General features: G+C 37.5%; 1 protein-coding gene, 1 long non-coding RNA gene and 1 pseudogene across 2 annotated transcripts; 2 read left to right on the top strand and 1 right to left on the bottom strand.

The window, feature by feature from the left end:
- Positions 1-26,251: 26,251 nt before the first annotated feature.
- Positions 26,252-27,208, bottom strand: LOC149229246 (uncharacterized; annotated as a pseudogene).
- Positions 27,209-36,377: 9,169 nt separating this feature from the next.
- On the top strand, positions 36,378-37,038 carry LOC149229245 (uncharacterized). The gene is made up of 2 exons (XR_016247921.1): positions 36,378-36,692; positions 36,928-37,038. It is a non-coding gene; the product is annotated as an uncharacterized LOC149229245 (long non-coding RNA).
- Positions 36,711-39,539, top strand: LOC149229244 (B2 protein-like). Its single transcript, XM_089378537.1, has 5 exons — positions 36,711-37,522; positions 38,134-38,234; positions 38,365-38,448; positions 38,660-38,770; positions 38,907-39,539. Exons 1-5 carry the CDS (start codon positions 36,991-36,993, stop codon positions 38,946-38,948), a joined length of 870 nt encoding a protein of 289 aa, XP_089234663.1. The 5' UTR covers positions 36,711-36,990; the 3' UTR covers positions 38,949-39,539.
- The last annotated feature ends 32,550 nt before the right edge of the window (positions 39,540-72,089 follow it).

Below are 72,089 nucleotides of genomic sequence, written 5' to 3'. Positions count from 1 at the left end.
CACTTTGGTGTAGGGAAGATAGTGGATAACTTGCAAATGTATATGTATTGGCCCAAGATGCAAGAACATGTAGCTAGGTTCATGAGAGGATGAATTTTTATTGTACTAGAAAGCCTAGTAATAAGAAACAAGGTCTATATCATTCATTACTTGTACCCACTCATCCTTGAGAAAGAATTTCCATGGAATTTCTAGGAGGTTCACCAAGAACCAGGAAAGGACATTACTACACGTTTGTGTTAGTTGATAGGTTCAATAAGATGCATATTTTAATTCCCTATAAAAATTCCATTAGTGAGAAATAGGCAACAAACTTGTTCTTCAAATAGGTCTGGGTGCACTTTGGGATACCAAGGAGCATAACTTCAGATAGTGACATAAGATTTCTCAGTGTGTTTTGGTCTACATTGTGGGAGAATATAGACACAAAATTGAAGAGGTCCACAACATTCCATCCATATATAGATGAGAAAACAGGAGTAGTCAACATGATGTTGTTGTAGCGTTTGAGGGGTTACAATCAGAGGCATCCAAAGACCTAGGATGAAAATTTAGTATACATACATCACTCTTATAATAGAGTAGTCCACACTTATACTCATAAGTCCCCATTTGAAACTTATTTTGGATATTTTCCACCTTCACATTTGGATATTGCATATGGAAGCAAGGAGTGAGGGAGGATCTTATAGGGGATGCCTTAAGGGTAGAAAAAAATAATGGGAATATTAGGAAGATCAATCTACATGTACAAGAGACACTATAGAAGTCATAGGAAAAATAATAGGCTATGCATGATCAACATAGAACAAAGAGGTCTTTTAATGTGGGAGACAAAGTATGGTTACAATTGAATAAAGAGAGGATGCAAGGTTCTATGATATGGTCCCTTTGAGATATTGGAAAAGGTGGGAGAGTACGCCTATAGACTCAATCTACACCCATACATGTGCATTTACTTATGGTGAATGTAGAGAACCTGAAACTCTATGAGCCTTTTATGCTAGATCGGGAAGAGGAACAAGTCCAACCAACTATAGAGGACTTGACACCAGAGGCTCAAGAAAATTTGATAAGGGATAAAGGTTTGTAGAAGAGGTCTAGAAATACCACACAGGGCAGCATGAGCTTTGGTAGGTTAGGTTGAAAGGAAAATTTCTAGGAAAATCTAAATGGTACACCTAAGAGAAGGTGGATGAAAAATTTCCTCACCTCATTTAGTATAATATTTTGGAGACCAAAAGCCTCCCAATATGGGGAGGTGTGATTCAGATTGGATCATTTTACTATTTTTCATCTGTCATGATTCTTTCAAAGTGGAAAAAGTAGAGGAATCAACTCACATGATTATACTTACCAATGGGAGACAGTTTGCTAAATGGAGTCTCAAACCTTTTGAAACTTCTATAAGCAATTTGAGGCATCAAATGACATTTTTGGGGGGTGTTTAAGCCTCAACACCTTGATATTTTTTTTGAAATTATGGAGTCCTCCGTGTAAAATTTGGCTAATATCACTTCTATAATGCTTTAATTTTTCTAATTTTGGGTGATTTTCAATTTTCCTAATTTCGTTTTTGATTGCTTCATTGCTTTCATTTGTCAACTTTTTAGCAGTTCAAATTTCATTTGATTTTGTTGCAAGGTTTGAAACCTATGGCTAGTCAAAGTTTGGTCATTTTAACCCCTGAGCATTAAAATATGTAAGTATTTATTTTACATTTTGTTTTTTATAAAGTTACTTAATTAAAACATGTAAATACGAATTTTGTTATTTTATTTAACTCTAGTTAATTAAATTAATTAACTTAGTTATTATTCATTTAATTAACTTGTAAATATATTTGAATTAACGTTGTTAATTTAATTAATTATTAATTTTTTTCATATAAATACATTATTAATTTAATTAAATTTATCCTATTATATAAATTAATTGTCATTAATTAACATAAAACAAAATAATAATAATAAATATTAAAAATACTTATAATATAAAATAATAAATAATTAAAAATTAAAAAAACCATCGGATTCAAGGTTGACATCACCCTAGAGGAAATACCCCATGAATTTCATTTGTAGCCCCCAACAAATCCCATTGGGATATTCCCCCAGATGATGTCGAGCATGCAATCAAGTAAGCTTGAATACACCAAATAAAACATACAAAAGAGGTGAGCTTGATAACACCAAATAAAACATACAAAGGAGGTGTGCATATAGTATTAAAGGGAGGCATTCAAAGTTTAAGTGATAGTGGAGAAAGGATCCCACATGGGTCCTCTCCTCCACTATCCTCTCATATACTCTCTACCCCACTTCATTAAACATATGCCTTCATTAACATTTAACACTATAAGTTGAACCTTCTCTTCCCCATTTTATTTATTTATTTTAATTTTTATATAAAATCTATTTCAATATTTTAACATTTTAATTTTAAATATTAGATAAAAAATTAAGATATGCCCAAAATTTTTTATGAACAAAACATACTGTAACCACCTTGTTTTGGACTTCAACTTCACGGGGTGATATCTCGAGTTATAATGCACCAAATGAGGCAAATGGAGACTTGTTATAAATCTATTTCAATGCACGCGAATATGGGAGTGATTATTTAACCAATTATGGTCATTTATTATTCCAAAAATTTAGTAGAAATCAAGGTTGCAAATTTGCCACCAAAATTGATTTTCTAAATTTGTTTTAGGAAAACATTCTTTTGCCAGGAAGATTTGTTGTCACTCATTCATTCCCAGCATGTTCAATTGCTAATCATATCTCTACAAGAAATCAAAGGAAAACATTATTTTGCTTTTATTAATTTATTCAATTGAATTTTAATCCATGTGTTTGTTGTCAACGGATTTGGAAATTTGAGTTTTGTCTTCATTTTTAATTGGTTTTCTTAATTTTAATTTTGTTATTTTTGTAGGCGTTGTTGGAGATAATCAGGCCCAAGAGTCTTGGAGAAATGGGATTGGAGTAGAAGAGAGGAAAATAATAATTCTTTAACCTCAAATAAAAGTAAAAATCTTCATTGAGCTATCATTTAAACAGATCCCATTTGTGGGATTTAACTTGTAAAATTATAAATAGAAGCTTCGAAGAAGTGTTGTGGGGTTCCAATTTCTGAAAAGAGGAAGGCTTTTACACTACTATACGGTCAGATCCTTGGTTCAATCGAAGACATTGGACAAAATTTAAAGAGATGTATTATAGCTCCAAAAATTTCATGCTATCAAATTTTTTGAATTTTATGTAATCAGAAAGATTTTGTCAGAACTGCAACTTTTGTACATTATTTCAGGGTTAAAGGCTTATTAATAGCCTTCATTTTAATTCAATTTTGATTTGATTTTTGATCCAGATAAGTATTTGATATTTGGTTTTGCACTATTGTAAATTCCATTTAATTATATGCTTATTTAGATCATTGGAAAGTTATCTTTTCATGATGGATCTGATTGATATCAAGTTGAACAATGAATTCAAATAGATATGCATGTCATCACTAGTAATTATTTAACTCTTTTATGACAAATTTATCTTCATTTTAATCATGATTGTAATATGAGAATTATTTCCTTAATGCAATCATGCTACTAATTTTGAATTCATTTTATTTGAATTTAGATATATGTATAACAGAGATCCGATAACTATCTATAATATAGTTATGTGCATTTTTGTTTGAATAAGTAGCAGGTCCCTGAACTATTTCCTTGGTCTGTTAACTCTATTTTATTCTAAATTCAAGTTGGTCCAAATTTTAGTACCTTGCCCTTGATTGGGATGAGATCTATATCCTTCCTAATTGAGAGATATTAGGATTTAATTTTTCCTGCATGCATCTTACATTAGTTTGCATTTGCATTTAGAAAGTCTTAGCACAAGTCTTCTTTCATAGGAGAAATCCTATTGGTGGATTAGCTAAGCCCTTATTTTAGTTGAAGGACTACTTTCTTACAAGTGCACTGCAAGAAGGTAAGTTTTTGTCTCTTCTTATTGATGAGTAACTAGAAATATCACTAGTCAGAAAGGAGAGTGAGAGGTAATTGGACCCATTTTAACTAGTCCGAATCACCACCCCAAATCGAAAGGGCCTAATTGGTGCCTTAACCAGGTGATCTACCCAATGTTTATTATGGTCAATTTCAATCATCAACAAGGGGTAAATTGATACCTTTTCAATGACACAAGAATCGCCTCAATCGGAGTGTGTATGCAAAATTTATGTCACTCGGAAGTTGACTTTCCTATTTTGACCACCTTGTTTAAAGAGGATGCCACATCAGTCCCCATTATCCATGGAAAATGGGCCTAGCCACCTGATCATGATGAAGAATACTCTAGAAGAGTCAATATGTAACTCTAGTAAAGAGTTGAGGGAGTCAAACCTAACCATTGGTATGCTATCGAGTTGTGTTATAAATAGGCCATTAGGGCGAATGGGGTTCCATTCTATTTGAATGTATTTTGTTGCATAAATTATCATAGTAGTTGAGAGTGGATAGGAGAGATAGAAAACATGTTTGTGCATTGTAGCAGCCCACAGACCACATGGCTCACTTCTTTGTAGTTACATCCATTTTCCATTCAAAGAAAGAGAGCAGAGCAACCTCACCTTCTAGATGGGTTCTCTCTTGAAAGGATTTCCCAAGTTATACCTTATGTTAATTTGGGGTTTATGAGTTTTATTTCTTAATTCTATATTTTTGGAACAATTATAATTTCAATGCATATACAATAAATAGTAATCTATAGATCCATAAATCTAAGGAGAAATAAACCCTCATAGTGTAGATTTTGAATTTAAAGTATAATTTTATCAGATCAGTTGTAACAAACTGTCTACTAGAATATCCACAATAGTTTACATATCAACCATTACACTTCATAGCCTCTTGAATGACCAAGAAACATTATTTACCACCCCAAAATGGCCCAAAAAGTTTGGTACTCCAAAAACCATAGAAAAACTACAAAGAAGATAGAGAACCATTAAGTCAGTAAAGAGGTGGGTGGCCACTGATATCCACCTAAATCCCCCTTAACAAGAAATGGTCTCCATTGCGTCAAGTTCCCTCATCAGATGGGGTAATTTCTCCTTAATTTGGCTCTTGGTTAGCCACTTGCCTTGGTGAAGAAGCTACCCTAGTTTGACAACCTGGTAGAGTTATATGTTCCACTGACATATGTCATTTTACCTGGTGCCCATGATCTAGTCTATTGTATCTTATTCAATGTAGTCAGGATTGAGTTCTATGGGTTCCAATTGCCTCCGAGGTGTCCAACAAAGGTGGAAAATATGGTCAAAACAACTCCACATTAAATATTGGGTGCAAGCCAAGGAAGGGGGAATAGTCAATCAAAATAATTTTATCTAAAGCCCTTGTGATTGTAGAAGACCCATACAAATGTGATTTGAGCTTCCTATGGGGGCTTGTGAGGTGCTCTTTCTGTAAATTCAACCACACTTTATCACCAACGTGAAACTTGTGTGGGACCCAATGTTGGTTATGTCACTTCTTGTACTTGGCATTAGCTTTCTATGGGATGTCATGAACCTGTTCTTGGAGGTGTTGGATCCATGCAAAAATAATTGTTACTTTTTCTACCTTAGCTTCAACATGGAGGACTATGTTAGTGAAGATGTAATGGGTGGAGATACATCAATTAGGGCTAATGGTCGGAACCCCAAGCATATTTGAAAAGGACTACGGAAAATATAACTATGGAGGGATTTGTTATAGCTATGTTGAACATATGGAATGATTTTGTCCCATGTACGCAAATGCGTTAAGCTGTACATGTGCGAAATATGCATAATCAACATGTTTATCACTTTTGTTTGTCCATTTGTTTGGGGATGAAACGCAGTGGATTTGGTTAACTTGGATCCATTAGAGACCATAGGCTAGACCAGAAGATATCAAGGAAGTTGTTATCCCAATTTGCAATAATGGTTCAAGGTAGGCAAAAATGAACAAAAACACACTCAAAGAAGAGTTTAAACAATGGATTCAGTCATGATAGTCTTCTTGAACAGTATCAGAATGGCCATATTAGAGAACCAATCTACAACCACAAGCACACAGTCACTACCATGCCTAGTGGAGGGTAAATTTGAGATGTAATCCATGGATATCAACTCTTAGGGATTGTCTAGGGTAGGTAGAGGAGTTTAAAACCATTGTTTCTTGATGGTTGGTTTAGCAATTGAAGACACTGCACCTTTTGAACTCGATCGCACCCTCTGAACTGGGCATGTTGGGTCACAACTGCACTCAAGTAGTGTTGTGCATGCGGTTGGAGGCCTATAACTACACTCAAGCCTTGTTATGTGTGCAATTGGGAGTTTAGGTAAGTGAAAAAGAGCCACAACTCAGGGTTTGGTCACCTGAAGTGGTCCTTTGGGCCCTGAGTGTCATGTAGCCCTAATTGATGTTATGAGGCTTGTGGTTAGTTTGTCGGCCCCACTTCCTTAATAGGAACTTGGAGGTTGGATCATGTCATAGTAACTCTTCATCTAATTTTACTCTGGCAGGTTGGCGGAATTGGGTAAATGTGGGAGGGGTGGTTACAGGGTGGTATCAGAGTGGGTTCTATTCTCGTTAGGTGATATCTAATATCACAGGGTGGTGTTTGTCTAGTCAATTTAACGTCTTAAATTTCTCTACATAAATTATCAATCCGGGTATCGTAAACTGATGAAGTGTGGTGCACCATATGTGCTTAGTTAACCTTTTCCTTACTTCGTTTTTTTATAGTTTATGTTCTTTTTGGGGTTTGTTCTTGTTGGTTTCCTAAAGTGTTTAACGCAAATGGAAATCCTATTCTAAGGTCTTAAAAATACTTTTAAAGGTCAAGTATGTATGTAGATTTCAAGACAAGGTTTATGTCCCTTATGGTAACTTCCAAAACTTAGCACTTCAAAAGATCTCAAAACATGCTATTGATAAAATTAATACTTGAACAAGAATGTAAATATGCAGCTACTTAAATCAAACAAAAGATGAAACACTGATCATGAAATCACTGTCTCTGCTGCCCATCTAATTACAGAAATAAAATCTAAACTATTGCACTCAAACAAACCAAAAATTACAGACTAACGAAAGCAAGATCAATTTACTTCACTTATAATCTGATAGCTCGCCAAGTAGCTTTTCCGGGTTAAGCCATGGCTCTGGAGATAACGTCAATAACATGAAGAATTGATATCTAAATTACCTACTTGCAAATGAAAGTAAAATCAAGTCACTTCACTTATAATCTGATAGCTCGCCAAGTAGCTTTTCGGGTTTAAACCATGGCTCTGGAGATAACGTCAATAACATGAAAAACCTGATATCTAAATTACCTACTTGCAAATGAAAGTAAAATCAAGTCACTTCACTTATAATCCGATAGCTCGCCAAGTAGCTTTTCGGGGTTAAGCCATGGCTCTGGAGATAACGTCAATAACATGAAGAACCTGATATCTAAATTACCTACTTGCAAATGAAAGTAAAATCAAGTCACTTCACTTATAATCCAATAGCTCACCAAGTAGCTTTTCGGGGTTAAGCCATGGCTCTAGAGATAACTTCAATAACATGAAGAACCTGATATTTAATTGCAGAGATGAAAGTAAAATTAAATCACTTCACTCATAATCCGATAGCTCGTCAAGTAGCTTTTCTGGGTTAAGCCATGGATTTGGAGATAACGTCAAATGACATGAAGAATTTGATATCTAAACTAAATAACAACAACAAATAAATAAGACTGAAGTCAAAGCATAACAAAAATTGAAAAGCTTAAGAAACAGTTCAGCAGAGAGGCAAATCTCATGTCATTATTTGATGCAAAAACATGTAAAGAAAAACTAATCTACAATCAACCGGTTGAACACATTTGCATGAATTAAAATTGCATCAATAGAAACTCTAATCTATCAAACTTGAAAGAAATCAAATGACATAATGAAATCAAAGCAAAATTACAAAATAAAATCTACTCTACCTTACATTCTAATGTGCTTCATGACACCTACTTCACATCTCCTTCCATGTTGAGAACATCAAAGCTTTATTCAAATTCTTCAAAATTACAAAGTACAACAAAGCTTTCAAAAGCCATCAAGGAAGAACTATAAACTCCAAACTAAAGAACTAAAAGTCCAAGCTAAGACTAACAAGCTAACAAGCTCTAAACTAACAAGCTAACAAATGAAGGAGAGAGATCTCCTATTTATACAAAAAGATGAGAAGCCATCTCATTAATGAGAGTCCACGAATCTCTCCCTCTACTTCTAGAGTCCTAATCAAAATAGGAACTGATAAGACACATGTCTTCTTAGAGTTTCAATACAATTAGGAGATGTGGCACATATCCTCATGATCCCATGATTCTTTCCAATCAAATTCGAATTTGGCCTTAGAGTGCCACATAAGGGTTTTCTAGAAACCTTCTTTTGACCTACACATGTCAACAATCTCAACCCACTTGTTAGGTATAAGCATATGCACATTATTTCCTAATTTTTAACCACAAATTCACTTAAAAAGGCTAAGAATTAATAAAGTTTGGAAAAACATAAATGTGGCCCAATGATAATGAAAGTGGGATGAATGTAGTGACATAGTAGTGAAATGGAGGTGATATAATGGACATAATAGTGAAAGTGTAATGGAAATTAATGACATTTTCAAGACTCAACATACCCCCAACTGAAGTTATTGCATGTCCTCGTGAAATATATATTACATTAACTCTTTTTTCCTTGAGCTTTGGCTTAACTTTGCATGATATCATTTGATAACTTCATATTTTTGCAAAGTGTTTTACTTGAATTACAACATGGTTGGTTCTTGTGTTACAACCAATTTTTTGTTGTTGCATTTTATTTTGATCTTTGAACTTTGCATAATGATATTTTGATTTGTTGCAAGTATATCTTTATTGGATTACATGATGGTTGGTTCTTGTGGGACATCCATGATTTTGTTTGTATCCAAATTATCCTTTAAGCACTTTTTGAAAAGCCATTGTATGCTTATAATAACAATATAATAGTTAATATATGTTGGAAATATGTGGGCTCCTGAGTATGATATGGACATGGCAAAATATGAAGATGAATGTATTCCCCCCCCCCCCCCCCCAAAATTGAAGGTATTGGCAATTTTATGAAATGAGGAAGAGAAATGTTTTTCCAACAATTATCATTCTAGCTTTTTATGGAATTCTATGGTCAAAAAATTAGAAAATGACATACCTTAACTTACCCTTTGGAATGGATGAGTTGTATGTGTGGTGGCTGCAAAATTCTAATCATATTATTCTTCAAGTGGTTGAACAAGAGGAGTCATGGATAAAGAGTTAAGATGACTTTTTATTGCTTCTACTAAAACTTGCTAAATCTGCTCCAAAATGCTGAAAATAATAGTCTTCATGTCTTCAAAACTCATTGGCACAATTCCTACTATGTGAAAAAAATGTTCTAATGTCGAACATAGCAGGAAATTGTTGACTTAGTGGCCATTAATGGATGCCACTAGTCAGCACGAGAACTCTCACCATTAATGACAATGAGAGTCAAGATGCCCAAACACATCTTGCTAGGTACGAATGAATTTGTTGATGTTGAGTCACCTAGAAGATCTGATGAACAAGGGACATTAATGTATTCCCATTGTTTGTCAGCATGAGGACTTGCCATTAAGGCATGCAAGCCTCAAGGTGTTTTTACAAAGAACTTAGACTCAAAGGACTATGGACTCAATAATTTGCATTGAAGCGGGACTTATTTGCGAAATGAAAATGACAGGAAATGAAAGATGAAAATGGAAGATGGAAATGGAGAGCAGAAATGGAAATGGGCAATAAGCATGTGAATGAGCTTCTTGCTTTTATTTGTGGGTTATGAATGGACAAAAAGAGATGGAAAGTGTATGTGAATGTAAATGGGAAGTATGGAGGGAAATGAGGTGAATGGTTTAGTATGAAGTATGGATGTGATGGAGACAATAGTATCTGAAAGTTTTTCAAGTGTTTGGATCTGATTTTGCATCAGCATATTTCCTCTTTGTTTCTGATCATCCTCTTATGAAACAAATTGGTCTCTTAGAGAGACACCATTCTCTTGTAGTCATTTGTCCTTCCTCTTGGAACCTGCAAAAAAGCTAATACTTCTTCCGCAATAGAATGTAAGATTATCAAAGGAGAGAGGTGATAAATCTCTCTAGTTATGATATTTACACACAAAACTAAGAATATGTATTAATGAAACCAGTTCTCAAAGGAAAAATCAAAAGAATTTATACCTGCTTTGGAATTGGTGCCCCAAGTTGAATGTTGCTTCTTTTCAGCAATTTATTTCATTATTTTACATTTCAAACTCTAATGATGGATTTCTCATTGTGTAGATATTTTGAGATCTTTCTAATGGTACTTGAATCATCAAAATCTGATTTTGTATGAGAAAGATAGGCTGATTTGAACAATGAGGTTTTTTTGGCTGCAGAATTGAAGAACAGCTGCAGAATTGGACTTTAGCTATGAAATGTGCACAGTTTCTGTAGCTAAAAATCTTGAATAAAAAGTTAGCCATTCATCTTTCATCATCAGTCCAAAATTAATCAATACCTTCAGAAAAGTAAGCAAATAACTTATTCATTTCATTGATTCAATTTATTTTTTCTTGACATGCGGCGACTTAGTGTGGCGACTTAGTGATAACACACACTTTGGCTTCCCTTTGACCGGGATCTTTTTCATCGACTTGGATCAAATGAATAGGACACCATCCATGTACTAGCATTTTCCCAGCTACCCATGTGGTTTGTTTCGTCTCTTGACACCTATAACCTATAGAAGTAATAAAATGGTTGCGGAATTGCCAGTTAGCTGCGGAATCAGGCTGCATTCCGCAGCTAAAAGACAACCAACCATCAGTTTTGAATTTTTTTTTTGTATGTATAGAGGATTATTTTGCAGACCAACTACTGCAACACTCAAACTTGTTTTGGATTTGACAATTCTCAAGAAACCATTTCCCAAAATTTCATAGTTGTTGAATGAGATAGCCATGGTTTTTTTACATTTCCTTTGATAGAGTTTAGCTGTTTTTGGTTCAGGCATGCATATACTGAGCCATAGCTCATGTTTTAAGACAACTCCCAGGAATATCCAGGCGATGATTCTAAAAACAAACAACACAACTACCTGCATGGGATTCATTCCACTTTGATACTTTTTCTTCCTCTCTGGTAGTTCCAGGCAACCAATGTAATTAGAGGCAATTTTGGGTTTAACTCACAGGAAATATACATGAACAGAATGTGAGTGAGTTTTCGAATGGCCTCTGCATCGAATGCCAAGAAGCTCCATGCCACGTCTATTGGTTGGTTGCGAAGAGCCGTATCCAATTAAGATTGTTGTTAACAGGTGTTACGTCTATTAGCGAAGAGCCATATCCAATTAGAACTGTTGTTAACAGGTGTTACGTCTATCAGTGAAGAGCCGTATCCAATTAGAATTGTTATTAATCGGAAGTGGCAGAGCAGGTGTTAGACGGGTGGCAAAAGGCGGGAGATGTATAATCAGCAAACGGTTAATTATCAGCACGCCATTGATTTCAAATCGGAAGCAGCCGAATTAAATCAACTGTCAGTTAATTAATTCAAATTCCGTTTTTTCCTCGCGGCCTGCAAAAATGGGCTTCAAAGAACCAAGAAATTCTCTCAAACCGCCATGAATTTCTTAAAACGATTTCTGGGTTATCTAATTGACCCTACTGCCGAAAAAACCCATGTTTTATTTTTCTCAAATTCATCTCCGTTTGGCCAAATCGTGCATTCAAAGTTTGACATTTTTTCTGTTCTGCGTTTTTTCTGAGTTGATGTTTTTACTGTTCTGCATTTTATGAATTGCTGCATTCGGCTTTTTGGGTTTCATTTGCTATGTAATGGCTCTTGAGGCTAGCTATTTACCTATACAGTAAGGAGATATGCATTCTAAATCCATGTTTTAAGATCTCCATATAATCAAATCCCTGTAGCCTCGTGCTAAACAGCATGTTTGATTTGTAGTGCAGTTTTAATCACATTCCCCCTTGTAAGTAACCCAACCAGTTTCTCATTATTGTCCACTATAAGCAATCTGGATTGGCCTGGTTTACTTAGTGTTGTGCGCCTAGGAGGGTTTAAGCTTGTCTCGACCAAAGATAGAGGAGGGTTGCGTGCTTTGTAATGAACCTCTGCTCAATTGATATCATCACAATATACTCCTATATTATGATCCCTGATATTGTATGGCTCGCATCTCATTGGAAAGTTACTGATTTCCTTATAAATGTTGGCAGACATCTCCATATAGTTATGGTCTCAGTTGGGATGTTCCAGCAAGACGGAGGGATAGAAGAAATGATTGAGATGAGAAATAGCAGTTGTAACAATGTTGATGATACTTCAACAATGGATGGAATATGGATGAGTGTTGAAGATTTTCACTAAGATTGGCCTGTTGCTGTTGATTACAAGAGTCAAGTAAACAACTAAAGGAGGCTATTGCAGGTTTTATTTTTATTTTTTATGAATTTACAAGTTTGTTTCAGGCCAAAGCTTGAACAGGGATACAGATTTTCCACTGGGGCCACATTGAAAGCTAGGATTGAAGATAGCCATAGTTTTTTTTTTTTATTTTTTATTTTTTTCTCTGAAATTGTGAAATTTTATAAGAATGATTAATGATTTTCAATTTCAGGCAGCAAAGACTTCAAGTAAAATATACTAAAAACAGGACTTTGATTGAGGTCTTAAGCTGATTTTTTATCAATCTGGGCTGGGTGACTAGGATAGGATCCATGTCAGGACAATTCCGGAGATGCCCATGTGGTCAGTTTCTTCATTGGACACCTGTAACCTATTAAACCTTGAAACTAGCTGCGGAATTCACAATTAGCTGCAGAATCAGGCTACATTCCGCAGCTAAGTTGAAAAATCTTATTAAAATAGGATACAATGTTTAATGATCACTACAAACCATAACCAGTCAATCTTGAATAGTTTGAACCTATCAAAACAGTTGGGTTTCATTTTTTTTTTTAATTGAATCAATTGGAATGATGAAGTTTATTTTGTCTCTTTTTTTTTTTTACATAACAATTCTTTTTCTGATCCTCTAGATCACACAAAGTGCAGGAGGAGAGCATATTCAAGAATTATTAATTATTATTTTTTATAACAATTCTTTTTCTGATCCTCCAGATCACACAAAGTGCAGGAGGAGAGCATACTCAAGAATTATTAATTTTTTTTGAGATGTAAGAAATAAGGTCTCCTAATTACACTTCCCCAGCAACGGCGCCAAAATGTCTAGTCAATTTAACGTCTTAAATTGCTCTACATAAACTATCAATCCGGGTATCATAAACTAATGAAGTGTGGTGCACCATATGTGCTTAGTTAACCTTTTCCTTACTTTGTTGTTTTATAGTTTATGTTGTTTTTGGGGTTTTTTTCTTGTTGGTTTCCTAAAGTGTTTAACGCAAATGGAAATCCTATTCTAAGGTCTTAAGAATACTTTTAAAGGTTAAGTATGTATGTAGATTTCAAGACAAGGTTTATGTCCCTTATGGTAACTTCCAAAACTTAGCACTTCAAAAGATCTCAAAACATGCTATTGATAAAATTAATACTTGAACAAGAATGTAAATATGCAGCTACTTAAATCAAACAAAAGATGAAATATTGATCATGAAATCACTGTCTTTGCTGCCCATCTAATTACATAAATAAAATCTAAACTATTGCACTCAAACAAACCAAAAATTGTAGACTAACGAAAAGAAGATCAATTTACTTCACTTATAATCCGATAGCTCGCCAAGTAGTTTTTTTCGGGTTAAGCCATGGCTCTGAAGATAATGTCAATAACATGAAGAATTGATATCTAAATTACCTACTTGCAAATGAAAGTAAAATCAAGTCACTTCACTTATAATTCGATAGCTCGCCAAGTAGCTTTTCGGGGTTAAGCCATGGCTCTGGAAATAACATCAATAACATGAAGAACCTGATATCTAAATTACCTACTTGCAAATGAAAGTAAAATCAAGTCGCTTCACTTATAATCCGATAGCTCGCCAAGTAGCTTTTCGGGGTTAAGCTATGGCTCTGGAGATAACGTCAATAACATGAAGAACCTGATATCTAAATTACCTACTTGCAAATGAAAGTAAAATCAAGTCACTTCACTTATAATCTGATAGCTCACCAAGTAGCTTTTCGGGGTTAAGCCATGGCTCTGGAGATAACGTCAATAACATGAAGAACCTGGTATCTAATTGCAGAGATGAAAGTAAAATCAAATCACTTCACTCATAATCTGATAGCTCGTCAAGTAGCTTTTCCGGTTAAGCCATGGCTCTGAAGATAACGTCAAATGACATGAAGAATTTGATATCTAAACTAACTAACAACAGCAAATAAATAACACTGAAATCAAAGCATAACAGAAATTGAAAATCTTAAGAAATAGTTCAGAAGAGAGACAAATCTCATGTCACTATTTGATGCAAAAACATGTAAAGAAAAACTAATCTACAATCAACCGGTTGAACACATTTGCATGAATTAAAATTGCATCAATGGAAACTCTAATCTATCAAACTTGAAAGCAATCAAATGACATAATGAAATCAAAGCAAATTACAAAATAAAATCTACTCTACTTACATTCTAATGTGCTCCATGACATCTACTTCACATCTCCTTCCATGTTGAGAACATCAAAGCTTTATTCAAATTCTTCAAAATTACAAAGTACAACAAAGTTTTCCAAAGCTTTCAAAAGGCATCAAGGAAAAACTATAAACTCCAAACTAAGGAACTAAAAAGCCAAGCTAAGACTAACAAGCTAACAAGCTCTAAACTAACAAGCTAACAAATGAAGGAGAGAGATCTCCTATTTATACAAAAAGATGAGAAACCATCTCATTAATGAAAGTCCACGAATCTCTCCATCTACTTCTAGAGTCCTAATCAAGATAGGAACTGATAAGACACATGTCTTCTTAGAGTTTCAATACAATTAGGAGATGTGACACATATCCTCATGATCCCATGATTCTTTCCAATCAAATTCGAATTTGGCCTTAGAGTGCCACATAAAGGTCTTCTAGAAGCCTTCTTTTGACCTACACATGTCAACAATCTCAACCCACTTGTTAAGTATAAGCATATGCACATTATTTCCTAATTTTTAACCACAAATTCACTTAAAAAGGCTAAGAATTAATAAAGTTTGGGAAAACATAAATGTGGCCCAATGATAATGAAAGTGGAATGAATGTAGTGACATAGCAGTGAAATGGAGGTGATATAATGGACATAATAATGAAAGTGTAATGGAAATTAATGACATTTTCAAGACTCAACAGTGTTCGAGCTTCCAAGTTCAAACACTTGGACTGGATATGGTTATGGTTAGCGTATTTAACCCATGCAACTAAATGTATATGGTTATGCATGCATAGTAAGTCAAACATGCATCATGGTGGTCATTTTGCAATTTGTGTCATCGTGATGTTGTTGGTATGTTATGAGGCTGAGATGGAGCAGGAGATGTAGATCATTTGAGCAAGGTTGAAGTACTGGACCTCGAGGTAAGAGCAGATCGTCATACAGGTTTATATGTTTGGCATGCAGGTATGTTGGTTAATGGTTGTTAAATCATTATGGTTATGTACATGCATGTCATTCTATTGTTGTTGTGTTTACATGCATTATAGATGCTAGTTAGTTAGTGTGATCATATGCACATGCCTCAGTTAATCATGCATGGTAGTTAACTCATTGATTATATGAATTGCAGTCATATGCATGATGAGTATGGTCATTGTAGCTAAGATCTTGATGTTATTATCTATTGTGCTAATCTAGATTGGCTTGTGCAAATGCTTATGGCTATATTATTCATGTGTGAGTTGATATATACATGTGATGTTGTGTCGCACTAAGCTAGACTGGACTGTGCAAATGTGATAGCCTCCCCTGAGATATATTGAGGTATAAGTTTGATTATGTCATCTACTTGGTTAATCTAACATGGTATGTTTACAGGTTGTTTGAATGTTGGATTAATTGCATGATATGAGTATTTGTTTATAAGATTGTATGGAGGAATGATTTTGTTTTAAGATGGTTGCACTAACACAATGTGTTGAGACGACTGATATGCACTTGAGTGCAAGCAGGTGCTAGTTGTAGTATTATAACTGATGACTGTGAGTTGATTGTAGATTATGACATGACTATTAGTCTTGGTAAAGGCTTATTTCAAATTAATAGACGTGATGTCTTGATGTTTGGAACATGTGACTGACATGTGTGAACATTCGCAGGGCAACATGCTTGGTATTAGTATGACAAGGTAATCGTTGCTTTGTTTATATAACTAACAACTAGGTGATGTGATAACACATAATAAGACTCAAATGCAGCAAGGAAAAAGGTAAAATAAAGGAACTGGTGAGAATTACTTTGGCTATGTTTGGAAACCACAATTCCAAATGAATTAGTGTTTTGCATGAATACATGAGGTTTTCTTAGCCTTGATTTTGTCTGGCATTATATGGATATGTGCTAGACTCATGAACATGTATTTGACAAGTATAACAACTAGTTTCGAGTTATGGCTAGATTCATCAAGGAAACGGAGTTCTTCGAGAATTGATATATGTATGTGTTCAATTACAAGTCCACGTGCTAGGTACAATAAGACAATGTGACTAGTATATTGTTATATTTATTTATGCACTGGCAGTTGTGTGTTTATGGGAATATGATGCAGGGGATTGCATGGAAAAAGAGATTGCCATAGATCTCAAAGAAGGATCAGGTTGAGCTTTCCCTTAGAGGCATTGAGAACCCATGGGGATTGAGTCATGGTGTATGTTGGAATTTTTATTCTTTCGATACTTTGTGATTTGTTTGCGCTTGATTTGTAGTTTTGTTTAGGTTTGTTACATGGCCATGCCACTTTGTTTGTGGTGTCGTATTACTATTTTTTTTCCATGGATTTATTATTGTTTGCTTCTTGTTCTTACCTTTGATGTTTTAAGGGTCTTAGGGATTGGTTAGGGTAAGAGAAAAGTTAATGGAACTTGGAGAGAGATGAATGAAACCCAATAGGTAATGTAAAACCTGAATGAAGCCCGGTGCATGAGTAAAGGGAAGCTAAAGGCAAGAGTGTGACAGACAGTTGGATTGGTTGGGTCCATTGGGGTAAATGGATGGCGGTAGGGCAGTCATGAGAAAGGTAACATGAAAAGTAAAGTATATGGATTTAGGCGTTATATGCCTTAGCTATGTTAGGAACTATTGTTCTCAATATTGTGCATGTTGTGCACGGATAAAGGGAGTTCTCTTAACCTTGATCTTATGAACACTGGTAATTATGTTGTGATCATGATTTTTTTATGCTAATATATATATATATATATATATATATATATATATATATATATCATTGTTTGACAAGGTTGTCAGGGATCATGATTGTTTTATGCTAATGTTTAATGTATATATGTATGCATATATGTCGTTGTCTAACTGGGTTGTCAGGGATCATTCTTGTGGAAGAATGATTGCCTATGCATATGAATGGCATGAAGAGGTTCTTCATTTTATGAGGAATCAAGTGTGTAGAGTACCCCTGGCTGATCTATGAGGTTCGTATCATGTGGATATGAATTGATATTATGTGCTTATATTATGCCTATGTTTATGCCATGGAAAGTAATGTTGAGGGATACATCAATGAATGAAAGTAGTGTGATCTTTAATATGTTGGGACAAGCATGGATAGCAGAAAGACACTAAAAGTGAGGTTACTTGGTAAAGACAGTGTGGTCTCCGGATGTGTTGTACTACTTTTGTGTGCATGTTGTATATGCGGTGTTGTGTACATATGGTGTTGTGTGCATGTTGTACATGTGGTGTTGTGTACATGTGGTGCTGCATGCATGTGGTGTTGTGTACACATTGTGCAAGTGGTGTTGTGTACATGTGGTTATGAGTACACATTGTGTAGGTGATGTTGTGTACATGTGGTATTGTGTACACATCGTACACGTTGTGTTGTGCACATGTTGTATATGTGGTGCAGTGTACATATGGCACTATGTATATGCAGTGTTGTGTACATATGGTGTTTTGTGCATCATATATATGTCAGGTTGTGTACATATGGTGTTGTGTACATGTTGTATATGCAGTGTTGTGTACATGTGGTACATGTGGTGTTGTGTACACATTCTGCAGGTGGTGCTATGTACACTTTGTGCAGGTGGTGTTGTGTACATGTGGTATTGTGTACATGTCGTACATATTTTGTTGTGCACATGTGGTATTGTGTACATGTTGTACATATTTTGTTGTGCACATGTGGTATTGTGTTATGTGTATTTTGTAGTTTTTGTATCGTGATATGTGTATTTGTTGTGTTGTACTCTGGGTACGTATTTGTGTTGCGTTGTACACCGTGTGTAGGTGTATGTGTAGTGTTGTACATTGGGTGTAGGTGTATATGTCGTGTTGTACACGGGGTGTAGGCATATGTATTGTGTGCAACATTATGTGTGGGTGTATGCATGTGATGTACACTGTGTGTACATATACATGGTTGAAGAGAAGGCATTGGGTGCTTGTCGGGTGTGATAAATGATCGGTGTGTGTATAGAAAGGACAAAGAACAAAGGTTTGGGTCGTTGAAAATTCCTAGTTTGGGTAGATGGAATTGGTTGCAAGAATGTTAGCAACAACAACAAAAAGGAATTAGAACAGGTAGTGATATGTTGTTAAAGCATTCAGGAGCAGTGCCATTATGGGACATTGGTACCAAATAATGTCCATTGATTTCCATGAGCATGCTATGATCGATATGATGGTTTTGAGACAGGTATATGCCTTGGTTTTTGGACCTTCCAATGCGAGGGAACCTTGCCAAGGGATGGATTGCCTAAGGGACTGTGTAGCAGAGAAGGGGATGCCAGTGGAACTTGGAAGGTGTGGACTTCACAGAAGGGGGTGAATGGATTGCCCAAGGGACTGTGTATCAAAGAAAGGAAGGTCGAGGAATTTTTTTTTGTCATTAGCATTACCAGATGGAATCAAGACCACATTGGGAGTGTGTCTTGGAACAATGAGTCGATAATTATTCACTAAGATAATAAGTAGCTCAAGGATCATAGTGTTGGACATTGAATGCAGGTTTGAATTTGGCAATGGATTTTGGACATCTTGGGAAGGAGGTGAATCCTGGTACTACCTTTGAGGGTGGAGGCGTGAGCCTTTGGATTCCCTTCTTGCGGATGTAGGCATCGTATCCTTTTATTTGTGGGTTAGAGAAAATGTGCATATGTATATGTGTATATTATTGTAAATACCAAGGTCATGGGACTCGTATTCCAAGCTGAATGGTGGGAAAAAAATCCTAGTGGGTGTCACTTTTGGTTTATTATGGCTAAGGAAATTGTAAAAGGCATTGGTAAAGGAAAAGTGGCAATAATTGGCATTCTTTTATGAAAATAAAGGAAAATAGGAGAAAAAGGAGATGAAGAGTCGCATATATGCATGAGAGGGAAATTGAAGGAAAAATGAAGGAAGATGAAGAAAATAGAGGCTTCAATGATAAAAAGGCTTATGAGGATCAATTTACAGCCCTTTTTTTAGTTCAACATTTTGACAATTTTTGGGTGGAGCTCTCTTCTATTCTCTCATACTCTTGCACACTTAGAGAATTCTTGGAGCATGCTTGGAGCATTCTAGTTTCACTTGGATTGGAGAAAGAAGTAAAAGAAAAGTAGGAAAGTACAAGGGAAAAGATGGATCAATGTCTACAACTGGATTGCTTTGCAGGTAACCGGTTGCATGTGTGATTTCCTTGCTAATTTATGGATGGATGCTATATGCATGTGATTTTCTTGTTATGTGTTTTCATTGGAATGGAGGATTGCTTCAATTGACAATGGTTTTAGCCTTGCCTTTCCATTTCCTGGATAACCATGGTGTTGTGGGTTTTTCCACTTGATTGTTTATGATTGGTGCTCATGTTCCTTATGGTTGTGGGTTGGAACAAATGCTCTGGAAGCCCTGTAACAACATGGGTTGAGTTACTAGTCATGGATCCTAGGGGTGGACAAACCCTCTGGAGCCCTTGGTGGGTTGAGTCGCTAGTCCCTGGAGCTGGGTTGGACAAACGCTCTAGATCCCTAGAAGGTTGTGGGTTGAGTTACTAGTTCTTAGAGCCCTGGACAACTTAGGTAGAGACCGATCTAGTTGGTGTTAGTGATGTCCGACTGTGGAGGTGGAATCACTATGGTTGAGGGTTTAGGGTTGAGTTGGTTTCGCCTCTCAAATCCCTTGTTTGGTTTTGTTTTTTTTTATTCCATGAGATCCCACATTCATGCTTGGAATATGGCATGAGGGTGATTGGCTGCAAGAGAGATTTGGTTCAACCCAAGGTATGGTCGAGTGTTACGTGGAAGTCCTATGAGGTATTTTTCTATTGTGATCTATGAGCATATATATTTATTATGATGATGGTATTATGGCTAAGTTGCCATGGTTTAAATTCTGGTTATTTGTGGGTTATATGATGTATATTGTTTATGGGTCTTGTCATGAATCATTTAGTTATTGATTGATTGATGAATGTATGGACTAATAAGTGTTGTTGCAGCTATGTGGAGAGGGTATAGAGCCTTCTTGGTCATTCTCCGATGAATCTCAGACTATTATGATCATATATGCATTCATGACTTGTAGCTTAAATGTTTGTCATGTGTTTGACAAAATGTCTGGTGTGTTTTAGGCATTCTAGGTCAATTTCTTCCTTCAAGTTTGAATGTTTAGCTTTGTTTTTATGTCATTAATGATTTTTTTGAGTCTCAGGCAGTTCTGGTCGGTGGTTTGGATATTGATAAGGAATTGTGGCTCAGAGCTCGGGACCGCACCCTTTGAACTAGGAACATTGGGTCACAACGACACTCATGCAGTGTTGTTCATACAATTGGAGGCCTATCACCACACCCAAGCCTTGTTATGCATGTGGTTGGGAGTTTAGGTCAATGTAAAACCCCAACTCAGGGTTTTGGTCACCTAGGGTGGTCCTTTGGCCCCTGAGTGTCCTGTAGCCCTAAGGTGTTTTATGAGTTGTTAGCTTGTGGTGAGTTTGAAGGACCCACTTCCTTAACTGGAGCTTGAAGGTCGCTTCATTTCATAGTAACTCTTTGTCTCATGTTTACCCTGGCAGTCCGGTGGAATTGGGTAAATGTGGGAGGGGTGGTTACAAATTGAGTGTTTGACCTAGTAGTGCAGAGGCACCCCCATAGGTGAAGCATATATATCTTTGTATGTTTCTACAATCGTTTCCACCTAATTTTGTTATGTATAGAGGCCACATGCTAGGCTACAATGGTTGAATGACCTTATTTGCACCTTTTGAATGAACCATGAAGAGGACAAAGTTTGTTGTATGAGACATTACCTTTTAGCACTATTTTGTTCAGATCAATGAAATTGCGGTACTTAGAACTTCCTTTGGTACCCTGTAAAGTTGACCCCTTAGAGTAACAATGACACTATGGGGATGAGATTCATAACAACATAATGTTTCCACATATAAGGTTGTCCTAAAGGAACATCATAAACTTCAAGTAGGGAAACATCACACAATATGTGTAACAACCCTTGGTTAAAAGTTCATGTAATAAAAGTTAATAAAGGAAAAATAAGACCATTGTTAAGGAACACTTATTCCAAGATGAATGTTGGGAAAATATATCTTGGTGGGAATCACTAGATGTGTTTATGGCCAAGGGAAATTGGCAAAGGCAATGGATAGGCATTAAAAAGACGAAAAGGTATTTTGGCACATTTATTTATGAAAATAAAGGAAAATAGGAGAAAAGGAAGGTGAAAGGTCATAAGTTGCATGTGAGGAGGAAATTGAAGGAAAATAATGGAAATGAAGAAAATAGAGGCCTCATTGATAAAAAGGTTTCTGAGGATCAGTTTGTAATCTTTTGTCAGTTCAATTTTGGAGCTCTCTCATTATTCTCTCTCTCTCACACTCTTGGACACTTAGAGTTTTCTTGGAGCCTTCTAGCTTTGGAGCAGGGAAGGGAAAAGAAATCAAAGGAAGGAAAAGGAAAGCAAAGCAAATCAAATATCAAGAAAGGAGGAGTAAGATCAAGCAGATTCAGTAGGAATACTTGCAAGTAACATATTGCATGTGTGGTTTCCTAGCTGGTTTTAACATGCATGGCTTTGCATGTTGGTATATGGTTCTGTTGTTGTTGGTGGCATGGATTTTCCGGGTAATGATAGTGGTTTTCAACCTTGCCTTGCCTTTTTTGAGATATCCATGGTGTGATGGGATTGTGTCTCGGTTTAAGCTTTGGAATTGCCAAATGGTTTTCAGAATCTGGGGAGGAGGTGGTATCAGGAAAATTCCCAAAGGCCTAGGAATCCCTTAACCAGTTTTGGTGGGATACACGGTAAAGCCTGGGGGTGGTGTCTCAGTTTAGGGCCTAGTGATCCAGTGTGGATTGCGATAAATCCTGAGAGACAAGGAGACAGAAAATTCCTCAAAGATAGTGAAGGAGTCTGGAAGAATTCCAAGCTTGGTTTTGTTTTGTGATCTCGGTGTCAGTTTTGGTGATATCACAGTTTGGTGAGGGTGGAGGTGGTTTAATATCTAGATTCCCTTGGTTGTTTTTGGATTGGTTTATTCATGATATCCCACATTCATGGTTGGAATATGGAATGGGGGTGACTGACTGAAAGAAAGATTTGGTTCAACCATGTCTATGGTCGAGTGGTACGTGGAATTCTTGAACCCGGTCAACTCTTGCCTATGTTTAATAAAAGCCAAGTTCTCTTACTTTTGTACTTATTGTTATATGGCTTTAATGGTTTTTATCTCATTGTTATTTACATGGTTTAATGCTGGTTATAGTAATTGCTATTTCATGTATTTACTTGTAACTAAAAGGATAATGGATGGAAGACCTAACTGATGACAAAACAGTTAAGGGAAGAGGGTGGTGATCCTTCTTGTCAAGTCTAATATGAGTTATCAGTCATTTATGCTCTTTCTTGTATTCATTTCCTGTAAATTGCATTGATGCCAAGTGTTTTGACCGAATGTCAGTCCTGGTTGGGGATGATTAGGCCTAGTTTTGGAGTCAGTTTTTGATTTGCAAGTCTTGTCATTATGTAAATTATGGATTCTGAAAGCTATAGGGGTTTTTGTGCAATGACCGGGATTATGGGCTTGAAAAGTGGCACAAATCCCAGAGTCGCATGCACAGGTCTTAGGATAAAAATTCCCAGACGCATGGATACCCATGTTGTGCGTGCATTTGGAGGTTTTAAGATGCATCCTTGTCCATATCAAGGGAGCTTCCAGGGTTTAATGGTCTAAAACTCAGTAGGACCTAGGGACTAGTCAAGGAATGACTATGATGCATTATGGGACTCCTGTAGCAGGTGCAAAAGGTATGGTATGGTGTGTTTGTATCGATTCAACTTCCTTAACTGACACATAGGGAGTCAAATCATATCATAGTAACTTCTCGTCACATATTTACCCGATTGGCCAATTACTTGGGTAAATGTGGGAGGAGGGTGTTACAATACCTCATCTTTGAAGGGCTTGATGTTGCAGGATATGTGACATTGTGGCTAATGCAAAGGTCTCATCCATGGCTCAACCAACCAATGGTGTATGGTTTAGGATGTGCCACTGTTGGTAGATTCAATCTATTGATGATATTGGTTGCGATTAGCCTCTTATGGCTCTCATTACTCAATAATGAAATGTAGTGGGGTCCCCTTCACCCACATTTGGAATGGAAGAGGTGCTCCCCCTCCTCAAGTTCCTCTAACTCTTCTGGTTGGATATTTAAGGTACCAATGGTAGCACTAGGTTCTACATTGATGATCCACTTTCCTTTATCATGTTCTGAATTAGAATGTGAGCCAAAGTCTACTTCTTTTTCCTTAATCTTAACCAACAATGATTGTTTCAAGTGACATTCATTAGTGTTGTGCCAAGGGATTTTGTGGAACTCATGCCACTTTCCAAGGTCCTTCTTTGACTTCTCATTACCCTTCTTTGCCTGTGACTTGGGTTGGTTTTCTTGAGGTTGGATCTTCTTTCTCTATCCCTTGCTTTGCAAGTTAGGGCTTCCTTTTCTAGGCTTATGTTGTAATGGATTTACAAACCAGAACTCCCACTTATTCATTTTCTTCAATTTCTTTGTAATTTTGACAACATATCAATAAGAAGATCCCAGTGAGGAGATGTTGAGGAAATCAATTTCCTTTTGGATGTACCTGTGTAGGCAACCATGGTACTTTATAACTACGTGCTGCTCAAATTCTTTGATACCAATATTTGAGTGCAATATATGGATAATATTGGTGTACTTTGGAACCTTTTGGTCTCTCTCTTATCGTAGAGTTGTCCATCTCATGTATTGGTCATCATAGTTCCTTACAGGGTAGAATTCCTCCTTGAGAGCATCAATAAAATTAGCCCAAGTGGGTCCCAATTTGAATATTGTAGACACATCTTTGTTGTGTGTCTCAAAGTAACCCTCCCACCAATCTTTGACATGAGGAAGGGATTTTAGAAGCGCAAAGGTGATCTTTTCATTTTCAATTTTTATTGGACAGAGTAATAACCCTCTAATAGATTTAACAGTTTTACAGAAGCATCTACAACTATTTTCCCTTCAAATAAGGGAATATCAAAGTTAAATTGTACCTTGAAGGGTGCCTCACCTCTAAAATTTTTGCTTTTTGAAGATGCCTCGAGCCTTGTTGGTAATCGTTGAAGGATCTTAGTGAAATTTTCCATCATCTCATTCCTTTGTCACACAAGTGCTTCCTCAAGCAGCAACTTGATAAGATCTCCTTCTCCATCACCTCTCTTTTCTTCCACCATGAGAGGCCACTTGGGTTAGTGAGAGCAATTGTTCCCAAACTCTCTATGCCTTGACCTCAACAAGAAATGCATCAAGAAATAATAAGGAGCAACTTACTTTAATACCACTAATATAGGTCTTACAAGGAACAAAATGAAATGTAGGAAAGGAAATGAAACACACATGGAGAGAAATATGGTAGATACCAAGTAATATAGTGAAAACCCAACTTCTATTAATAAATAAAATAACGTAATACTACATGACACAAACTCGCTCATATGGGGGTAGCTATCTTTAAAGAGAGAAATATGGTTGTTGGGCACCTAATCCTCTAAGGGTTGGTGTGGAAGCTGAATAGCCAAAAGGAGTCCAAGAAACCACTTGGAATATGAATCCAAGGGTCACACCATGTACTATAAATGTATATTTGTTAATAATAAGTGTACTCTCCTGATTACCATTCATATTCTATTGCTCCCATCTGTGTGTTTAACATGGTATCAAAGCGGGCGATCTCCTGCCCTGCTCAAGTATGAGCCACTTCTTCATGTGAGCTTGTTTTTCTGTGGCCCTTTTATACATGTCAGTATTGTACCTCTATTCTAGACTGCCATCTCTGTCAAATCTTTGTTGTTGAATGAGTTGGTTGAGAGTTGAATGTTATACCATACCTTGAATTCTGTCAACTGCCATAATATGCTTTGAACGCTGCTCTTGACGCTAGGGCCCGAGTGTTAGAGTGGTATTACCACTTACCACGCTGCGTGCATATACCACGCTGCCCATACCTCTACTCCCACTCTCTTGTTTAACAACTACGGTTTTAATATATATAACCGCCATGCTCATACTCAGCGTAAATTTTGGGAAATCCATCAAGAAATGAATGGTCGTGAACGTTACTTTTGGTGACTCTGTCCTCTCAGCTCCCACACTTTTAGCCTGGGCGCTTAGTGCTACCATCCACACCTAATTAAAGGTTGTCAAAACTACCTCTTTACCTATCTGCCAGTGTTTTTGTGCTAGTCTTCTCATATCAAATCTTTCTGCTTAGCAACAACTCCAATGTATTTATTTCCAATGCTTCCACGTAGTTTCACACCAAGGACCCTTTCCAGCTTTGCAATGATCTGTTGAAAGGTGCCCTGAGCGGGATCTGGAACATCGAGATAAGTGTTAGAGCTGGCTGGAATGGTGGGAATAAAACGGTATTGGACACCAGAGCAGAGACAGACATCGGCATCGATTTCCCATTTCAATAACTTGCCTCCGGGATGATGATCGCACCTACAACAGGCATATAGAGTATGGCCACAGTGTCTTCTTCTTTGGGCCTGGAATCAAGCACCTTTCCATGAAAACGCGTATTCTTTGTATTGACCACTTTTGTTAATGCCTTAACTCTGTCTTCCCTTTCCACCTTCGTCAGAGGTGCTTCTCCTCGATTCACAGAATCGTACATAAGAAGATTCTTAGCTGTATATTTCCAGTTCACCAATGTGCTCTCAGGCTGCCCTGAGGTACCAAAACCATCGGTTATCCTATCACTTTCTTCGGCAATGCTCTGCTCTGGTTGTGATTTGGCATCATGCAAGTAGCGGTACTTCTCCCTCATCTTCTTGTTCATTTTGTCAATAATCTTTGAAAAACTCTCATTATCCTCACTAGTGTGGCGCTTCAAAAACGCATCCAGAGACATGGAGGTGTCGTCGGGCAACTCGTTGTCCGAATCACCAACCGCGTCCAGGCTCAAAGGATGTTGACTAGGAGACCTCATCGATCTCACTGACGACGGTGTCGAAGAAGGGGCAACAAGAGATGCAGGAGTTCCAAAGGGATCCACAACCGACGATGCTGGCATGACAAGGGCTCGATCCTGGCTGACCCTTCCTCACCTCCTTTCAATAATCTTCAATTGGGCATCACGGATCTGTAATGGATCGCCGCTGCGGATGGCTTCAAGCCAATCCAGGCGATCGTGAAGCTTAGGCAAATCGGGGAAAAAATCCCTTTCAATGATTTTTTCAAGAGCTGCAACGTATGTGTCTTCATCTAATATAGTTTCGGGATTTTTCCTCTTCTTGGGAGCTGGAGGCCCCATGAGCAAAGCTTTTTTTCCATCATCAGCGAATTTATTAAGACTTGAGGGCATAGGCGCCGGCGAGGGAGACCCTATTTGACAATTTATCTGCAAAGACGAGCTTGAAGGCATCTTTTGAGCAGGATATATAATTCAATTTATTTTATTTTTTTTCTCCGTTCTTTTGATACGAATTTAAAGAGTGACAATTTTGAGAAGCTAAGACAGTGATCGAATTGTTTGTGTTTGCATCGGTGTTAGTTTTAACAGTGTGATTTGAGGGTTTGGTATTTTTATAAAGACATCACCTCATCGCTACATATTTTGACAGTCTAGAGACTTATATCAAAGCCAGTTTATTAATGAATTGGTGTTTAATATATGCACCATTGAGAAGTTAAAAAAAAAAACCCTCATTTCATAAGTTTGAGCAGTTAAGAAAATGGCCAGAATTACTGAGTTATTAGAATTGGTAAATACTTTAATCCACTCCAATGTTCATGATACAATTGAAATTGGAAAAATCACTCTCACAGATATTCAAATATGCCTACAAGATGCACATGAAAAGATTGAATTTTTGTAGCTAGAATCTCAGTCCCAGCAAGATGAATTAAAACAACTCGGTTGTCATTCTGAACCTGTTTTTGTTCAAAAGATTGAAACAGACTCCCATAAGCAGCAAGACAATAATGTTACAATTGATTCAAATCCAATGCCCAATAAAGCAACAAAGTTACATGTCGATGCAGAAATTCAGCCAATACTTCCCAAGCCAATCATCAGACCTTGGGAAGAGCTTGTCTATAACAAGCACAAAACTAGTCTTGGATATGACAAGGACGTGTCCTTTCACATTCTAGACTACTCAAAGCCCATCCAGTTTCAGAGTGTTGGATTCCTTCATGACAATTCACATTCAACTGTTCCAGATTTTGCGCCTCTTCCACAACAGCAACAACAACAACAATATATTGTGAAATGACAACACTGTGACTGAGTTGGCCATATGAAAGATCACTATTTTGATCTTCATCCATGTAAGCACTGTCATAAAACTAGTCATTCTTCAAACAAATGCTTCAAAAACAAACCTCCTGCAAGAACAAAGATTCATCTTGGATGGATCGCTTCTTGGTAATGGGCATCAACAACCAAGAAGATATTTTAGTCATATGTCTGAACTTGTTCTAGAGTATTGAATAGTCTTGCAGTTGAGATTTCTTCATCTTCTCACCTTGTATCTGACAGGGGGGAAATGATGGTCATCTACAAGCTTCAAAGCCACATCAAGCGAGCCTAAGCCACAACCTGCCATACCAGATTCAGAGTTGTAGCCAGAGACAAAGATACCCTTGAGCATGCCTTTAGTCAGTGATACCTCTTCAAAGAATTGGGGACACTTCCTCTAGCAGAAGACTTTAGCTTCTTTCCAGTTTCGGAAGAGCTCCCAGAATTGCATTAAGAATTCCAGAGTTGTTGGTCATCGTTAAACCATCACAGGTTGAGACTTCCCTTTTCAGGTTGAAGTTCTTCCTTTTATGCGGGGTGAGACCTCCCTTTTATGGTTGAAGGTTTCCCTGTTCAAAACATCAGGAGCACTTCCTCTAGCAGAAGACCTGAGCTTCATGCCAGACTTAGAAGAGTTCTGGGAAATTCACTAAGCGTTCCAGTGTTGGTGGTCATCCTTAAACCACCTCCCTTTAGACCAACATTTCATAGAGCACATTCAGCCTAGCGCTGCCATGCATTTTTTGCACATTTTGTATTATAGCTTGTTATAGGACAAATTGACCTCCTCATCAACTCAGAGGTGAAAGACAAGATGATTGAAGCAAAGACCACAATTGCAGGCTTGGAATCCACACTAACGCTCTATATACACTGTCAACCTACTTTATAAAGCTTGTTACCAAGCATAAAGAAGCGTTAGTCACCCTGCTAACTCATGTTGTTAGACCAGGGGGAGAATTAGTGAACCTAAGGGATGTTCAGAAGGTCATGCCAATGAATCTGCTCATAAATATCTAGATATTTGGAGAAATTCAAATCTGAGAATGAAGGAAAATGGGAAAAAGCTTGTAAACAGGGCAGGTTCATGGCTTTTTCCCTAATGAACTCTAGGAGGAGCTTGGCAGCCCCAAATCAATTGCTATATAAGCATTGAGAGGGCCATTTTGAAAGAGGTCAGAACATTTGGAAGGATAGCCCATAGAGTTGTTGTGAACTGTCATATTCTTGAAGAAGCTAGCTGAAAGAGGGAGAGAGGAGAGGAAGAAGGGGTAAGAAAGATTGATACAATGGATGGTTGTAATCACTCTTTCATTTTGAATATAGAACTGCAGTTGTGTTCCCTACTCCATAGTGTCGGTAATGTTGTTCATTTATTTGTTCATTCTGATGCTTGTCGAGATGAGTAGTTAAGTTATACACTAATACATGTTTGTTGTGCATTCTTACATTAGTTTTCAGAAGTGTATGCTATGATTGGTTTGCCTTGTCCTTTGTGTAGGAATTGTCTTGGAGCTGGCCTTGAAGGAGTTCTTCTTGCCGCATAGAGATCCCCAAGCAAATCTAGAAGGAGCTAAAGGTAATCCTCTTTCCATACCATGTCAATTTATGTTTGATAGATGCACATGTGTGTAACTTGGTAGCTTTTGTAGATAATCTTACGATCTGTCGAAGGTCCCGGGAAAACCTTTGAGGGTAGTTTTCATCCCATGCATTTTACCCCATAGCACAGCTCTCTTCTTGGACTCATACATAATCCTTTGGATTAAGGGGGGGAATGTTGGACACCTAATCCTCTAAGGGTTGGTGTGGAAGCTGAACAGCCAAAAGGAGTCCAAGAAACCACTTGGAATATGAATCCAAGGGTCACACCATGTACTATAAATGTATATAATTTGTTAATAATAAATGTACTCTCCTGATTATCATTCATATTATGTTGCTCCCATGTGTGTGTTTAACAATGGTGGTTACATGTATTCACAATTACAAGAGGATAAAATAATGGTCTTTTAACATAAAGAAAGAACCCTTGAGGTCCAAAACCCTTACCTTAAAAGATGAAGTGCTAAAAGGTTTTCAGGCCTTGAGGTGGTTACTTGGTACATCAACTTCCCAAGGTGCAACTTTTGCATATAATATTTGTTTGGACTGCACACTAGCTCATTGGAAATAACTATCCAAGGATTACAAATTTTCGTTGGGGCCAGGGCATGCCATCACAATTCCCCCCCTCCCCCAAATGGGAAAAAAACATTGTTTAGGGTGCCAAAACATCCTCTAAATTCAAGACCTAAAAAGCCATATAAAATCTGGTAAGAAGATAGAAAACCATTGAGTTAGTGGAAGAGGTGAGTGGCCACCAATATCCACTTGGATCAATGTGATATGCAAAGATAGACCAATACCTCTTGATCAAGGATGGGAAGTCCTTAATTATCATTGATCATAAAGGTAAATCCAATATCTCTTTGGTAGTTTCTAACTAGGCCAACATGTTTATTATCTCATGTAGGAAGTGTGTATTACTCTTATGGAGATAGAATTAACAAGGAGAAGAATCAATAAAGGTAAATGCATCTATAAAGGAATGTACTAAAGAGTAGAAACACTAGTTAGAGGAGCTTTTGCAAGCATATAGAGAAGTGTTCCAAGAGCCTAAAGGGTTGCTACCTAAGAGAGAAATGGATCACAAGATACAACTATTGCCTAAATCTCCATTGTGAAGGATAACATTATACAAACAATCCATACCAGAAACATATGCATTGAAGAAGAAATTATGACCACTAAAGGAGTAGGGAGAAATTTTACCAAGTACCTCATCTTGTGGGTCACCTATCATCATAGTGTTCAGGAAGGACGGGACTTAGAGAATGTGTATTGACAACAAAGCCCTGAATAAGATCATTTTAAGGAATTGCAACCCTTTTCCCAAGATTAATGAATTGTTAGATTAGTTGCAACATGCTAATTACTTCACCAAGTTGGATCCAAAATCATAATACCATCGAGTATGAGTAAAAGAAGAAGATCCTTGGAAGACAACCTTCAATATGAGGAAAGTCTTATGTGAATGGTTGGGAATGCCTTTTGGTTTATATAGTGCAGCAACTACATTACACATTTGAAGAATGATGCATTGCAACCGTTTTTAAATTAATTTATGTTACTGTACTTGGATGATATTTTGATATTTATCTCTACCATGGAAGAGAACCTCTCACATCTCTTGTAGGTTTTAATGACTCTAAAAAAACATCAATTCTTGGAAAACCTTAGAAATGTAAATTTTTGTAGTAGTCCTTGGTGTACATGGGGTACATGATTGGTGGAGAGGAACTCAAGATTGATCTTGTGAAGATGAAGGTAATCAATAAATGGCCAACTCATAATCTAGGAGCTTTAGGGGAGAAAAACGATACATTTAGAAGTATATAGCATCCATTTTAGCAGTGGTTGCAACACTCCATCACATAATAGTTAGTGGCAAGAGTTTACAATTGGGAAAGAATCAACATAATTATTTTAAAGAGTTGAAATAGAATATTAGTCAAGCACTAATTCTGACATTGTCCAATTTGTACATTCATGGTTAAGTCTCCAACTACCCCACATATGCCAAGGTACCATACTCTCTAGTTCAAGCTATTAAGAAATAGAAGAACTACCTCATAAGAAAGGAAATAATCATCCACACCAATCATCAATCATTGTAATCTTTGTAGGCTTAGAACATGTGTCAACAAACAAGACAATACAAGCAGATGGGATTTTTACATCAATTTCATCTTATCATCAAATATATGGATGGCAATACTAAAAAGTTGGTACACATGCTTTCGAAGTTACCCACACCCAAGATCACAACATTCAATACTCTTATGAACATGGAACCTTTTCACCCATGATGCATACGAAGATAAATATATAGAAGATGAGACTTCAAAGAGGTATTTCAATATATAAAAGGCCAAGTTTGTGGAGAAGAAAGCATAGAAAATTTGACAACCATTTCTCAGATGTGTTGCTCTTAAGCTAGATAAGATCCATGTTCCTAAATGAGAAAGATTGCAAGTTATTAAACAGGTTCACATTTTAATAGTTGTAAGGTATTTTGGTGTTGGGAAAATAATGGGCAATTGATAGAGGTATGTGCATTTCCCTAGAATGAAAATAAGTATAGCTCAATTGATTATATGATTCATACTTTGCTATACCAACAAACCCAATAATAGGAAGTATATTTTATACCAACTCTCACATGTACTTAATAGACCATGGGTGAGAACTTTCATTGGTTTTGTGGATGGTTTTCCAAGAACTAGGGGGGACATGACTATCTGTTTGTGGTACTAGACACGTTTAATAAGATATACATTCCTATGCCTTACAAAAAGACCATCAAGGGATAAGGTGCAACAATCTGATTTTTTGAAAAGATTTAGGTATACTTTGGGATACCAAGGAGCATTATCTCAAACATAAATACTAGGTTTCTCAATTCCTTTTGAACTACACTTTGGGAGAAGATGGGCACTAAGTTGAAGAGATCTACAACTTTTCATCCATAGACAAAATGATAGAGAAAAGCAGTGAACAAGACACCGATTTAGCTTTTGAGGGGTTATAATCATAAGAATCTAAGGACTTGGGTAGAAAAAATAATTTATATTCAACACTTATAATATTGCAATCCACATTCCCACTAGTAAGTCCCCTTTTAAAACTTACTTTGGATAGTTTTCACCTTCTTTAGGTAATGTATATGGATAGTAAGGAGGAGTGATAGAAGACACCATAAGAGAATGATTAAATGCTCTAAGATTCATTGACAAGATTAAGCAAATATAGTTGTAAGTACGAGGAGACATGAAAAAAGAGATAGAAAAAGTATAAAGCCTCAAATGAATAACACATAATTGAGAAAACATTCAAGATAGGAGATCGAGTTGCATTTGAACAAAGAAAGGCTATAGGGTCTTGGTAAGAAGATCAATGCTCTATGAAATGGTCCTTTTGAAGTGTTGGAGTAGGTAGGTAACAATTCCTATATACTTAATCTACTTCCATATATGCACATTTATTCATTAGTGAACTTGGAAAGCTTGAACTCTATGAACATTCCATGCTAGACCAAGAAAATGATGGGACAATCTTACCTACCATAGAAGAATTAGCACCAAAATCCTAGTTTGAAAAAGGATATGATTTTTCAAATGAAGTCCAAAACAACAAGATGAGGTCAACAAGAACTTTAGTAGATAGTGTTGAAAAGACAACTTTAGGAAAAACAGTGTTGTATGTAGAAGTTAGAGGAAATGTCCTCATTTCCTTCTATAAAATCTTTTGGAAAAAAAGGTCAAAAAATGGGGAGGTATGGTCCAAAATAAATCACAATATAATTTGTAATCTATTTTGATGATGGAAAACTAGAGCTATTGACTTGGGTCCATTTTAAAGGATGTCCTATTTTAGCAATTTGTTGTCTTGAAACTTTGTAAGCTTATTTTGGAAATTAAATGAGAATTTTTGTGGTTAAATATTTGTTAAAAGTCCTTAACCATTGAACGTTGTACAATATGTTGAGATCTTTCCAACAACATATATATCACCTTAATTAAAGTTTTTACAAGGAAGTTAAACCTTTTGCAAGTTGACCTATGCTTTTGATAGCTATGTCTCTTAGTGGATGCCACTCCCACTACTCGAACATGTGGAGCTAGTCACATGTTGATTTTCAAAAAGACTCAACATACTCTAAAACCTAACACTAATTGGAACTTGAGGCATGGAAAAACCCTAACCCTAATCCTAAATGACTATCATGACATGTTAAATGTTAGGTCACAAGGAAAAGAAAGGGTTCCATTCTTATTGTATTGATTTGTAGTTCCCTAACTAAGTAGACCAAAGAAATAGGATATTGTAAGTAGAATAGAGGAAGTAAAAAAACCTTGTAGCAACAATATATGCCATAGTATCTATAACAATTCCATAGTGAATTCATCTATCTTTGTATTTGCATTTCATACCTAAAAAGAAAAAAACAAAGTAAAATCCTCATCTTTTAAATGAGTTTCCTAAAATATATTTTGTATTCATTATGTACATGATATTATGTTTATTATTTTAATTCATTTTATTATATTCATAATTTAATAATTTACACACTATAATAATATTATTAAAATTATAATATCAAATAAACACTATGTAATAGAGATAATTTACCCAAAACTTATAATTGTGATAAATTATTACAATAAAATATCCATAATTAAACTTAACCTGATTTTAATTTCATTATTAAACAATTATTTTAATAATATAAATAGATAGTTAACTTGATAAATACATGAACATTATCCCTTCCGTGGATATTCCTATAAAGCTATCTACCAATCTAGATTATAATCAAGGACAAGTTATTTTTGATGAAGAAGTTTTATTATTATGAAATGTTGGGAGTTGGGTTTTTAGTTTTCACGAAAATGAAAAATTAGTCTGAAGTCTATGAACCATGTTTTAATTGAACCATTGTTTATTTTTTATTTGGGTATTGCACTAGGATTTATTATATAAGTGGTATCAATTTATGTAAACAAAGTTGGATTTTACTTTTTCCTGTAAAAAATATTAATAAAATTGTAGTTGTGTCTAAAAGTGGTTTTTAATTTAATATGAAAGAAATGTTGTAATGTCACGTTTTGTAAACAAAAAAATAATAAAATAATAAAAATAAAAATAACATTATTAATTTTTGTTAGGTGGTTAAGGTAAATTTGGGTGAGTGGTTTTTGAGCTCTAAATTTATGAGTAGACATGGTATTTACATGGAATATACCCTATTTAAAGAGGGAAATCAAACTAATAAATTAATCATTATAACTATAGTTATAATTAATAATTAAATCAGCTTATATCCATCTTAATTCTGTATCTACAAAGTGTCAAGAGGGATCACATCTCTTGAGGTATAATCTCTTTGAAAGTGAAAAAAGATTTAATCCCTCTAAACTCTGGATAAAAATGCATTAATGAACATTAATTTATTCGATAGTTCATTCTAGTTGCGAAAGGAGTTGAAATAATGGTTTGACGTGAAGTGAATAATATATTGTCATTAATTACTTATTAATGAGAATTTTGAATTATTAATTTTAACATTAAGAAATATTTTAAAGTGATTTTAACATTAAGAAATATCAAATCTCCTACCATGCAAAACTTTTTTAAATGAATAAATATTTGATTTCTCTCCACACTCCATAAATCTATAATTAAAATAAATTTTAATACTTAAATTAAGTAAAAAATTATTATAATAATATATTGTTTCAAAACATAAATTTATTCTTTCATGGAAAAAAACATCGTAATTATAAAAAATAACAATATAATTAAAAATTATATTATCAAATTAAAAAAAAATAAAACAATTAAACTTCATCATTTTAAATTTCTTTAATATAAAAAATTATAAAAACTTTATAATTTTAATTTTTTTTAATATAAAAAATTATAAAAACTTTATCTTTTTAAATTTCTTTAATATAAAAAATTACAAAACCTTTATCATTTTAATTTTTTTTTATGTATACAGTATTTTTAACCCCTAATTTCATTAATTTTAATATACTTTTATGTTGAATTTAGGTAACCAAATTCCAACCACGCCAAATCATAAAAGCATCACAACCATATTTACATTTCCCTTGTGGGATCATGAGGGTACAATTATTGGAAGGGAAAAGTGGGCAAGTATCATGTGGCGCACCCTAACTGCTACATTTCACGAGCAATGCCAACCAGAGGATCTCATTGGATTGTCTGGTCCATCGCAAAATATTAACTTTTATCATAAATCATTTGAGGGATATTTTCAGAGACAAGGACATGAGAGATGCGACTTGATGGTTAGATTAACCAGTAGACCAACTTTGATTTCATTGGAGGAATGTTAAAAACCGCTACCAAACAGCAAATACCTCTCACCAAACTAAACTTAGCTGTAACGTACCCAACACTAAATGTCAAAATAGCAGCAGGTCGCTCTCTATAATATCTAGAGGCCTTCCTCCATCTTTCGATTAACATCACAAAAATTCACAATTATTAAGTAAGATTTTAATATTTTATTTTGGAAAATTTTGCTTGGCCTGCACGGCATCCAGAGCGCATGTTGCTGTCGAAGCAACAGCACACAACTGTGAAATGACGGAGAGCGTGACATCATCATTCATGTGAGCCCTTCACGGGGACATATAATGCATCGGCATGGGAATGACGGTATCAAAACGTAGTGACATGATCCATGTGGGATGATTAATTCATTTAAACTATGGGCATCAATGGCATGAGTTGGGATCCATTAACTGGGCCACGAGTGAAAAGCACCCCCCTTGTAAATGCCTCATGCTTTCTTTTATTATTGCGACTATGGAGGCTCGAACGCGGGCTTGAAGATCTGGGGCTCAATTCCTTGATTTACTGCTCCAAGGGTTCGTGTACTTTGGAAACTCTCATTCGTTTTGTTACACGTTGCAGATCACTGCATTACCGTTATAGGCTTTACTGGGCGTTTTCTGCGAGCATTTCTCAGGTTTGACTGTGTTCTTTGTGCAGTGATTGTGTATTTAGACTCGAGGGTTTTGCTTTGTTATTGTGTCTATGTTCGGCTGTTCAGTTCGGATCTTGCACCTTTCTTTTTGTTTCCGCTTTAAATATCTTGTGGTTATCTGTTTTCGTCTCGTCTCTTGAAGTTATGGGTATCCGGGGTATCCGCATTTGTTGTCTGATAGCTTTATCTGATTTTTCATTACTTGCATAATCTGCAGAGTTTAGTATCAGGCGTTAAAGTTGAGTGAACTTCAGTTTAGGATTTGCCAAAGCCGGCAGTCATGACAAACCCTTACTCGTTCTGGCAATTTGGGGAAGAGCTTAGAGGACAGGCCAGGGCCTCGGATGATCACAAATGGACCTTGGCGGCCTCGCAACTGGCCCTTGCAGAGCATATGAGGTCCAAAGGGGACCGTACGAACAGATCAGAATCCACAGGGTCCCCTGCAGAAGCCAAGCAGAAGGGAAAATACAAGGGGAAACCAGAAGTAAGCAAGTTGGAAACGCTTACCCTTAACCTGAAGCAGATGAACCTTGATTGGAAGCCGGGAGATGCTGGAGTAAAGGGAGGAGCTTTAAATGGCATTTACAATGCAAACACTCCTTACCACAACAATAATAACGGGGGCGGCAACAACAACAACAACAATGGTAGCGGCAACAACAACAATAACAACAACAACGGTGCATTTGACAAGCGATTTAAGACTCTGCCATCGACAGAAATGCTGCCTAGAAATGAGATACTTGGGGGTTACATCTTTGTATGCAATAACGATACCATGCAGGAGGATCTAAAGCGTCAGCTTTTTGGTAAGTTTTACATGGGCCTTGTCTGAATGATTTTTCACATATATTCATAGAACCAGGTTGTAGGTAGCTATCTTAGTTATAATTTTTTCAGAACTGTAAAAAACAGGTTTTCTTTCATGTTTAGTTCCCTTAAAATGAGGCCTGTCTTGTGAATGGGGCTGGTGGTTCACCTGTGAACCCTGTATTAAGCTATCCACCACAATCCCATTCTTGCCCCATCCATATGGCATGAGTTTCAGATTGCTGATAGCAGGTTGTTTTGGCGAAATCGCTTACCCCTCAGACATGACACCCAACCTAGGTGCAAGTCCCTGCGGTGCAGCCCTTGGGGCATGTTTCTTGAAGTACTTCCTGGAAAAACAAATCAAAATGAAATCTTGTTTTATAAGACCATATTCTTGAGTCATGACACGCTTTCAGGCAAACACAGGTGCCAATGTCATGGCTATATAGCTCTGCTCCTATCACCACGAGTATCTTATGTGTTTATATTTGTTCACACGATGGTTCAATCGGCCATTTGCACACACCTAGTCAGATATATTCCTGGGTTTTGATTTAAATGGCTCATCGAAGTTTTTCTAAGATGAAGAAATGTGGTGTGCTTGCAGGTTTGCCTCAGAGATACCGGGATTCAGTTCGGGCAATAACTCCAGGGTTACCCCTGTTTTTGTACAATTATACAACTCATCAATTGCATGGCGTTTTTGAGGTTGGTTCTCAATTTTCAGGTTGTGTGCATTATTTGTAGCTACTGCTTGCATTATGAGCAGGGATCATTTTCGTGTCCAACTGAAGTGTGACGAGTGACCTCTGACAATGTGTTAACTGTCTTTATATAGGCCGCCAGTTTTGGAGGGTCTAATATTGACCCAACAGCATGGGAAGACAAAAAATGTAAAGGCGAATCGAGATTTCCTGCACAGGTACAATTGGCTGCGAAACTGTTAAACTAAGTGCCTTGAACTTATCTACTATAGGCTAGGGAATATGCAAAATTGGTGATATTTAATTTACTTAATGAAAGTGCTCCAGTTAGGTCTCAAAATGTTTAAACTTTCTATGATGATTTTTTATGTGGTGGCATGCATTAACAACCATTGTGATTGAACTTTCTATTATGAACTGAAATATCAGGTTCGTATTCGAGTCAGAAAGCTGTGCAAACCACTGGAGGAGGATTCTTTTAGGCCTGTATTGCATCACTACGATGGACCCAAGTTTCGGTTACAGCTTTCTATACCAGAGGTAAAACGACAAGTTGTCAAGTAATCTATCTCTAAGATCTTTGATTTCTTTGATGTTATAATCATATGTTGGATTTGAATGAGCATTTGGTTTTCAAAGTTTTGTTGAACTCATTGTTTGCACATTCATGTCGCAGACTCTAGCCTTGATGGACTTATGCACACAAAACAGCATGTGAAGGGTAGATGCCTGGACGAGATTAGACTGCAAATGGATTTAACCTAATGTTTGTCTTGAATAAAATGTGTGGCATTTGTTTGACTTGAGACAAATTAAGGCTGTACTATTTCATTAGTGAAGGGTGGATCTCTTTCTTGTATAAAGGGCTGAGGAATGCACCCTTCAGAAATTGGATTGCCTTACAAGATTTAACTTCTTGAAATCAGATCCTTAACTGAAGGAGAAATGCAATGGATCTAAAGGTCATTCGCTTTTTTTTGAGTCAGAGTTGTGGAATTAGGCGCAAGTGCCACAGGTTCATGTTGTAGAATGTTGCTGATCATAAGTTGAGTCAGTAAACTTTTAGATACAGAGGTGTCTATAACTTTTGGAAAGGTTGCAAGGACAACAATGATTTCTTATAAGTAAGGTCTGAAGGTGTTGTAAAGATTGACAAGAGTGGAGTTTGGTGATGTATACACATTTCAATTGCTCGCTTGGGGAGAGAGCATGCTTGTGTTGAGGTTCAATATTATGTGTGCCATGTTATACCAGTGATTGTTGATGTAATATTTTGGAATATGGAATGTCTTTGCTCAATGTTTCATTCCTTTTGGTTTTTATGGTTTGTTTATGCTAACTATAATGTATTCTGGAGTGTTTTAACCTTTCTTGGGATAAAACACATAATTAAGACTGAAAAATATACAAAGAAAAATTTTGGGCTCCGTTTTGGGAGTCAGTTTAAACGTCCTGGCAGCTCGTAACCTAATGCGCAAGAGATTCTAATGGACATCTATGGATGCATTATGTGTCAGTCTATATTAAAGATAAGACGAAAATTAAGCTATAATATGCACAGGTTGGTTTGTGCAAGCTTTGCTCATTTGGATTCAGTAGTTTTGGATTCAGTAGTTTGGGTTTCTAGTTGTCAATTTCAGCTGTGGGAAGCATATTAATAATCCCTATTCGAAACTCTTATAAGTCCGCTAATTTAGTTGATCAAGTAGATGATCGTAGTTCCTATTTGATTACTTTTGTGGCAAATCCATCTCATTTCCCTTTCATCTTCAATTAGTATCAAGCAAGAGATAAAACAGTATTGCATTTGATTCAAATGATTCGTTTATAGACGTCAACCTTTCGTGAGGTTATTGCGGAGATTTTCTGGATGGTTGCACATGACACGCTAGTTTCACCAGGAGAGTTTTCTCCAATAGAATTATTTATTTAAGAAATTCTCTGGACTACTCGGTCAATTATGATTTGATGAAGATTTCTGCAGAAAGAACACAGCTTTGTGTTGCCTACTGAATTGGACTTATTCAGGGGTCAATTGATGGCTCTTTCCAAGCAACAGTTATTTGAACAGCCAGTGTGGTGTAACCTTTGTTGGCCAATGATAATGGCAGTCCTTACCCTGGTAGAAGAAAAGTGAAAGCACCCTGCATCTAGGGTGCGGTCCAACCATGGCCAACTTGCAGTTCATTTGTGTTTTCCTTGTTATTAATATCGAGGAACATAAAATTCGATTCTTTAGGATTCGTAAACTGGTGTGTCTAGACAGGGAATGGTGTTATGTTTATTATTTAGTATCAAGGAACATAAAATTTGATTATGTAGTAGGATGTATAAATTGTCTATATGGACGGTGAGCGGTGTTTTCCTTGTTAAATTAAAGGGACCTAAATTTTGACTAAGGTAGAACGCATAAATTGCACAAAAAGGATAAAGGCCAATATTCTTCCCCCTTCACCCGAGGCACAAATACCGGGAGATTCAACAGGTGAAAAATGTTGGGAAATTTGAAAAAAATGATTTTGTTTGATGAAATTGCATATATCAGATGAACAGATTACATAATCTGGGTGTAGCAGGGGCTTTTGACAGTGTTAAATTTATCCATGCAGTCAAAACCTTCAAAATTTTCGGTGCTAGTTTCTGGCGAGGGCAAATTGGAAAATGGGCAAATTGTTAACCTGTTATCAAACTTGCATAAATTGTATACATAGAGGGAGCTGTTATTTGTGCAAATAATATTTCTTCTGGGAAGAAGCTTGTTTTTACCAGCAAAAGAATGCTCATGTGATGGCCTCATGCGAGGTCTCTGATAAATGATGCTTTCATGGATGTAGAAGTATGAGGTTGCTGGTTACAAAAGGAATCTTCTCTCAGACAAGTTGAGTGGTGGTCGCAGTACGAGGGTCCTTCTGTCAGAGCCTTGTGGAAAGGGTTTAAATTTACTCCTAAGCTTCCGAATTTTTTTGATGCACATGGACTGCCTATTGCAGACGTTTGCTCAAATTTTGCATTTTGGTATTTCGCCCCAATGCTGTGTTTTTAGTCACCATCCAGAAACGCAGAGCCCATGGATCCAGACCGACATTTATCACAATTCTGATTGGTCGTCCTTAACTTGGATTCAGTTGAATTCAGTCACTTGGGAAATAAAAGTAAGTCTAGTCCATGGACTATCGGATTAGTGTTTAATTAAAGGGTTCTCCAAGTGCAGAGCTTGTAGTTGGTAGCCAGACCTAGTCGCGCCTCTGAAAGCAGTTATCTTGAGAGAGTTCAAATTGGGTAACCTAACTATGAAACAATGGCAATATATTTGTTGTGTCAGAAACTAGTGTTGCAATCTTGGTAATATATGACAGGATTGTGCGCTGAAAGTGTTATATTACATGTTGTGGTAGGACTACGAATGCAGTTTGCCAGTGTTGGATATTATGATGCAACCAATGGATATTTAACAGTGGTGGGGAGATCACAAATTTCATTGAGGCTAGAGAATATTTTGTTTAGAGCGTTGATTTATGTTGTGGGGCCCGTTGTCACTTGTTAATGGCGATCCATATTTCTCAGTCTATAGGCCCATTAATGTGGTTGGGTTGTATATACTTACTGTTAGATTTAGTACTTGTTTAAATAATAGTTTTAGTACTTGCTTAAATTTAATGGTGTATATGTTTTAGTAACTTGCTTAAATTTAATGGTGGGCATATGTATTAATGGGCCTATGGACCGTTAAATGTTGGTTGCCCTTATACAGTCTGACTGTATTAATGGGCCTATGGCCCGTTAAATATTGGTTGCCCTTGTCAATGATTCTACTTTTGCAACTGTATGAGTTGAGAGATGACAATAAGGTTTTAAGGCAATCAAGGTAAAGATGAAAATCGTTACAAGCAAGGATTTCAATAGAGCATTGAATCAAAAGGGGAGAAACCACAATTGTTACAACCAAAGGTTTCAATAGAGCATTGAATCAAAAGGGGAGAACCCAAAGGTAAAATCTAAGAATGGTAAACTTGTATTTGAAAATATTGAAGTTTAAAATCTCAATGTAAGTAGAAAATTAGAATTTTGCATGGTTTTGGTCTAAAATATTGAAGTTTAAAATCTCAATGTAATTAGAAAATTAGAATTTTGCATAGTTTTGGTGATAGCAGCTTGCATGTGGGTATTATTTTTTCATTCAATGTAATTAAAAATAGTAGAGTTTTGAATAGTTTTGGTGACGGCATTTTGCATGTGAGCGTATTGTTCTTTCATTCAACATTAATAAATTGATATATATGGTAGATATTTCACAACCAAATAAATTAATGAATAAATGAGTCAGAACTTAGAATGCATAGGATATGGATTTAGATTAACTCACTATTGAGTATATAAATCATGAGGCTACAAAGTTCACTACCTAATTATGAATGTGGATTATAATTGTTCAAAATATTAGAGTTTAGATTGTGCTAGTAATTAAAAGTAGAGCAATCTAAGAATACAAAGATGTGGGTATTTCTTAGACAAATAAATAAAGGAATAAATGAGGCAAAGCATAGAATGCATCTTCAGTACCTACAATAGAGAATATATCCTTATCTTCACACCATTAAATACATAGGCATTCATCAAAAATCCAAAGTAGCTTCATTTTAAAATTAGATGCAAATTAACACATCAATTAATACAAAGGAAAAACCCATCAGATATGAATATAATATCTACCTTGGAAATAGAGAAAGGTTAGAAGATCAATAGGCCATCAATGCTCAACTCCAAGAAGAGAACATCCACTTAAAAGGAGAAGGTCCAATGGCATGATTAAAGTAGAATGTCCAATGAAGATGTTGAATAACTTTGAGACATCAACCAGATTACTACCATTGTTAAAAAACCAATTTGATGAACACCAAGACTTTCTCATTGTGTTATGGCAGATAGGGATATAAGCAAATCTCTACTTGTGCAACTAGGAGAGGTGGTCATTCAATTGGACAACTAACAAGAGGATAGGTTCGCTCAAATGTGTTGGAAATTGTGACTAGTTCTGGTCTTCATTATTGTCATTTGACTCATGTCATAATGTAATTTCTATGTATCTATCAAAAGAAGAAAGAAAAGGATTTTTGTAAAGCATGGGTTTCATGCTCAAGTCATTTTGTTATTAGGTCAAGCATCCATTGAATGCTCCTAGGGTTTGTCACGAGTCAAAGTGTCCTTGTCACATTAGAAAAGACCCTTTTGGGCATTTGTATCAAGAAAAGGAAAATTATTTTGTGTATAGAGGTGTTTAGAAGGCTCCAAAGACCAAGTCGGTCAACAAAGGGGAAGTCAGCCTAGGCAGGGATTTTCGAGCCTCTTTGAAGGCTATAAAAAGGAGGGGCTTCGACCTATTTGAGAGACACAGCAAACATACACATCTTGAATTTGATCTGCAGTTAGAAAGGAGAGGGAAAGTCTTAGAAAAGCAAGGAAACGGCTAGCGAAGAAGCAAAGAAGCCCTTGAAAGGTTCAAAGATCTGAAATCTGCTCACTTTAGTTCACACGTGCAAGAAACCTAGGGTTTGTGGGCGTACCTAAGGTCCGAAGGTTGCAAGAATAATGGCAGAGTCTTCTTGTGGAATCGAAAGGCTAGAAGGACCTTGCTTTTGGAAGAATATTGTTTCGTTGCCCTTGTCTTGTTTTGGAGAAGGATGATTGGTGGTTGGGTTGGTTCTTGGTAGTAGCCTTGGTCTAGGTTTTTGGTCATGGAAGTCTCAGTTGATTTATGAGTAGCTTGGGAGGTACTCCAAGCCCTAGGGTTCAGAGTTTGGAGGGAAAAGCCCCACAAGAGTCACTTTTGGGCTTGGAACTCAAGCATGGGGTTTTGCACCCATCAGAATTTGGGCCAAATCATGAAGAATTTGACCATGAGAAAATTTGAGGTGATAGATCTTGGCATGGTGATTCCAACGCTTCGCAGATCATTCAAATCAGAGCTTTAGAACTTTAGTTATGAATTTTTGAAGTTGACAATTAATTGTTGGACAAACAAGTCATGTCGGCTTGGTTCAAAAATCATGCCTCTTCAACAAATTCGTGGATCCCTCTTGTGTATAAATAAGAGGTGTATGAGAGTCATTTTCATCATCCAATAGCATCAAATACCACAATACATATCTGAAATTAGGCGGAGCTCTAGATTTGGACAAAAAGTGGGATTAGAAGCACTGTTTTGGAGAGTATTTGTATCCTCAATAGGGCCGAGACACCACAACAAGGAAGCCTCAATTTTGGAGGTAAGTTCTTGGCTGCTTTGTGGGTGTTTAAATATGATTGCAGGTTCGAGTTAAGTATTGGAGACAATCGCATTGTAGAGAGGATGTTCAGGGTTGTTAAGGGTGGTTTTAGTGAGGGTGGTTCCTCTGTTTATAAGGCCGCAGGCCTTACAGTCTCTAGAACAGGGATTCATGAGGGAAATAAAGCACTGAACAGGTGTATCAAGGAGCAGCGTATAAAGGATGAATCTTAGGAAGCTAGGACACAACAATTGGAGGAGATTTTGCTGGAGAAAAGAGGGGTTGTTGTCGCAGGCCATGATGCCCTAACCAGAACCAAATCTACAACAATTAATAGGTCCATGAACAAGGTATGTATTGATGGTGGTTGGTTGATTTGATGCATGTGATGGTGTCCAATTATGGAGAAAATTTGTAGAAGCTTGTGGGAGCCGTATGTTGAGGTCAACTTGTGCAGTGGGAGACCTCAACTAGGAGCAAATCTTGCAGTAAAGGATTGGGTGTCATTGATCTGGTGGAACGCAGTTTGTTGGCTACCCAAAGTAGCCCTAGACAGGTAGTGTTGAAGTGATGAAGATCACTGAAGATTGGGTAAAGTTTGGAGCCTTACGAGTAGTGCTTTGATGGACAAAAGAGACTACTAGAAGGCAATTGGAGCTCAGGTATTGGCCAGCCTAGACATTATATTGGATCAACTAGTGTGCATGCAACAAAAGTGACTTGTAGCTGTGTTAGGTGGCAGTGCTCCTGGAGTCTCGATGTGTTGTACTTTGAAGGACTAAGGGGCAGCTAGTGAGAAATACGGGAGCAAAGGACCGATAGGGCAAGATACGACATAAAAGCTGCAACGAAGATTGTCATTGTATCTATTCCATAGATTGTTGTATTATTCAAAATTGGTTTAATATAACGAAGATTGGGTTGTACATTCTTGTACAATATTTGTTAAAAAAAATTGTGTATACTTGCGCATATGTGATTTACTGCTTTATATTTTCCACTGTGCAAAGTAGTTCTTGTTGAGATTCTTGGTTTGGTAGCATCAAAGATTCAAAGATTCTATCATAGACCCAAGATCGTGGAAATTCAACATGGTATCAGAGCGTCTCTGAGCTACTTTGGAAGTCAGTGAACCAGAGTTGTGTACAACGAAGTACAACTTAAGAGGGAGTTGGTCACATTGTAGGTGATAATGTCGAAGTTGCATGTTGGTGTCTGGTATGAGGACAGGTTGGAGGGGTTGTCCAACTATAGTCAATGGAAGGAAAATATCAAGTTAGTCTAGCAGGTCAATAGGTTCTGGGAGTTCGCCGAGAAAGCCATAAATAAGCCAATTGACCCGAAGGAGCTGGAAGTGTACGAAGATTTGGATATGAGGGCAAGATTGATCATCCTTGATGGCGTGAAGGATTCCCTAATATCGCATTTGTCCAGGAAGAACACTGCACATGAGATGTGGATGGCTCTTTAGAGTTTGTTCTAGAATAAGAACGAGAACCGAGTATTGGTATTGGAGGATAAGTTGAAATCCACCAAGATGATATAGGGTGAAAGAGTGATTTCATATCTGACGAGATTGTCTCAAGTTAGAGATGAGCTTGCCGCTGTCGGTATGACTATTTCAGATTCGAATATGGTGAGGATTTGTTTGAAAGGGGTCACCGAGGAATGGAAGCCCTTCATCAAAGGGATGATTGCGAGAGAGAAGTTGCTAGACTATAATAAAATGTGGGACAAAATCATTCAGGAAGAGTTGGGAGACAAGGATCTTCATCCGAAGAAGAGGGCTTTAAAGGATGACATGGCACTTGTAACGCGAATGAAGGGTAAGCAGAAGAAGTTCTTAAGTAAAGTCAAGTGTTTCAATTGTGGTGAGGTGGGTCATTTTTCATCAAGATGTCCGATGAAGAAGAAGGGCGATGACGAGAAGAAGAAAGGAAATCGGGCCGCCGGTGTTACCTCTTCCGCTGAGATCGATGCCCTCACCAGGAGATTGGAGGAGGACTTTGCCATGATCTCTCATTTCTCGTAGGGTACTATTGATGAGGATGGATGGTATGTGGACAATGGTGCGACAAAACATATGACAGGGTCACAAGAGGTTTTTGAGACTCTAGCTGAAAGGGACTCGAAGTTGCATATGGTGTTGGGCGACGAGTCAGAACGAGATCCGAGGATTAGGAGTTGTGCCATTCAGGATGGAGATGGGATGAGTGATGCGGGTCCAGGACGCACTGTTTGTACCAAGACTCAAATATAGTGTGATATTTGTCTCGATGATCGAGAAGAAGGGGTTTGAGGTCTTGTTCCAGGATGGGAAGGCAAGACTCAGACCTAGAGGCTCTAGCTCTGATGGGATTGTGCTTGGAGTTAGAGTGCATGGTCTATACAGGCTGATGGACAAGCCTATGGATCATGGGAAGAAGTAGGTGGAGCAGGTGCAGGTTCTAGAGAAGTAGTGGTAGGTGCAGGCTTCAGAGGAGCAAGTACAGGTTCACAAGAAGAAGGTCAAGGTTCTAGAGGCAGAGGGAGTCGAGTTTTAGCGGGAGCATGTAGATTTAGAGGGAGACTTTGCAGCCCAAGAAGAGTGCGTGGTCAGTAGGGACCAAGGGTGCTTCCACATCCGGCAAGAAGGAATCATGGAGGATTGGAAAGTGATAAAGGAGAAGAAGAAGAACCAGGATGCTTCTAGTGACAGTGACACTTCCGAGAGGCGTAGTTCATGCTTCAGGGATTGATGCCACAGTGAGTGCCAAGAGTTGGGCGAGTAGTGATGATGATGATAAGTTACTTCCAAGTCTTGGAAGTACCTCCCTCGCTAAGAGAGAGTGTTGGATTTTGAGTAGCTTGGGAGGTACTCCAAGCCCTAAGGTTCGGGGTTTGGAGGGAAAAGTGCCACAAGAGTCACTTGTGGGCTCGGAATCCAAGTATGTGATTTTTCATCCATCGGGATTTGGGCCAAAACCATGAAGAATTTGAGCATGAGAAAATTTGAGGTGATAGTCCTTGACCTGGCAATTCCAATGCTTCAAAGATCACTCAAATCAGAGCTCTAAAACTTGAGTTATGTATCTTTGGACAAAGAAGTCATGTCGGCTTGGTCCTAAAATCATGTCTCTTCAACAAATTCGTGGAGCCCTCTGATTTATAGAAATAGGAGGTGTGTGAGATTCATTTTCATCATCCAAGGGCATCAAATACCACAATACATCTTTGAAATTAGGCCAACCTCTAGAGAGGACAAAACATGGGATTAGAAGCACTATTTTGGAGAGTATTTGTATCCTCAACAGGGTCGACACACCACATCAAGGAAGCCGCAAGTCTGGAGGTAGGTTCTGGGCTGTTTTTTGGGTGTTTAAATATGATTGCAGGTCCGAGTTAAGTATTGGAGACAACCGCATTGGAGAGAGGGTGTTCAGGGTTGTTAAGGGTGGTTTTAGTGAGGCTGTTTCCTCTGTTTATAAGGCCCTAGGAGATTGAAGTAGGCCGTAGGCCTTACTGTCCCTAGAACAAGGATCCGTGAGGAAAATAAAGGGTTGAACATGTGTCTCAAGGAGCAGCGTATAAAGGAGGAAGCTCAGGAAGCTAGGACACAACAATTGAAGGAGATTTTGGTGGAGAAAAGAGGGGTTGTTGCAACATGCAATGATTCCCTAACCAAAACCAAATTTACAACACTTAATAGGTCCATGAACAGAGTATGTATTGATGGTGGTTGGTTGATTTGATGCATGGGATGGTGTCCAATTGTGGACAAAATTTGTAGAACCCTATGGGAGCCGTGTGTTGAGGTCAACTTGGGCAGTGGGACACCTCAACTAGGAGCAGATCTTGTAGTAAAGGATTGAGTGTCATTGATATGGTGGAGGGCAGTGTGTTGGCTACCCAAAGTAGCCCTAGACAAGCAGTCTTGAAGTGACGAAGATTGCTGATGATTGGGTGAATTTTAGAGCCTTATGAGTAGCTTTTTGATGTGTTATCTCAAAATCAAGCCCTGGAAGGCTGCAGACCAGGAAGACTTCAAGTAACTGTTTCAAACCAATCTTTTGACTAAGGCTTAGCCTCCTTAGCCTGAGAGGGCTCTCTCAAAGGGTTATTGATTTTTAATTAAGAATAAGATGGCTAACTCTTGTGAAATAACAGTGACAAATATGAATGCTGGAAAAACATTAAACAAGTTTCCATTGGGCCTATGGAGTCAACAACAACTCAGTAAATAATGATACTGCCTTTACATAGAAGTCAGGGCACTTAGCATTTAGATGTTCAGAACACAACACACATATGGAACCACAGCTCATAAGTGCACACAGGAAGTCAGAGCACAATCAGTGAATTCTGAGTGATTGTACACCTATGCAACTGTAAAAAAGACATAAAGGAAAAGATAACATCATACATTCTGAACATAGAAATCCCTCATGAATCCTGAGAAGTAAAGAAGCCCAAATTATATTACTGAAATCTGTCTTTACATAAGCCAAAACAATGCTTTGTTTATCAAATTTCCAACCCTCATTACATTGCTGTTTCAGCTATATATAGAATCCTTATTCTAACTAATTCGAGCTTCCTCCTCCAGCATGAGGGGAGTCGATAACTACCTCTACTGACACCTATCAGCTATTTAACTAACTAATAAATACAACTAAAGTGCTGACTGGAGTTTTTAAAGAGTTCTAAATTAACTATGACTCTAACTCTATTTTCCATGCATACGGCTTCTCCTTGTTCTTTGACACCTGGTCCTCTTTCGATTTGGCTGAGCTGGATATTTAATATTCCATATTGACCTTGAACGCTGAATCTTCTAACTGCTCAGAAGTATTAGGAGATTTTCCTTGTCTCTCGGCTTCAGTTCTTCTCAAAAATGCTCGAATGTACAGAAGCATGTCTTCTAGCTTTTAATAACCCAAAACATGGAACACTGCCACGTTCTTGATGTGCTGTGAGCTTCATCGATGGACATGTGTGCAGGCAAAAGTTTCTTACAGGCAGCTCGTTTGTTGTATCTTGAATGGTGATAAAGGGGCTTTACAACAAAAATTTAAAATTGGATTTAAATCTTCAACCTTTTTAGGCATCCACCTGTCTTGACTTGATTGAGTGCTGGCAGCTCCAGATGATGTTCTTGCATACCCTTTTGGCGTTTCCCTTTCAAAATTCCCGCTCATAATACAAAACTGTCTATCTGTGTTAAAATCATCACCTACAGCAGTTTCGTAGCGCGCTACGAAACTGCTGAATTATTTGAAACAGCTCGCCTTTGACCCTGAATTTTTATCACCCAAATATCTGATTGCCAAAAACTCCCTTCAACTTTTCATATGTATAACAGGGATTTCCATTTCTTCAAAACAATAAGACTAAGCAAATTTGACAAAATTTGGAACAAAACCTTTCTTGAAGAGAAAATTCATTTAGCAGGTAACTGGCTCAGCTGTACCTTCAGGTCTTCAATCTTCTTCTTCAGAGCTTTATTCTCAGCTCTTAATTGCGTATTTATTTTTCTAATGAACTGGGCCTCTTTGATGGCTGGTACTGTCCATGTGTGAAATTGTGCATGGCCATCAACTACTGAATTCAACTGGTTTTGAAAGGTTTCAGTCCCTTTCCACAGAGCTTTACGATAATTTGTATACACGTCTGCATGTTTTCTAACTGCTTTCTGCAATTTGGCAATCTCATATTTAGCTGCTTCTAATTGGTTCTTTATGACTGCTATATTATCTCCTTGAGATGTGATGACTGTTCTGCTTGTATCACTTTGCCTAACTTTCCCGGTTTCCTCTGTTTTTGACAGCGCTTCTTTTACTTGCTTCCTTGTAATAGGTCTTCTGGGTTTTAAAATGAATTCTTCACCTGGCTCATCGAATTTAAGCCTTTTTGAGGCCTTAGACTTCTTGGTACCTTCTTGTGGTGACTGTGTCAAATCAATATGGACTGGTTCAAACTGCTCGAATTCAATGGCCTGTAATAAATCATTCAAGCTTGCCTTGGATGTTGGGCTCTCTTCAACAGCTATGGCTTTACCTTTTTCCTTATTTATCTGGCTTCTTGTCCTTACCCTTGAGACTGCTTCAGATCTGCTTGTTTCAGGTATAGTCTTCTTATCCTGAGTTTTTCCTTTTGCTGATTGCTGAGGTTGATCTTGAATGATTAGTGGCTTCACTGGTTTCCTTTGCTGTGACTTGATTTGCTTTTTAGCTCTTGCTTCTTTTTGGAGCTCAGCTATTGTGAATTCTTTGGCTGGTTGTGGAGTAAGGCCAGTCTTGCTTTGGAATCCAGCCATGAAAATAAACGAATTCCAGTCTCTGCCTATCTTTTGAAGGCCATCCAAAACTAACAACTTGATCAAACCATGATGAAACAAAGAGGTTTCACAGTCCTCTTTCCTTAACTGCACCTTGTCACACATCTTACTCAAACTGCGAAACAAATAAAAAGGAATGTCTATGGAGACTTTCCCAGTGAAATGCAAAAGCAGTTTGAAATGATAAGAATAAACCTTATTGTACCTTCCTTCACAGGTCAAATATTTCTGTATGCAAGTAAGAAGAAGAGCGTAATGTTCCTTGACATAATTTCTGGGCACTGCTTTTGTTAAGTCTTCGTTTACATATGCCTCCTTTAAAAACTCTTTACAAGGGTTCATATCAAACTTAAAATTTTTAAACCATTCTTCCCGTCCTCTTGGGATCTCTGTCACAGCAGATATGGCTTCTGGAGAAACTTGGACTTCTAGCATAGCTATCTTTGAATTTAAACCAGTGAAGTTTAGCGCAAATTCTTTAGTTACCTGCGCATGTCCTCCTTGTAGCTTTTTGCAAAAGTTCCAGCACCCGGCATCTTTGAACGCTTTTTTCACGCCTTCATCCCTCAAAGCTATGTCCAGGCCCTCAGGTTCAGTCCTCTGGCATTTACCGGATCTGTGCTCTTTTCTCTCCATTTTTTCCTTCGAGATCTTCACACACAAAGTCTAACAGCTCCGGTTGAAATGGTGATTTAGCTCTTTTTAATTCAGCCTCGCTTGTAATCAGGCTCGCTTGAAATCAGCCTCGCTTGAAATTCAAATTCTTTCATTGAAACACTTCAATACATAATCACAGGCAGATTTGTCGCTCATGCAGCACTTACGACCATCATTAAGGTCTGTGCACGGTAAAATCTCTTGGGAATGATATTTCTGTGCATATTAACAGATCTATTGGTGGGGTAGTGGCAAATGAGCGTTCAAACGTGGAACGAGGGGTACATAAACTGACATGAGTGGACACAACTGATGACTCACCTATCGGACTTGACATTTCGGGAAAGATTCGCTGCGAAATGCACGAATCCATGATTTCGCAGCGCTGTTAGTTTTAAATTCTAATGATGCGCTGCGAAACGGCCTAATCATGACGCGTTGCGAAATCGCTTAACCATAATTGCGCTGCGAAACTGGCAAATGGGATTACGCTGCGAAATCACTAAAGGACACGGTGACTTGAATGTGACAAGACATGGCTATGGAACAATGATGGGTGGAGGAGAACCAATAGGAGTCGAGTATGGTTTGAGTTTAAAACTTTAAAACTCCAAATCATAAGTGAGGAAAAATAAAATGAAATCAACTTAACACGGACCTTTGTCATCGGACTAAGGCAGAGGATTATATGCATCAAATTTTTAGTTCTAAGTGATAACATGATGGACAAAAGAGGCTACTAGAAGGCAGATTGGAGCTCAAGTATTAGCCAGCCTAGAGAGCATATTTGATCAAACTGTGTACATGCAGCAGAAGTGAATTGTAGCAGTGTTAGGTGGCAGTTCTCCTGGAGTCTCGATGTATTGTCCTTTGAAGGGCTAAGGGGCATCTAGTGAGCAGTATGGGAGCGAATGACTGGCATGACAAGATACAACATAGAAGTTGCAACAAAGATTGTCATTATATCTTGTATTCCATAGACTGTTGTATTATTCAAATTGGTTTAATATAACGAAGATTAGGTTGTACATTATTGTACAATATTTGTTAAAAAAAATTGTATATACTTGTGCATATGTGATTCACTGCTTTATATGTTCAACTGTGCAAAGTAGTTCTTGATGAGATTCTTGGTTTGGTAGCGTCAAAGATTCTAAGATTTTATCCTAGACCCAAGATCGTGGAAATTTAACAGTTTCCTTTGAATTGATTCTATAAGAAGAGAAGTTCTTTTTGGGCTTTCCCCTTGGAAGGGTTTTGCCCTGGCTTGGACCCTATATCTTGTGTTCATCTTTGTATGGTTGTGATCTTTATTGTTTTGGCATTTATTTGATGATAAGAACATAACCCTAATCAAGAAGAAGAACATAATGTCACAAATCACTATGAAGGAAGGAAAATAAAAATAAAAAAATGTTGCCCTAATCAATTTTCCAACAAAATGATGACTTGACTATAGTACGAATTGACAGAGAAAGGAGAAGCATTGATAAAGCTACAAGATGTTGTCTAAGAGTAATGGGAAGTGAAACAACCATCCATTGATTTTGTTGAAGTTAGAACCATGATCGAGACAAGTTTGATTAGTTCACTTTAGACAATCTTGAAGAGCCTTTTGGTGAATTTGAAAAGCATAGTAGAGGGATTGGTTCCATGTTATTAATGTATATTGTGTTGCGATGGACAAGGGAAGAGAAGACAAGGTATCCTGAGCCCCATTGTAGGGGAATTGAGGACCAAGCATGAAGGTCAGAGTTTCAATGGTAGTGGACAAAAATAAAATGCCACTGGATGCCTTAAAATGAATCTAGAAGATTTTAGATATGGTTTCAGACTCCACTTTTCCACGATGAAACCTATTGCTAAAATGGCCCTACAAGTCGATTCCTCTAGTTTTCTTCCACCTAGAAAGTACTAAGGTTGATGAAAAATTATATGATGATCCAATATGGATCACCAAACTCTGATATTGCAAAAGACTTACATGCTAAAGATAGAAATGGAATTGTGATGAGAGTTTCAATATGAAAATTGTTTAAAGCCGATAGTCAATGAGTAGATTCCTATAATGTTGGAATAAACGAACCAAAGCCATAGTTAATGGTTGAAGTCATGAGGTAGGGCTAGTGTTAAAGTTGTAGCAAAGATCTAAAGTCAACATTAGGGGAATTTTGAGCTCTAAAATAGGCCTCCTAAGAAAAATAATAAAATAATACTTAAAATAATAAAATAAAAATTTTGATTTTCTAAAGAAAAATAATGATTTTTTTTTTTTTTAAATTGTATTTTTGACTTATTCCATTATAGGTTTACTCAAATTTCAAGTGTAGGCACTCGTTCGACGTAGAATTTAATTCTACATCAACAAATACTCACTTAGGCATGCCATTGAGTATTACCCACATAAAAAAATTTAAAAATACATCAAAAATATGTTTCTATCCATTGTCATCTTCGTTAAGAGGATTTCTTGAAGAATTTTGTGGAAACCAAGAAGGTGGAGAAATAAATTTTGACCTTAGTGGAAAACTCAAGAGGATTAGTGGTTCATTGTCGATTGCTTGCTACATTACTTTCTTCCCCCTCTCCAGAACAATTTTCTAATCCATATTTTCACCAATGGAAAAATAAGGATTGGTGTAATGTCGTGGGCATGTCCTTACACTCTTAAACATGAATCATTAGCCAACATGGTGGAAGTCATCAGTTCAACCCTAATTATCCCTAAACTTAATGTGAGCCTTTCCATCAAGTGAATTTTTGTTTTCTTACCTTAGCATGTTGTTCATATGAATGTACGACATCCCGTATTGTTCCTAGAAGTAGTGTGTAAAGACAAATGTTTGAATGTTCCAACAAAAACATTAATTCCATATATCAAACCTTGTTGATGAAGTGGAAGGTTTAGCTAGTTGACAAGGAAGCTATGGGAGTAGAAACAAGCCCGAGAAATAGAGTTAAGTAAACAAACATTGTAATGTTCCCTACTAATTAATTTCCTAAGGGAGGATAAAGTAGCCTATCCAACCCCGTAGGCTATAGTCAATGATAAAAGGGGAAACCCATTATCCAATGCTTTTGGGGCAACATTGGGTAAATTGGGGTAAAATTTGTAAAGGAAGCCAAAATTGGGGCTAAGTGGAGGGAAACTTGTAACCCCTCAAATTAAAATAAGGAGAAGAGACCCCAAAGAGAGTCTATAAATAAGAGAGAGGAGAATCATTATTCTCATCATGGTTGATTGGATATCTCTGTTTTGTGAGTTGAGGCTCTGAGGGTTTTAAGACCCATTTTTCCTTTGATTGGTTTTGGTGGTGAAATATTCCACCCTAGCCAATCCCCTCTCTTTCTCTCATGTGTTTGGCATAACCTTTGAGACATCTTTCCTCTATTTTTTGGCAAGAAAAAGGAAAATTTCTATGGATGATTTGGTTTGAGGAGTCACATTGTGGTATCTTTCATCTATATTAAGAATTTTGATACTAAAACCTCAGGCAACGAGGCAACTTGAGGTTTCTAAGGAGCATAAAATGGCACCATACCTCTATCTAGGTCAACGAAACCTTTCTAGGGTCATTTTGGGTACCAAAGAAGGTTAATCCTTAGTAGCATGGGCAGGTTCTAGGCTCCCAAGAGTACTGAGGGAGAAAAAAATCCTACTTGAGTTTGTGGCTAGCTTAACAAAATATAGTATTGTGGCAGTGAAGCCCTAATAAGGGCATCGAACCCTATCTAAGGCGATAAAAGCATGCTCTGTGGTTATAGGGTACCTATGTGGGAAATGAAACACCCTGAATCTTTCTCCTTGAGGTTGCAACCCATTCTGATTGTGATTTTATAACGCTGTGCATTCACCTGAGACAACAAACCTCCCCTTGAATCTTCACTTGAAGCTACAACCCACCTCAAGGAGAAAACCTGAGGCAACATCTCAATGGTAGCAAAGGTATCCAACATTTATTGGGTAGCAAATTACCAACTAGACATCCTTTGAAGCAGCAAGGGTTCTTGTGTTCATACTTAAGTGAGAATATGTTTTTCAAAAGCATCGACATCATCTACAAGAAGTTTTGTGGCAGCTATTGGGAGTTTGTTTTGGGCATTGGACTATGTTTATGTAGGTTTGCAACAACGAATTGTGGTAAACGAAGTCGAGCGGTAGCAAAAAGGTTGACCAAGAAGTAATGTGAAAATTTGAAGAATTGTACCACTAATATAGCATCATGTTAATGAATTGTTGATTGTTGGTCATACTATTATTGCATTTAATGTTGTCTCTGGTTACAAGAATTGAATTATATGGTGATAAAAACTAGAATACGAAACTTGTCATGTGTTTTTGCAAACCCTAGGGTAAATTTCCCCTATGGTATACTACAATGGTATCAGAGCTGTGCATCTTTCTAGCTAGAGGGTTAACAATGGAATCTAGGTTTTTTTAGTGAGGGACCAACTCTCTTTCAAATCAAAACAACAGTATGGTGGTGGGAAGAATGATGAAAGAAGCGATTTTTAAAGCAAGAGATCAACTTTCATCTCCATCCAAAAATGTACTTTGTTTGTTCGAGGAGGTGACAAGGGATTGACTTCAAAGGGTGGGACAACCACCTTCTCTGTTGATTCTAGCAACCATGGTTCCAACGATGACTAACTTGGGTGAATAAAAACTTTGAGGCATAAAGACGGAAAGATAAGGCTTGTTGTTGCACATTGTTTGAACGAAGTTTAAGGGTTGTAGCTCCTGCAATCTCTTATAAGGAGAATACAATGTGGGAAATTAAGGAGATCCAAAATTCTTTGGAAGAAATGCAACTTGAATCAGATGTATCTAAAACACTTGCATTAAAAGAGGAAGAGGCTAAAGAATAAAAGATATCAAACTTTTAAACCTAGCTATGGGCTTGCAATGAGGGAAAGCGATCCTTCAAAGAGAGCTAAGCATGCTTCACTGAATGAGAGAACTAGAGTGAGTGAAGGCAACTCAAAATTTTCACCTTACAATATTGATGGGTTCAAAATAAGTCTAGGACTATTGGCCATGATCACTATACATCAACTTTTAGTGTTGACAATAGGGGCCTTACTGGATTTGCCGCTGATTGTTAGTTTTTGGTAGCATCAGAGGTGCTCTAGCCTTGAAAATTGGTGGAGAGGCTAAGACACATGAGTTCTAAAAAACCCAAAAACCGTTTGGTGAAATTCCACACGGATTGTATTTTATTAAAATAATTAATATTTTTAATGCGGTTCCTAAGTCTAGACTTAGAAAAATTAAAATATTAATGGGTATTAATCAAAATATGGGTGAGAATGATCTAGAAGGCAGATCAAGTCATGTTTTAATCTTAGCCGTTGATTAGAGACTTAATCTCGACTATTGAAGACTCGAGGAAAAATATAAAATGGAGGCTTTGGGTTCATTTCGAAACACACATGGAGAGAACGAATTGATCAAGAATTCGATTCCTAGGGCAGGGGTTGCTAAGGATTTCGAATTAAGTGATCATTCTGCAGCAGAGGGGTAGTGGGAATCCTGGAGAAGGAATTTCCAGAGAATACAGAGATAGAGGCGGAGAGAGCTAGCAGAAAAAAAAGTTTCCTGTCATGCAAAAGCCAGAACTGCCAGGATCAGCCAGGAAAGCTGACACAAAGGGAAAAATATGGAACTGTCGAGAACAAATGGAACGACCAGGAAATCTAACATAGAGGGCAGAAGCCGGGACTTCCAAAACAACTGGGAAAGCTGACATAGAGGGCAGAAGCCAAAATTGCCGGGAACAAACGAATTGTTGGGAATTGTTGGGAAAGCTCACGCAAAGGGCATAAGAGGTGACACAAAAATTGCTAGGTTAGCTAGTCTTGTGCCGGATCAACCAAAATTCTGCCGGGTGAAGTGAGGTAAAACTCACTCAAATTTTTCGCCAGTGTTTTCTCTGTAAAGGATTGGTAGATCAACATACTAGATTTGTATTCAAAGATTTGTTTTGCATAATAATAAACCCTCAGAACTGCTGCACCGGTTTTCCCGCATTGGGTTTTTTCGGGGACTATTGTGTCAAAAAATAAGTGTGTCTTATGTATCTCGTTCTTTGCTTTGTTTTCTATTTCATGAGATCAAATATTTAATTAGTGTAGGCTGCAGAAGTATTTTGCTTCAGTGTTTAGAAGAATAACTTGATGAATGTAATTTAAAAATCAAGTAGGTGAAGTAGATTCAGATTCGCAGCAGTAGGGGTTCCTTCAGTAGTAGGAATTTTCACATGGTATCAGAGCATTGATTTTGAACAAGAAGAGTAGGTCAAGTGCAGAGAAGTGAGGCTGAAAGCTGCACTTGGTAGCAATTCAAATGCCCTTGAAAGGATCGTGCAGTCCTTCCCTGGAAGAAGATCCAAGGAAATCTCTCTTTAATTGAGATGACAAAGAGGTACAATTTCCAGTACGTGAGTTTGCAGAGGCAGAGGGAGTGACATAGAACTTCAGTGTAGTGTTTGAAGGGCGCAGTTTTTTCCGGGGCAAAAATTCGCTGGAAAAGAATGAAGACACGTAGAAGGGGAATTTTATCCTCAGAGAACTTTCCACGAGAAAGTTTGAATTTCTCACTTGCTGAGTAGCTAAGCAATGCTAAGCAGTGACTAGAGGATTCAGTTCGATAGTTGGGTGAGATGGCATCGCATGGGCTCAGAGATCAGGACAAGTTGGATGGAACCTCCAACTATGTCATATGGAAGACCAAAATATTAGCTGTTATGGAGGAATATGATCTCGAGGCTTACGTCAAAAGTGTTGTAGCTTTTCTTGCTGACAATGATCAAAAGAAAAAATACAAGGCCGAGCAGGGGAAGGCAATGAGGCTCATTCTCGATGGAGTTCGAGATCATGTGGTCTCACACTTGCAGGGCAAGGATACAACTTAAGATATGTGGGAAGCCTTGTCTTATCTGTATGAAGGCTCTTCTGAACAACGAAAGATGTATTTAGAGCATAATTTGTCGAGGATTTTGATGCAGAAGGGAGGAGTCAACTCCTATATTCAATGTATTCAGGACACTAGAGACCAACTTGTTGCAGTAGGATCCACTCCTCAGCGAACTGTGATGGCGACGATAGCCCTGAATAGAGTCTCAGATGAATGGCAAGTTTTCGTCCAATGCATATTGGGCAGGGAAAACCTACCTTCATGGGAGGATATGTGGGCGGCTCTTAAACATAGGGGTTAAGGAGGGACCTAGTGAAGGTCAACCTCAATGGCAACGGTGGGAGTGGCACAAAGACGGAGGAGGAGAAGGAAAACACTACTCTAGCATCAAAGGGACAAAAAAAGAAGAAGCGAAAGAAGGACATTTCGAAGGTGAAATGTTTCATATGTGGTGAGATGGGTCACTTTGCATCTGAGTGTCCTTTGAAGAAAAAGGATAAGGATTAGAAGCATGATCCAAAGGTTGCAGCCACAAAGATAGATGAGGAAGAGTATGCCATGAGTTCCCACGCATTTCCATGCGGGATATGGGGTGATATTGAGATGTAGTCGGGAGGACTACATGTGGGCAGGATTCTTGAGGAGTCCACCTCTTGGATCAATTCCTTGTTACGAGAGCCCAAGATTTAGCAGTAGCGAGATGGACTTAGTGTTAGATGATGCAGTGGATTGTTTGGAGGACAGCTGCAGTAGCTGGGGACCAGACACTGATTAACGCAGAGCAAGGTTGGCAGCAGTGCAGTTGGCACAGTGCATAAGTCAGCAACATCGCAGAAGATTCAGAGGGTTAGAGACTAGTAGCAGTTAGATTCCAATGTTCATGGTATTATGTTGAACACAGTTAAGTTCAATTAATTTTGGATGTTTTTCAGTTGCTTCTCTCAGCGATTGAGTTGCAGTACGATGTTGTGTTAGCAGTGGCAGTGCTAGCAACATAATAGATGCAATGTTTGAGAGGGCGCTGTAGTACATATGTAGCAGTGGCAGTGGGAGTGTCATGGGTAGCAGCAACATAGTGTTGGTGGTAGCAACAATGCAGAAAAGAGGTGCTTCAGAAACAGAGCAGCATGCAGGTGGAGATTGTTGCTAGAGCACCTTTCTCGCTAAGAGGGAGTGTTAGTTTTTGGTAGCATCGGAAGTGATCTAGCCTTGAAAATTAGTGGAGAGACTAAGGCACATGATTTCTAAAGAACCCAGAAACCGTTTGGTGAAATTCCACACGAATTGTATTTTATTAAAATAATTAATATTTTTAATGGGGTTCATAAGTCTAAACTTAGGAAAATTAAAATATTAATGGGTATTAATCAAAATATGGGTGAGAATGGTCTATAAGGCAGATCAAGTCATGTTTAATATTAGCCATTGATTAGATAATTAATCTCAGCCGTTGAAGACTCAACAAGAAAAGTATAAAATGGAGGCTTGGGGTTCATTTGGAAACACACACGGAGAGAACGAATTGATCAAGAATTTGATTCCTAGGGCAGGGTTTGCTAAGGATTTTGAATTAAGTGATCATTCTGCAGCAGAGGGGCAGTGAGAATCCAGGAGAAGGAATTTTCGGAGAATACAGATAGAGAGGCGGAGAGAGCCAGCAGAGCAAAAAAGCTGCTTGTCACGGAGAAGCCGAAACTTCCAGGAATAGCCGGAACTGCCGGAACAACTGGGAAAGATGACGCAGAGGGCAGAAGCTAGAAATTCTGGGAACAAACGAAACTGTCGGAACAATCGAGAAAGATGGAACAGAGGGTAGAAGCTGAAACTGTCAGGAACTGTCAGAACAACTGGCATAGCTGACGCAGAGGGCAGAAGGTAGAACTGTCGGGAACAACTAGAACTTCTAGGAACTACCAGAATAGCCTGAAAATCTGATGCAGAGGGTAGAAGAGCTGACACATAAATATCCAGGGTTAGCCAGTCTTGTGCTGGATTAGCCAAAATTCTGCCGGGTGAAGTGAGGTAAAATTGACTCAGATTTTATGCCAATATTTTCTTTGTAAAGGATTGCTAGATGAGCGTCCTAGATTTGTATTCAGAGATTTCTCCTGCATAATAATAAACCCTCAGAACTGTTGCACCAATTTTCCCGCATTGGGTTTTTCCACGAACTATTGTGTCCAAAAATATGTTTGTACTATATATCTTGTTCTTTTCTCTGTTTTCTGTTTCATGAGATCAAATATTTAATTAGTGTAGGATGTAGAAGTAATTTTCTCCAGTATTCAGAAGAGTAACTTGATGAATGTAATTTAAAAATCAAGTAGGTGAATTAGATTTCAGGTTTTTTGCAGTAGGGGTTCCTTCAGTGGTAGGAATTTTCACACTGATGCCTTCACATTAACACCTTCCATTACAACTCAAATAAATGATGAGAGAAGAAATCATGAGAAGTATATCTTAGTTTTTGGGACTAGTAATCTGATCCCTATTGGATCATCATTGTATGGCTCTAGTGCCCCTGCGGTTGGTTTTGGTGAAATTGATAATAATCTTGTTGGAGCATCAACGTATGGGACTGATGTTTTGGCAAACTCATCTATCACTCAATGTTGTTATGAGAGAAGATCACAGAGCTATACACATAAGATTTTGGAGGTGGTAGTATAGGTAGCATTGGTTCATCAGTGTATGGATCAAATCCTCATACAATTCACTCCTTTGATGTGAACCAAGGTAGTCATGAAAAAAGCCTTGGTCAATATTTAGGTTTTTTTGGTAGAAATATGGTCCCAGTTGAGTCAGTAGGGTGTGGATCTAGTGTTAGGGAGGCCTATTTACATGTTATCTTGCGGAAATTAGAGATCCCATTTAAAGAAGAAATGCAAGAAGCACCTGAGAGGTTACAACAATGCTTTCAAGCTTTACCTAAAGAGGATGAAAGTGATATGAAACATAATTTTGAAGGAGAAGTTGAAGTTGCATTTTGTGAAGATGGAAAAAATAATGTTCAAAGGGATTTCCATGGGGAACCAGGGACAAGAAATTTAGACTAAGGAGCAAGTGAAGATATGGTGGTCTTTGATGGAATAAAGGAGCCATAGGTGAAAATTCTGTTGGAGTTTAGTTTGTTTATGAAGTATAGTTTGAGGAGAAACACATAAATGGAATTTCAACATCCATGGGAGCCATATTTGATTTGAATAATATTGGCCAACACTCTAGCATGAGAATTGTGATAGGAATAACTCTCGATTCAGGAGCCTAAATCCACAAGTAGTAGCAACATTGAGGACTAAAACACACATGATTCAAGGAAAAGGATGATTAGGTCCAGCCGGAAATCCTTTCATAAGAAATCAATTTGAAAATATGTAGGGAATATTTGTGGGTAATCAAATTCATAAGTCAATGGGTTTTTCAATGCAGGGACAATCTCAAGGTAGAGGCAATGAGTTCCTTACAAATAGCTACAAGTATGCGAACGGGTCCTCCAAAAATTGCAGCATCTGGTATGGGCCATGTACCTGGATAGAGCCTCTATCTCAACCAACTTAACTAAGTAATCAGTAAATAGAAATTAATTCCAAACAACAGCTAAATCTACAACCACAGTGGAAGGTGCAACGAAAATGAATTTTCCACAACTCCCCTCATCTCAACAATGTCCAAGTTCACTAACCTTACTGAATGTTCAACACTAGCAACAAAAATTATAGAGGAATATGATGCTTTCAAGAGGCATGAATTCTTTTCTAACAATCAGGGTAGAGAACATAAATGGTGTGAACAATATGAGTTTTGTTGATATGATTGTTAGTGGTAGTCCTCAACGAGATCTCGCGAGCATGGAACTAAGTGGTATGATTAATGTTGTGGGTATGGGAGGCATAGAAAAGAGGTATTATAGAATTATATTACACTTTCAAGATGAGTGTAATAGTCAAGCCACAAAAAATAAAACAAAGAAAGATTAGCTTGAGTCTGATGTTGAACATGGATATAAGGAACCATACGAAAGAGATGATGTGAATAAAATAGAAATGAAATATGGTTCAAAGGAATTGTCTGAGAGAGTTAATGTTGACGCAACGAGAGCAAATGAGGAGTGATTGCATCCTCAACTATGTTACCAGAAACGAGAAACGAGAAAAGAAACGAGAAACAACAACGAGACGAGAAACGAAGTTTGGAGGTTTTGTATTCAAGAAATGAGGAGAGAGAAAAAATAAGGAAAACATGGAAAACATAAAACAAAACATTCATTATTTACATAGCTGAAATTGCAATAATCACATTTAACCATAGTGGATTAGGTAACATGTTTTATTAGTTAACATGGTAAAAGTTTACCAAAATGATAACCGTGTTATGTATGAGCTTAACTATAAAGATACTTCTTTCAGTATTTGAAGACAAGAATATATGTGCATAGGGGTATGTTCCAGTTAAAACATGTGTTATTATTCATTTCAAAAGTTTATTTTAGAAAATGATGTAGAGACATGTTACCCGTTTGCATATCTCCCTTGACAATTTGAAAAGAGATAATCTCCATCTTATTATGTACTAACTTTAGCTTTTCCCTAAACATGCTATATTATTTATATTAAACAAGCTATATTATTTATATTCAAATGACTAGCAAGAAAAGGAAAGAATTGGTCATTTATTCCCTAGTCAAGGAAAGACTCACTCTGTCAGGTATTGCCAACTATAAGGCTTCTTTTATCTTTGATCTGTTATGCAAACTTTAAGGCGATGGAAAATTTTGCACGTAAAATTTTATGTATTTTTGGTAATTGATCACTTTGTAAAACACATAAAATAACGGTTTTAAAACTTAGTTAAAATCATAAAAAAGAGACAAATATACCATATCAGAAACACATGACAAAAAAAATGATAAAGGAGTTCACCCCTTTCCTAGGATACATCTCCTGGTCTAGCTTCCAATGTTAAACCTCTTTCATTAAGTGCTAAAATTTGTGTTTACATGGATTTATAGTGCTCAGAATGTAAAAACTATTTCTGCAATGGCTCTAGAATAGTCAAAACCCCCAACTGGGCTCTTGTTGGGCTCAATTTGGCCAAAAAATGAAGTTATGCTCTCTAGAAGTTTTTCTACTAACTTCCCTACAAACTGGACTGTACTACTAACTGATCTATAAATTCTGCATTTCTAGGGCACGCCGAGAGCCAATTTCGCTCGACACCGACGAGATTCCCGCCAGTGCAGGTGCATTTTGTCGCTCCGTTTAAATTCCCAATAAGGCCTATGGCAGAAGACTTGGGCCACATGGGGCCATGCACTTGAGGGCTCAGGCTAATTGCTTTCCCTCGTTGGCATAGATCCCATACTATTCAGCAATGGTTGCATGCACCATATGATCTAGAGCTGGTCCCCAAAGTTTTACACCCGCCTTCCAAACATCCGGCGCCGTCAGCATGTGGTTCCATGGCATTGTCGAGATCGTGCGCTGGGCTTAAACTCTAGCCCCCATGACTATTGGCGCTCTGGTGTATAGTTGTTGTTCGGTGGGTATATGTGTTATGGGTTTTGGAACCTTGGACTGGGGCTAAGCCCGAGACCTGAACTCCCTACTGCCTGCGGTCCCATGGGCAGTAAGGTGACTGGGGGCTAGGGCTTACCCCCGATCCCGTCCCCCAAAACTGAACTGCAGAAAACTTAAACAAAAATGTGCCAATATACATGTTAAGTTCTACCTTGTGCCCTAGTAGTAAGGCATTGTGTTGCCAGTCCATAGGTCTTGTGTTCCATTCACCTGGAGACCCATTTGGCCATAACAAAATTTTGCAAGCCCATTGGGAGGCCACGTGGCTGCCCACCATTGGCCCACGTGGTTCCCATCCATTGGGCCAACAAACCACAAATTCGACCAATCAAACTTACACAACAAATTTGACCAATGCAGCGAGGCCACTTGGAAACCTGCCATTGGCCCAAGAAACGCAATCAACCTACCCAGTCACCCCGTCGAGTCAAAAGTCCTGCATCCAACTTGCAAATGTTTTACATGTTTGGGAACACGATCAGAACGTGATATCAGGAGTATAAAATATTAGTTTTGAGCGATTCAAGTTGCGTTGGATTCAGGTCGCCGAGGTGTACACTTTGGTACAAGTTTTGAGGACTTTTGAACACTTCAATTTTGAGCACTTTACTGATCCCTTGGATCACTCCTCCCCACTGGAAGCTTTTGGACCTCCAAAAGTCTATTTTCAGTCAACAAACAAATGAGGGTATAGTTCCCTCACCCTTCCAATCTCAATCCATTTGGATTTTCTTGGATTTGTACCTTTGATCCCCACATGAAGGTACTCCATGTTCCCTCGTTTTGAAGTTCTTGATTTTCTATCAAGGATAATGTCTTGCTACAATTCTTCAAGAAATTTAGGCGAGAAATCTTCTATTGAAGGAATATGGACATGCTCTCCTTGATCTTTAATCAAAGGAGGCTAATATAATATCAAATTATCAACATTAACAACTGCATACATTTACATATATGGAGGAAAATCCAATTGGAAGGCATTATTACCAATCTTTTCTAGAATTTTAAAAGGTCCATACCTTATTGGTTTCACTTTTTTAGATTCTCCTTTAAGCCTTTCCTTACTAATGTAAATCCAAAATTCATATCCACCTGAAAACTGTGGTCAACATGATTCTTATCGTTCCTTGTCTTATACTTGGCTTGACTCTTTTCCACTTGCTATTGAACCATCTAATGCACCAATTGAACTTGTTCAATAAATCACTTGGCCTTATTAATTTCACTATGTCCATCAATAACAACATATTTCCCAAAGATAAAATCTAAAGGAGATTTTGGTAAGTATCCAAAGGATGCCTCAAAAGGAGATGTTTGAGTCAATGAATGCTTTGCTTGGTTGTAAGCATGCTGAATATAGTGTAAGTGTTCATCGCATAGCATAGGATGTTTTCTGCAATAACCACAAAGAAGATGTACTACCATTCTATTCACCACTTCTGTATGACCATCGATTTGTGGATGGAATGTTGTGATATTTTTCAACTTGGTGTCCATGAGTCCCCATAAGCTTGACCAAAATTTCCTGATAAATCAAGAATATCGATAAGAAATAATGGATTTGGGCAACCCAAAATGCACCTATTGTCAATCTGGTTCGTGGGTATTTTGTCGCTTCGTTTAAATGCCTAATAAGGCCTATGGTGGAAAACTTGGGCCACATGGGGCCATGCGCCTGGGGGCTGGGGCTAACTGCTCGCCCTCGTTTACATAGCCCCAAGAATATTTAGAAATGGTTCCATGTGTGATATGATCAGGGTTTGGTCCCCAAAGTGTAACACCCGCCTTCCAAACACCCTGCGCCGTTGGCATGTGGTTCCATGACATTGTCAAGACCGTGGTATGGGTTTAAACTCTAGCCCCCACGACTGTTGGCACTCTAGTGTATAGTTGCGGTTCGATGGGTATATGTGTTATGGGTTCCAGAACCTTGGGCCAGGGATAAGCTTAAGACCTCGGCTCCTTTCTACCTTCAGTCTCGTGTTCGATTCACCCGGAGGTCCATTTGGCCATAAAATGCTTTTCAAGCCCAATGGGAGGCCACATGGCTGCCCACCATTAGCCCACATGACTCCCATCCATTGGGCCAACAAACCACAAATTAGACCTATGCGGTGAGACCACTTGGCAACCTGCCATTGGCCCAAGAAACATAGACAACTTTCCCAGTCAGCAGTCCTGCATCCAACCTACAAATTTTTTACATGTTTGGGAAAACAATCAGAACGCGATTTCGGGAGCATACCATATCAATTTTAAGTGATTCAAGTTGTGTTGGGTTCAGGTCGTCGAGATATACGCTTTGGTACAGGTTTCAAGCACTTTTGAACACTTTTAAATTTTGAGCACTTACCGATCCCTTGGATCAATCTTATTCCCTAGTCAAAGGTCTGCTAACATTTTTTTTTTCCAAAGAAAAAATCGAACTTTTTATAACCAAAATAAAAAGTTACATAGTATATGCCTAAGCATTCATTTTGCTCTATGATTTGAAAATCATAGAGCTCCATAGGATGTGACTATCAGTCTTGTCCAAAAACATAAGGGAAAAAGATAAACCACTTATCTGAAACATGGACCTCCTCATATCAAGGAAAACAACCCCTGTCTCCATCTCAAGATAATCAGTGTATATCAGTTTTAAAATATGTCTGAAAGTCTCCATGAAAAGAAAATAAACGATGCTTCCACTTTCCGTGTCTCCTCATAGAGGAAAACAACCCCAATAGGAAGGAAAACATAAAACATTAGAAGTCTGAACAGTTTATAAAGATCATAAAAACTGTGACAAAAGAGATAAACATCATAAGATCAGCTGTAAACAAAAATCAGGCTGTGCAAAAACCCTGAAGAGTCCATAGTGAAAACTAGCTCTGTATATGGTGGCTGATCCAACACACGGATCTCTCCCTGCTCCTCGTCCGCTATTCTCCAACTACCCATATCTTCTTGCAGACCCTCTTTAGAAAACCTGTCTGCTGTATCATTGCGATCCTTGTAGATGTGGCATAGAGAAAAAACATTAAAGGATTGCTTTAACTATTTTGTCTCTTCTAATAAAGGTAATAACATATAGTTTTGACATCTGATTTGCCCATTGAACCATTTTATAACATTTAGTGAGTCCCTGAAGGTCTAAATTGTGAAGATGTTCCTGTGAATAAGCTAGCATAGGAGTAGTTTTAGGGCAGACAACTCTGTGAAATTATTTGTACTAGTTCCTAGGCCCACAGAGGCCTTAAGGCACCTGTTTTGGTTTATGTGTATTACCAGCCTGGCCCCTGCTCTGTTGTTCTCGGATACCCCATCGAAATATGTCCACGGTATGCCTTCCTTAATTTGTTCCTCAATATCTTGTCTGGGCACATTCTCTGTATCAGGCTCAGGGATATTGATATATATAGAAGTACATTGAATTGCAATAGCCTCAAATGGGGTGTGCATATCCAAAAAATTGCTCCTGTTCCTAGATATCTAGAAGCCCCATGCTATGATGAGGGGTAAGTTCCGCAAGTTCCCTTCCGGATAGAGATGCCACCATTTTTGCCAAACATCTGAGAATAATTCCCCTTCCTAGACTACATTATTTTGGATGAGCTTCCCAACCTCCAACCACACCCTTTTAACAACCGGGAAATCTATAAATAGATGCCTTATTGTTTCAGAATTGTTTTTGCATAGCAAGCATCTCCCCGGTCCTGACTTATATCTGGCTTGTAGGATGTCCCATGTTGGAACCTTTCGCTTGAGGATGCACCAAAAGAAAAGTCTAGCTTTTGTAGGGCTTTTAAGCTTCCACAGGTGTTTAGCCCACCAATCCAGGTTCCCCCATAATTTCTTTGACATAAAGAACTTATATCCAAATTTTGGGGAGTAGGACCCGGATTCTGCATGATCCCACACCAATTGATCGAGTCTATCTCTCAGTCTCACATTTGACTTGGAGAGCTCTTGAGTAAAAACCTTCCATTCATCTCACCATTAGGGCATCAGATCCAATTCCTCCCCTAATAGCCACGCTTGTCCCCAAATAATGGAGTGACCTTGTTTCTCGATCTGATTGAGGAAATAAACTCCTTTGGAGTCGAGTTGCCTAATAAGGTCTGGGGATAGTGAAAAATTTTCATTGCAGCCTACCCAGGGATCTTTCCCTATCCGGAGGTTCTCCCTGTTCCCAACCTGCCAAGACAAACCTTGCTCAATGATCTTGAAATCGTCTATGGTAGCCTTCCAAACAACAGAAACATTCCCTTTTTTCTTAATTGGATTTCTTATCCAATCTTCTAAAGGTCTGCTAACATATTACATGAATGCACCCTTCATTATCACAACCTCGATAGATGAATTTTAGAGGAAAGGCTCAGTTAGTGAGCGTAATTGGACAGATATGTAGTGCAAAGCACCTCCCAAAAGAAGATATGCCACGTAAGCCACTTCCAAAAAATGACATGCAAGATAAATTTCTGATCGCTCAAAATGAAGAGAGAACAAATGTAAAAAATGACGTTTTCGTCCCGTCCTATTTCTAGTGCGTTTTTATCCAGGAATAGTGGCTATTGTCCCGTTTCTGGTAACAAAGGTCTTCAGTAATTCTTCAACTTATCATGAAAATATTAGTTGATGGTAGTGATTCAAATCCAACTCACTTAATTGAGAAGAAAGTGGCCTTAATTGAATCCTAAGGATTGGTGAACTGAGTAAGTGCATCACAACCCTTGATGACCATCCTAGATATGACTGTCCATTCAAATTTGGTGATAAGTACTTTCATTTTTCCAACATTGGGCTTCAATATTAGAGTGTTCTTTATAATTAGGATATGTTGGAAGCAAAAGCACAAGTCTTGTTTGACCCTAACATGTTGAGGGAAGAGGGAACAATAGCATTAAGTATCTTTCAAGACAATGAAAATGTGGAATTATGGGCTATTGGTGTAAGTACCAGTGGAAAAGACTAGGTAAACATCAAGGATATCAAGATGGTAGATAAGAGTATAGAACCTAATGCCCTTACATGGGTGAAATTTTCTTCTATTACTTGGGCTCAAGAAAACAAAGGGTTTTCTTACAACCATTATCTAGCCCTCAAAAAGGGAGATGGGCTAGACACAGGAACATAAATAAATTTTGATCATCAACTATGTTACCATTTCATGGGAAACAATTAATATAAAAATATTCTCCACTGGAAAGATTCAGAAAGCCCAAGTGGACAATTGAATTTGAAAAATGGATGACCAAAAGTATGTTATTTATCTTTGATAGAAAGTTGTGACCTTGTGAACATGCTCTTTTATTGTGATCTCATTGTTATTCCTCAAGGTTTCAAAGGCAAGAAGAAGATGCTTCCTTTCCAAAACTTCTTGACAACATTGAAACATAGTATGAACTGATTGCAAATGGCAGTTTTGTGTTCTGTGTTCTCTGGGTTTGTCCTTCGCCCAATAGCCATTGGAGGAGTGCATGGAATGTTCAACATGCCTAAGTATGGAATTATAGAAATTCTAGGGTATTCAATTTTGTGCATACCAGATGCGAGAGGCAACAATAAATTATAAATTTGGAGCTTCATTTGAGACACCATTTGGACATAGGATTGCAAAACCTGTACATTATATGGGAAATATATGTGCTCTAAAGTGAAAATTGTGGTCTAGATTGCCTAACGAAGTGATTTCTTGGGTATCTGGCAAGAGGAATATAATTTTGATGGATAGAACAACACGTTGGATTCATGACTTCCCTACTATGCAGCCTGTAATTTGCATACCTAACCTCATAGTAGGAATCAATTTTCAAATACTTAAATTATCAAAGTATTATTTTATATCTATGCATGTTGATTTAAAAAATATATTTAAATATGAAGAAAATCTAGTGACTGCTATATCCTTTACTTTGGAAGAAGATAGATTGTTTGAAAGTGATTAGAGGAAAGGATATAAGTCAATTGATGTGTCCTCATTTTTGAAAGTAGGGGACAAATTTTGCAGTGCCCAAACTTGCAATTGTTTGAGGAAAAGTAATGTCAGCAAAGGGGCACTGTAGTGTTCCATAGTAATTAATTTCCCAAGGGAGGATGAATTAGCTAATCCAACCGTGTAGGATATAGTCAGTGATAAAAGAGGAAACCCATTATTGAATGCTTTTGGGGAAACATTGGGTAAATTGGGGAAAAACTTGTAAAGGAAGCCAAAATTGGGACTAAGTGGAAGGAAACTTGTAACCCCTGAAATTGAAATAAGGAGAAGAGATCCCAAAGTCAGTCTATACATAAGTGGGAAGAGAATCATTATTCTCATCATGGTTGATTGGATAATTTTGTTTTGTGAGCTGAAGCTTTAAGGGTTTCAAGACCCCTTTTTCTTTTGATTGGTTTTAGTGGTGAAATAGTCCACCCTGGCCAATCCCCCTCTCTTTCTCTCACATGTTTGGCATAATATTTGAGACATCTTTCATATGGTTTTTGGAAATAAAAGGAGAATTCCCTTGGATGATTTGGCTTGAGGAGTCATGCTGTGGTATCTTTGATATGTTCTAAGGATTTTAAGGCTAAAACCTAGGGAAATGAGGTAGCCTAAGGTTTCTGAGGAGCATAAAATAGCACCAAATCTCTATTTGGGCTAGAAAAACCATTCTAGGGTCATTCTATGAAATGAATAAGGTTAATCCTTAGCAATGTGGGTAGGTTCTAAGCTTCCAAGAGCAGCGAGGGGGTGAGCAGTCCTACCTGAGTCTACATAAAAAGATAGCATTGTGGCAGTGAAGGAATAACAAGTGCATTGAACCTTATCTGAGGTAGAAAAATCATTTTTTATGGATCTAGGGCACCTATGTGGGAAGCATAACACCCTAACTCTCTCCTTAAGGATGCATACCATTATGATTGTGATTTCCTGTGGTAGTGCATTCATAAGAGATAACAAATCTCCCCTTGAATCTTCACCTGAAGCTACGACCCAACTCAAGGAAAAATCCTAAGGTAGCATCTCAATGGTAGTGAGGGTATCCGACATCTATTAGGTAATGAATTATCAGCAAGACATCCTTTAAAGCAACGAGGGTTCTTTTTTTCATACTTAAGTGAGGATCTGTTTTTCAAAAGCAGCGACATCATCTACAAGAAGTTTCGTGCCAACTATTGAGAGTTTGTTTTGGGTGTTGGACTACATCTGTGCAGGTCTGTGACAACAAATTGTGGTAGAAAAGTTTAGAGGTAGAAAAAAGGTTGACCAAGAAGTATTAGGGGAATAACTAATGTAATAGAAATTGTTGTGACTTGCTTTGTAATGTGAAAATTGGAAGAATTGTACTGCTGATATAGTTTGATGTTAATGAATTGTTGATTACTAGTCACACTGTGTTATTGCATTTAATGTTGTCTCTGGTTACAAGAATTGAAGTATATGGTGATAACAACTAGAATACGAAACTTGTCACATGTTTTTGCAAACCCTAACGTAAATTTCCCCTAAGGGATACTACAAACATGTTTTTTCATTTTTTTTTCATTGTGGACCTATTCAAAAGTATACACAGTGGGTATTTGCTAAACATGGAATTTAATATTTCATCCAACAAGTGATTACACTAAACATTTGAGTAAACCGATAAGGAGATATATCTAAAATACGATTAAAGAAAGTAGCTTTCTTCTTTTCCCTTCAAATATATTTACCCTTGGGGATGAGATCATCATCTTGAATCTTATTGGTTCTTTTAAAGTTGTTTTTGTTAACACAAATTTTGTTTTGAAGCCCATTTTTTACCTCAAAATTCCTCCAATGATCCATGGTCATATAGAAATAGAGAGAGGGAACATTAATCCAAAGTGGTTTCATCTAATATTTTTTGAAAACCAAAAAGCCTCTGAATAGGGAGGTGTGATATGAAAAAGATTGGAACAAGCGAATGATTGTAAGACTCAACATCTAAGTGCAATATGACAATTAATAAGATTATACAAAATATTAAAGGCAATGCAAATGTAAAAGTAAAAGAAACAAGAGAGGAGATATGAGAATTAAATAAAAATAGGAAATGAAAATATGAGAGAGAGAAATGGGGAATAAAAAGGTTTGTGTTTTGGCCTTCCCTTTACTCTTCGCTCTTCTATAACTTTTGGTAACTTT

Source organism: Pinus tabuliformis, chromosome J, assembly GCF_031772625.1.
Source record: "Pinus tabuliformis cultivar Carrire ecotype Pingquan chromosome J, CPIR1, whole genome shotgun sequence".
Taxonomy (NCBI): domain Eukaryota; kingdom Viridiplantae; phylum Streptophyta; class Pinopsida; order Pinales; family Pinaceae; genus Pinus; species Pinus tabuliformis.
The sequence above is the reverse complement of the archived record's forward strand: the minus strand, read 5'-3'. Positions and strand labels throughout refer to the sequence as shown.

Bases quoted from the DNA above. Each gene is read 5' to 3' on its own strand.
- LOC149229244 (XM_089378537.1), top strand. From the start codon at position 36,991: ATGACAAACCCTTACTCGTTCTGGCAATTTGGGGAAGAGCTTAGAGGA. The intron at 37,523-38,133 runs GTAAGTTTTACA...GTGTGCTTGCAG, and splicing joins TCTAAAGCGTCAGCTTTTTG to GTTTGCCTCAGAGATACCGG. The intron at 38,235-38,364 runs GTTGGTTCTCAA...GTCTTTATATAG, and splicing joins AATTGCATGGCGTTTTTGAG to GCCGCCAGTTTTGGAGGGTC.